Source organism: Rhipicephalus sanguineus, chromosome 11 (assembly GCF_013339695.2).
Source record: "Rhipicephalus sanguineus isolate Rsan-2018 chromosome 11, BIME_Rsan_1.4, whole genome shotgun sequence".
In the NCBI taxonomy this organism is placed as follows: Eukaryota; Metazoa; Arthropoda; class Arachnida; order Ixodida; family Ixodidae; genus Rhipicephalus; species Rhipicephalus sanguineus.
Window position 1 is genome coordinate 11284406 of NC_051186.1, and position 57635 is coordinate 11342040.

General features: G+C 47.0%; 1 protein-coding gene across 1 annotated transcript; it reads right to left on the reverse strand.

Annotated features, from left to right (window-relative positions):
* Positions 1-19038: 19038 nt before the first annotated feature.
* On the reverse strand, positions 19039-40921 carry LOC119374327 (thiopurine S-methyltransferase). The gene is made up of 6 exons (XM_037644404.2): positions 40784-40921; positions 28942-28994; positions 28210-28284; positions 27128-27213; positions 20096-20140; positions 19039-19234 (listed from the first exon to the last, which is right to left on the reverse strand). The coding sequence occupies exons 1-6, from the start codon at positions 40919-40921 to the stop codon at positions 19128-19130; spliced, it is 504 nt and encodes a 167-aa protein (XP_037500332.2). The 3' UTR covers positions 19039-19127.
* Positions 40922-57635: the final 16714 nt, after the last annotated feature.

The following is a 57635-nucleotide window of genomic DNA, read 5'->3' on the forward strand; positions in this document are numbered from 1 at the left end:
ATGCCATGAATACCGTGAAAATCCTGTCGCGTACGTCGCCAAACCCTTTCCTCCAGACACGTGCGGCACATACCCGTTTACCATGGGCCGTGGTGCACTGGTATGCGCCACAGGCGATTGACAGTTTATATCGACCCAGAAACGACAAGAACAGACATTGGTAATTTAAATAAGAGAGCGTTAAGAAAAACTGACATCCGAAGTGTTGACCCGACGAATGGAAAGAATAAGAATTAGGATCCCAGCAGGAATCGAATCCAAGCATTCTGCGTGTCAATCGGGTATTCTACCAAAGAGCCACGCCTGGTCTATAAGCTGGTTTGGAAAAACAGCCCTATGCAGGCGTAATGGCGGTGCAACGTCAATGGTATTTGTGGTGCTGGCTATCTTATTTTACAAGAAAGCAATAAACACTACATATGTACTCCTACGATACAGGCGTCATATCAGATTAACGTCTGTGCTTCCAGTGTTGGCTCCGCTTTTATAGCAGCCTAATAAAGATTACATTTGTATTCCCATGATTCAGCAGGCTATATTGAAGCATTGCTCGACCCCGGTGGAATACATTAACAAAAGTTACGTGTCATATTCACATGATTGCACCATAAAGTGCACTTAGTTTCGGTAATACTGACTTATGTACTCTAACGTGAGGGCTGACGTTACGTCGCATCGTAAGTTACCCATTAAACGCCAGTGTGGTCGACGTGCCTGGTAAGCCCACGATGTGCACATAGCTACTACTCTTACACAAACACGTCGATCCACCTCGTAACGCTTGGCTCAAAGCCATGAAGTACAGCACAGAAGTACTCGCTGACAGCTTCGCATGAAACCGTTTCCCACAACGCGTGGGATCTGCCTAATTTTCTTCTTGAGTCCTTGTTAGTGCGTTTGGCAGGGAACAGCGGCGTAGCCAGGGGGGGTGGCACACCGGGCCCGTGCCCCCCCCCCCCCCCCCGAAATGTTTTTGTGCCATGGGATACACAGTATAAAATGACACTCGGCCCCACTTACCTGCCCGGAGACCACGTCGGATCGAGGGCGTGCTCCCCCCCCCCCCCCAAACAACATGTGCAAGCGACCAGTTCACGCAAGCACTGCTCCCGTTAACGAATGCGTCCTATCATCCGTGCGCGACAAACTTCCATCTGAGTACGTAACAAACATTATACGCGGAGTTGCTTCAAAGCGAAATAACGCTGAAAACGAATAAAAAATGAGAGAAACCGAACGTTAGGACGGAGCTTAACGTTTGCCTGCATGTAATTCATGGTCAAGAAGTATGTAGGCATCATTACTGGTACATGTGCAGTTAGGCTTTATAAGACTTGCAGCATTGCCGACAGATAGCGTTCTACATTTTCAATATGTATTTTATGAAGGCCAGGGCATCGTTTTTTTCTTCAGTGTGTATACGGGTTGAGCTTGTGGCAGACTTTTCTTCTTCTGGCACACAACAACTTGGTACATGAACTGGTAATGGGGAGTCTGCTTAAGAAGAGGAAGAAGTAGTTCGGAGATGGCGTAGAAGTATGTATAAACCGCTGTGTTTTCCTGAACCGTGCTTCAGAGTGCCACAAGGTCAATGATTGCCATCCGATACAATCCAATCACCTGTTTGTAGCAAACAAGCTATAGAAGAGCCGCATGTGTCTCTCGTTCATCAAAAAGGATTAATTGTTGTGACTCTAAGAATCACCTCACCTATGAAAGAAACAGACATATTGATTTGAAGTGGTTCCTCCTGGGAAAAACGGTCGAAGACTGAAGATGTCGCTGCGTACCTCCAGTCATTGGTCCAGTCAGTGCTGACTTCTTTTCCAAGACCGTGAATGCCTAAAGCCGTTCTCGTTGTTTTTCCTGGTTGCTCCTACCAACTCTTTTTGTTGCTGTCTCATTAAAAACGCGGCGGTAATATTGTATCGGCACAGAACTTTATTACAATAGTGCACTCGTGGATGGTCAACGCAGCCTAATCAAACTCAGATTAACAGATTAACATTTAACCAAGCTACGCTTCGTGGCAGCCAACGCTTACCCAAATTTCTCTGTGGATGCAGCGTAAAAGACGGCAAATGGCGGCGCTATCCTAACCCATTTAGCCCGACTTCTGCCAGTATGCTCTCAGTGAATTGTGGCGTCCTCTTGAGCCTTGCGGCGGTGGTGCCACCACGCGCAGTTCATGTACTACAGCTAAGCCAAAATTGGCGTGGGTGCTCTTAGTAAATTGGGACGTGCTTCCGTAGAACCGTTTCCCTAGTAGCACCCCTTGTTGCCACAACGTTGAAGCAACTTTCTCAATGTTTTGCCAACGTTGTGTCATCATTTGGTGCTGCTAGGGTTTATATGCTGCGCGGCAGCCGCCGCGCATCTGCCATACAATGCCTGAACATCAAATATTACAGCGACCTCAAACACAGCCAGCATGAGTAAAACTAAAGGCAAACTAAAAACTAACTATAATAATTGATGGTGTTTAACGTCCAAAAACCACCATATGATCATGAGAGACGCCGTAGTAGAGGGCTCTGGAAATTTCGACCATCTGGCGTTCTTTAACGAGCACTGACATCGCACAGTACATGAGCTTCTATAGCATTTCGCCGCCATCCAAAATGCGACCGCCGCGAGTGGGATCTAACTCGCGACTTCCGGGTCAGCAGCCGAGCACCGCAACCATTTACCACCGCGACGGAGGGCGAAAAGAATACGCCGCCTAGAAAGATACAGGACGAAGTCGACAGCGCCACTTGCCGCTTCCTGGAAAACGGACGCGGAACTGCGACGTGGAGCTCTTGAGGGTCCTCGCCAAAGCCGGCAGGCGAGAACTCGCGCCAGGCTCCGGCATCCTGGACCGAGGTGACCCTCGAAAGGCGTCGCTGCTTGTCACTGCCCGAGATGCTGTCTATGCGCCTTCGGGCGAGCCTCGAAGCCCCGCGGAAGAGCCCGGTTGGCGGCGCCTGGTCCACGCGAGCAGGACTCTCCTTGTCGGCGATGTCCACCGCAAAGGTCACCGACGGGGCCGCGCTCACCGAGGCCCCGCTGCTGTTGGAAGCGATGCTAAGCGTGGCTGCCGGGGTGACCTCGGACTGGCGCTTCTTCATGGGGCCACGGTGCTGTTCGACGGCGCTTGATAGGCGATGCAAAACTTGGGTTTGTATCAACGAACGAGGACGAGAGAGAAAACGGGGCACCTACTTCGAAGGGCGTCTTCTCCTTCTTCTTCCACGCGCGCTATCTGGAAAGCCTACCACGCGTTCGGTGGATGGCAATTGCAATTGTGCTTCTCGCGATCGATGTGGCGAGGTTTCTGCTCAATCTGCGCAGTATGGCTCCAGATACGTTGTGGCACTGCAAATTACGCGCTATTTTAGACTAGCCGCTACGCACACCTGATCGGCCGTGCGGACAGCCCGAGATGTGAACGCTGCCAAGCGTGTGAAACAACAGCGCATATATTTTGTGATTGCCCAGTTTACGTGTCGCAACGAAAAATACTGGTTTCAACGCTGGCAGGAATTTTGTGTGGCAACACTAAGTGAAAGCGGTATTTTGTCAGCAACGTGTGATCAGACAGTGTCGTCAACTGCTACCAGGGCTGTTATAGACTTTCGTAAGAGCACAGGGGTGGACACCAGACTGTAGCGAAACCACTGTGTTACATGGTTATTGCCTAGGCCGACCTCTCTGTTTTCTAAGAAATTCTCTCTCTCTTCTCTCTGCAGACTTTACTCATTCATCAGAAACATTCCCAAAAGCCTACGGAAACGGCAGAATTGAAGCGGAATAGAAGTACGTCTGGTAGGGCGGCATAATGTAAAGAATGCGGGAAAAAGAATCATGAACGCCAATGTGAAAGCTGGTTCATGTCGGTGGGCTTATATATATATATATATATATATATATATATATATATATATATATATATATATATATAGTATGAGAAGTACCACCTCTCATACTTATACGGCAACCAAAGGCAACCACTCCTTCAACTATATATATATTTCATTTGAGGTGATTTTTTATATACATAGAGCTCATCAGATGACTTGCTGTTCAAAACTGTTTGTTTTAAATCAAGGAAGAATCTGCATAAACAGATTGTGCACGCTGGGCCGCCCTATACCTTGACAACACAGCAGTGTTCAATAACATTTTGGAAATATTACCGTGAAGCTTAAAAAGTACACACAAATTTAACCTGATCATCTGAGCATTGCATCAGCTAACTTCCTAGCCTTAGTTTGGGGTTGTAGGTACGATGAGTATGAAGAACCCGCTATGACTGTAGTACCTCAAGTTCTCACTTATGAAACAAAACATGCGGCTGACAAAGCAAGGTACTTCGCAGAAGTCTTCAGGATAAGCCTAGTGCCAATTTCTTTACTGTTAGAGCCCTCTAATATAAAGTCTTTCTTAGGAAGAAGACGAAGTTCAGTCGATTATTACTTAAGCAAACCAGATCGAGCAGGTTGTGTCTATATAGTTATAAGATTATAAATGACTACGAAGTTATATACTAGGTGTCGTTCCTTGCCCTCCTACTTTTCCCAGCTTGGGTGGCGGGCGGACGGAAAAGCGGTGAAGTGGCCCTTTACACCTCCCCTCCGGTTCCTCCCAGTAAATAGCCTGCGTAAAATGTGTAATCTGAATTTTTCTTGAAAAAAATGTGGGCGATTATAACGTTAACTGCCCCGCATTATTTCCTTCCGTATAGGTCGTTAGCTGTTAATGATTGGTCGAAATTTTCTGGGTCATGCTCACAGCACCTGCTCGTAAAGCGACGCAACAAATGACGCATAAGTGATCCACCGCGTAATTACCACGTACGCATGACTGCGTAAAAAATAATAATAATGAACTATTTTGAATACGGCGTATTGTTTATCATTGGTTCCTTCGCTATTCGTCAGAAATTTTCAATGTGCCATAAAATCGCCTCCTTGTTACGTTACGTCACAAGTCTGCGAAAACTCGCGGCGTTAAAATGAAGTGTGCACAATAAGCAGGACATTACTGCTGCTGAAAAATAACTCATTTTTTTTTCGGAATAGGTAGACAGTATCTCTATCTGCAACGTAATTTATGAAGGCTGCCCGCGAACCACATTGGCAGCGGCTGCCAGGGGCGTAGCCAGAAATGTTTTTCGGGGGGCGTTCAACCATACTTTATGTATGTTCGTGCGTGCGTTTGTATGTGTGCGTGTATGTATACGCAAGCAAAAGTGAAAAATTTCGGGGGGGGGGGGGGGTAGGTTTGAACTGCAATTCTCCGCGCTAATCACGTTTCACTTTATCGTAAATTATGCGACTTCAGCCTTGTATTTTGTTCTTTAAATTAACAAGCCAGACTTACGTAATGAGTTGCTTCATGTCGGTATGCTCAAAAACAACAATTCACTCGATTTGTGCATAATAGCGTTCTGTTACCGAAAGTGCAGAAAGTGGGAAGCAATTATAGGCAAATGACATGTGCCTTTTCATCAGTCAGATTATTGAATACTTTGCCTACAACGATCAAAATAAAGCCCTCATTTCATATATTCAAAAGTGCTTTAAATGATTTTTTTAGATAGCTCAGCTTTATTATTACATATTAAACTTATTTTGGTTATCTATTCTCAAGCATGCATGTATAGATGTTTGAAAGTATGCATGTGGAAACTTATCACTGAGTTGACTGATTCTTTTAACCGTTTTGTGTCTTTGTAGAATGAAATGGTTTTTTTTTAGACTGCACTTGTAAGTTTCATTGCTTCGTATTAGTTTATGCGTTATTCTTTTATTTGCCACTTTTACGCATTTTCGATACTAGTCAATAACCAAGTATAATGGAGGCGAAAATGGTTGAGGCTCGTGTACTTAGACTTTAGGTGCCCATTAAAGAACCCCAGGTGGTCGAACTTTCCGGAGCCCTCCACTATGGCGCCCCTCATAATTATCGTGGTTTTGGGACGCTAAACCCCAGATATTATTATTATTAATAACCAAGTATGCGTTACCTAAGGACCATTATGGTACCCTGCTTTTCATGTTTTATCTTATCTTGTAATCATTTTCAAGTAAATTAATAACCATTCTAATTCTGATCGTTGAAATCAGTAAACATACGAATAGATGTTTTCAAGGCGCTCCGCCAACCGACATTTAGTACTCGCTAGGTATTTATTTGTTCTTCATCGATCATTGTGAGACCATTCTTAGCCGGCGTAATTGACGCCGTCATCTGCGAAATGCGGGGATATAACACGCTTATTCACTACAATTGACCGTAATTTCCTAAGTACCCGCCCCTTGTGGTACCACTGGCACTACATGGACAGAGATATGCTCTCTTAAATGCTTAAAAACTTCGATGTTTACAAGCGCCAGCTGCGGAGGCTAAATGTGCGTATTTCTGTCGAACGTATTTGCAATCTGTTAGCTTAGCTGGTCAGATTTAATTCAGCAGGCTCTCACTAGAGCTTATCTCCGCCCTGTGAACTCATTCGGCATGTTAAAGCTTGTAAGTTATTTGATAATGTTTTGTGACAAGTTTTGGGAATGAGACAATATGCTTCTGCATTATATGCATTTTTTTATACCCCAATTTTCGCCTTTTTTCTCAATGTTAAATAAGAACCGTGCAACTAAGTTGTAAGGCATGTCGCCATCAGAAAGCGATTTTTCAGGAAAAAAATCGTTTTCTTTTTTTTGTGCATTTTTGCACCGCCTCTTTATATAAGACATTTTAGGAAAAAGTAATATGTTGTGATCTTAATCCGTTCAAAAATTATCAGCATTTTGCTAACTACTACCCCCCTCCAGCGCATGTAACCAAAACATGGACTAAAAGCATCCAATTCAGTAACGCGTGTCAACTAATCAGCAATGCTACATGTGGATCTTGTACCACGATACTTTGTCGTAGTAAGTTATAAAATCCCAGAGAAGCATTTTTGTTTAACATCTGATGTTCTTGAATTCAATGAAACACCCTCCTGGAGGGCTATAAGGTCATCCAGCAAACTTTTATTGTTAAAATATGTATACTCGAGCCTATCAATTTGTTTATTTGGGTTTCAAAATGCTGTAAACTAAGTTCACTAATGAAAAATGGGTCGCGCTTGACACTTCGAAGCAAGAAGGCACCTAACTTGGCTGCCACACAACGAAAGTCGGCATGCTAGTCATTACCGGAGGGCTACACTTCAGTCAAATCGGGACGCTAAACAGGCGAGAAATAAGAAAGTGTGCTTCCGCTCACATACAAAGAAAACGTGCCGCTTCCAAGGGGGGTCGCTGCTAACGTTGTGATGAATTTTAGACGTATTGAATGTGCTTTATTACCTGTACATTTGATTGAAACCTTGAAACCTATCTTTCACAAAACCCGGTTTTTAGCGTTCTGCAGTTACGCTGAAAGTGATAACTCCTCTTGTAATGAGTATTTATGCATGACATTTGGGGTACTACGTTTTTGTGCATTCACCTGTGCTATGAACCAGGATAATTTAATACGAGTGGTAACTTTTCATACTGTGGGAAATCGTTTGAAGGACTAAATGTGCGTGCTGTAATGTTTTCCAGTTTTTTTGTTTCTAATAACTCGATTGAGGTGGCAGATATTGCAATTATCAGTGCATTCTAGAGGTCATTGTGCTCATAACGCTCCTACTAAGCCACTTGATTTGCGCCATCCGTTTCTGATCTGACCTGGCGTACGTAACACCCATTTTTTTCGACAAATTTTATTAATTTCCGAGTTTCAATAATTTTTTGCATATCTTAAACGTCCTAAATAACTACTCAATCAAATATAGAAATATAACTGCAACTTTCGGATCAAAACTCTACAGCTTTTCTCAGGGATGCCGACATGGCTTAGGAACAGAAGTGAAGGCAAGTTACTACACTATAAATAGACAAAATTTCTTAAGCAATTTGGGAAGTTACCGTGATAGGAGCAGTTCCGCATTTCTCCGGCGCGTTGAAGAGAAGCGGCTGTCGTTCCCGAGCTAATGTATTCTGCTAAACGGCTTTTAATAGATAAGCATGTCACTTCGCCCACCTATTATGTCTCCGCTGAAACTATGAACACCAAGGGTTACACTTCTTTCTGGCCTCCGGCCCAGCCAAGTCTCGGATTCGGCCGTGGTATGATGTAAGGCGCCTACCGTTCTTAAACCCCAGGATGTAGCAAGCGCGAAGGTAGCGAGTAGGGCGTGTCACGAGGAACTGCCCCCGACCGCGGCAGTCGCACTTCGCAAGCCAGCTGTCCGTCACGGTTGGGGGCGACGCGGGGTCTTCTTTTCCTTATCTTAAGCGGGGCGTCCCAGCGATACCGAAAAAAATCTTCCTCCCTTGTGAGTAAGCAGCGTCGCTTCCGCGGAATGGGAGCCGATGTGCATGCCCGCGGAAGACGGACGGCGGTTGAGCTTGGCTGCTGCCGAAAGTGAAATGCAGTTTGGAAACTAATTTGCGTAAGTGATCGAGAAAAAAAAGTAGAAGCGGCATCGGTTTATTTCCCGCCCCAGGTTGGCAATATCCCTCTCCGTCGCTGGGCGCCGATATAGGGAGGCGAGCGACACACGCGCACTGCACACAGCCACTGGGCGCCGGTGTAGGATCACGTCAGCCGCATCTCCTCAACCGGTGAGTCGTAAGACCCCGCAGTCTGCGCAGTCGCAAAATCTGCCGTACAGCCAGTAGAACCGACGAGATTGCACGTGTACGCGTGTGAGCCTTGTGACATGAGTTGGATCGGATTTTCCCTACGCCGCCATATCTATGATTGTTGCATCTGAGAGCTCTCAGCTGAAGATCGCGACAATCTGAACGAAGCACTCTCTCAAGGGAAACGAAAAGGTGCACCAGGCGCTTACCTTGAGATGCACATATAATGGCGGCTGGCCAAGATGACTTAACACATTTACACATTAATGAGAGGCGTATTGGCACATTAATTAATGGCCCAAACAGGATCGTGTTAGGTAATGCATGGAAAGCTTCTGAGGCGATTGTCTCTTATTTTTGTTGGCTTATGTATAAAGATTTTGTAACCATTCTTTTCACCAGTACTAAGCTATAACAAATGCGGCTTAGAAAATGTGGCCAAATGGCGTGCTATACAAGCAGAGAGGACAAAAAAAAAAAAAACAGTTTTAAACGAGGCAGACAACTCTGTAGTAAATAGCCACTATATCTAGTAGACGATATTTTCAATCCCTGACGTGGCATTCCGTTAGATGTTTACATTTATCACGGCAGCCAGGTCAACACGGAGCTTCCACCATATTGATCATGCGTGCACGTCGCTGCAAACACCGCAGGCCCAGTGCAGCCTATTGCCTTCAAGATGTGCACTCGCCGAGTCGCATTCACTGTCCTCTGCGTGGCGCTGGTGATAGCGCTCGTGACGCAAGAAGCGCACGCAACGAAGCTAAAGAAATTGGCCAAGATTGCACTCATCGGCGCCGCCCTGGGGCCAAGGGTGGTCCCTGTTCCCATCGCAGTCGGGTGAGTAGAACAGCCCGGTCATGCAGATCGCGTAAGGGGTAAAAATAATACTCAAGCTCGCGGAATCGTTTGAAGGAATAAATATTGCTTCCGACCTAGGCATATTTTACCTAGTATACGGATTGGGTTACATGGGTAGCTGCTGATAACTGCTGGCAGCGTTGACAAGTGCTGCTGATAGTAAGTTGGTTGAATTAAACCAACACGTCAAGTACTACTAACGTTGTAATACAGAAACAAAAATCGCTAATCTGGGAAACGTGGGAAGTTAGTTTACGGCCCTAGATATCCGCAGAGAGGGCTTAATCGAGAATTGGTAATCCTAATATTCGAAATATTGTAGACCTTACAATATGGCTCTGTTATAGGCTAAAATATACAGATAGCATATGGATGAAACAGCGGCCACTTGATCTCTTAATACGCAGATAAAAATTTATTACTCTACGCCTTAGCTTAGACATTTTAAAATGTAAATGAGGAAACTCTTGTTCTGTGCCTTCAACAAACACTAAGATGAATGAGCGACTGCGCCACTTGATAAACGCGGCACGCAAATGTCTATCACACAGATGCAAATCCGAATACACGGCAGAAAACGCAAAAAAGAAAAAATTACAACATTGTCTTATTCCTACTGAACCATTCCAATACTTCCACATATTTTTCACACAAATGTCGTGTAAATACACGGATTTCGTAATAATTACAAATGTCCGCATAGGAATCTTACGGACAGCCTGGAATTAGAGGAACGCTATATGGAACGTTTCAGTGGGTTTCGTGCCAAAACGACCAAATAATTGCAAGCCAGGTAGCACATGATCTATGATGAATTTTCGCCTTCCGGGATCATTTAACGCACACCAAGATCTAAATATAATAGCGCTTTTGCGTTTGTCCCCGCTGAAATTCAGTCGCCATGGCATGGATCGAACACACGACCTCCAGTTCAGCAGCGCTATATACGATGTGGCCACTGAACTACCGCGACGGGCGTACTGAAAGTTTATCGTTTACGCGTAACACGCCAAACTTAAAGAGACCCGCGGAACTCTTCAAGCACACCGTTTGCTATACGCCGTTACGAAACTGCGTCCCGGTACCCGGACAAGCCCGTTGACAAATCTGCGGAGGTTGTACGAACGGACGCGCCACTTGGGAGCAGCGACAGATACCACACCTAACTGCTGCAGTCGTCGCGATCAATGCGCGAGTTATGCTGGCCAGAATTGGGAGAAATGCTTTCAAACCTCTCGAAGAGTTGTGGGTCCGCAACATCACCTGCCAAAAAGTAAACCTCGTGAAAGGCGTGTTTCTGGGCTAGTCGATCCATCGATTCGATTCAGCTAGAGTTTAAACTGCGCGAAGAAGACAGGACGAAAGAACGAACATAGATGGGCTTCGAGTGTGCGCCTGCGTTCCTGTTTTCGTCCTGTCTTCTTCGTACAGTTTAAAAATTTGGCTGGAACCTCAAGCGTAAGCGGGCTGCTTTGTTTCGTTCAGCTTCCGCTCCAGTGCAAAACAATGCACAAGAAAATACCATTTCTTAGATGTTGTTTTTTTTTTAAATGGGAAGCATTTCTTAGCAAACTTCTGCGACTTTGAGCGTATCTGTCTACGACTTTCTCATCTCGTGGCTGTTTCGTTATTGGCATGTATACCAAAACTGGTATGGCAAGACATGACTGTATGACGATCATAAAACGACAAGTCATAACATAAAATCACGATATGCATGTAGTGAACGGCATGATTTACATGCCACGGTCTTGGTGCTCTTACGGCTGTTTCGTTAATTTGATATATACCAAATTTCGTATGGCGTGACAAGGGTGTATGACGAACATAAAGGACAGGTCTTAATGTGCGAATCATGACATTCACGCCGTATATGGCATGATTTAGATGACAAGGTCTTGGCGCGCTCGCGGCCGTTTCATTCAATGAATATATACCAAAATATCTATGGCGAAACATTTCTGTATGACGAACATAAGGTAGCAACATGAAAATCATGATATGTCATGTACGACATGACTCACATGCCACGCTCATGGTCCGCTGGCGGCGGTTTCGCCAGCTTGATATACACCAACACGTAAATGACAGGTGGTAGCATGAATATAATGAAATGCATGTTATGTACGCCAAGATTTACATGAGACAGAGTCTTGAAGCGCTCGCGGCCGCTTCATTCACTGGAGGAGGAGGATGAGGAGGAGGAGGAGAAGAAAAACGGAAAGACAGGGAGGTTAGCCAGTTCTCAGACCGGCTGGCTACCCTGTGCTTGGGAAAATGGTAGATGGGGTGAAAGATGATAGTGGTCATACCCGAGAAATCCGTCACCATAAAGTTCAAGACGTCGCATCTTCTTTTGTAACATCTCATTCACTGGATATATATCAAAATTGTTATGACGTGACATGACTGTATGAGGAACATAATTTACAGATCCTGATATGGAAATCATGACATCGATGTCATGTACGGCATGATTTGCATGACCCTGTTATGTGTGCTGCGGGACAAAAGTGCGTGACGAACGTAAATGACAGGTCATGCATTGTACACCATAATATACGTTTCAGTAGCACGGTGTATACCAGATTGTACATGCATGCATGCATGACAAACATGCGATAGTGAACGACATGTCATGACATGAATGACTTCATTTGCCTCAAAGACAGACAAAGCGATGTATGCAGCTCCTTGGCGACTGCTTCGCATTACACAGACCCCACAGTACGTGGGATCTGCCGTATTTTTCTCCACCGAAAGGTTGCGCGACAATCAGCAGAGCTGCGCGGTTCTGATACATACAGCATAAGGGGAGTTCCTCAATTCGCGTGAATGAAGAACTATGGGCCATTGTCCAGAGTTCTACCATTGGACGACCCATTACTCTGCGCTATGAACTTTCTGCACTCGTTTGCAGCCACCATCACCACGCCCACCACGCCCATCACGCGCCTATCCATCATGCGCCTTTCCCTCATCACGGCTGGCACGGAGGTTGGCACGCCGGCTGGCACGGAGGCTGGTGATGAGAAAACTACCGCGGACAGGTGGCGACAGAGGCTTGGAGCACGGCAGGGTGAGTACCACATAGACGCCATCAAATCTTGGTGAAGGGGCTGAGATCGAACGAAAATCAGGATGAACTTCAAGTATAGGTTGCCAAGACAGATATTAAGGCGAAAGCCTTAAATGCCTCATAAAATGCGAATGTTTACCGGCGTCCCGCGTCGGAGGTGTCAGCACGAGCGATGCGAAAAATAATCATCATGTGATGACGTCACAGACCCACAAAATTTGTGACGTCACTGTGACATCACATGGCATCATTGTTTGATCAAAGGTGGGCTTATTCCGGAGGCAGTGAAAAACAAGGTGAGGGGGAGACATCTTACAATGTCTCCGATCCAGGAGGCATTGCAAAAGCACGTTAGTTGCACAAAGCTTTCGGAGGGGGATGCGGGTGGTTCAGTACGTCGACTTAATAAAAAAAGAAGGGGATGGCTTCCGCCTTCGAGTCGACTGAGGCGGATGCATAAGTGACCCTCTGAGTTTTTAGGGCCACGAGTTTCTGCAAGAGAATTTTGGCTTATACAACGCGCACTACCTCGCACTGAGTGAACTCGAGGAACGAGTCGCCGACGCAGGCAAGGCTTGATTAGAGGATGCAGTGCCACGGTCTCGAGAATTCTGATGCGCTAGACTACTGCAAGATTTTTAGAAAATTATCTTTTTTATAAAAAAACATGCAGTACGCCGTATTTATTCCATATTGCTTTCAGTGGGTGTTTATGTCGCGTTCTCTACAGAATCAGAGGAGGAAATTTGGTGAGCACTTATACTTTTTTGGGGAACATTCAACATCATGTATGTCCGTGCGCGCGCTTGTATGCGTGCGTGTATACACACGAAAAATAGAAAACATTCAAATGGGTTGAACCGTCCCTTCCTCTTCCAGCTCTGGCTACGCCCATACGGGCCAATTACTTTGCCGGTAGAAACGTTTAGTGAGTGATTTTAGCGGAGTCTAGAATCAAGGGTTCCATCGAGCGTGTTTTGCGTGCCTCATTTCATGCATGTGCGAAGGCGTCTCTGACTCTTCGCACGTGCGACCAAAATTAGGGCGTCTCATTTAAAGTAAAAATATTAAATACGCGTTATGCTATGACGCAGACTTAAGTCTCGCACTTATAGGCCAGCTATGTACAGTGTAATTAGTGTATGGAAGGTGCTCGACGTCTAACCCTATTTACTGCAAGATGGCGGAGCTACAAGTTTCTTCGAACAGGGTTCATGGAGCATAGTTCGCGCTCGCGACCGAAATATTTCACCTGTACCAGAAGCACAAATATGCGGAAATACTATGCGACTTAACGCTAACTTGTACCCGCAAGTTATGGTTTTAATGTATGAAATAAAAGTATGTTCTAAGAAGAGGCTGTAGAGTAAGCTAATGAGAAGGAACTGACAGACAGCTTAATAGTTGTATTAAGGTTGAATCACGACAATGATGTTCTAGCAGCTCATAAACAACATTAGCGATCACGTAGCCACCTTTAGCTCGTATTAGGCTTCAATAGCAAACATTGGTCTCCAATTATCTAATATTAGCGAACACTAGCCGACGTCGTCACAATGTAGCCAACACTACCAACTGTAGTCAGTTCTGACTGATGTTGGCAGTATTCAAGTGAAAACGGCAGTGGAAATAACGCCACTTAGTGATACGCTCCGTTAGGCTGCACTGCCTTCAGTGCCGGCCCACATTCTTGCCAAAATTCGGACATGGCCGCACACATCGCAGAATTCAGTAGGAAGAGGACTAAGAGGTTGACTTGTGCAAGATAGTTAAGATATTTACTTAAGGTAAGTTACTGAGCATTGCGCAAGGCCCGTTTATAATAGTTTCGGCATGTAAAATAGTTTCCGGGTACAATGCTAAAAAATTACCGACTATTATGACACTCCCTAATGCGAAATTAGAACGCAGCAGAATTTGCCGAGTATGAGTGGACACCACTTAGTATTGTCACGGGGTCGTGACGTTGACGAAGACAACAGCTGGCGTGGTCAAGATGAAACTCTTTATTTGGCCGAACTTGTGGCCGGGAAATGAAAACTCAAACTACAGCAATACACGCTGTACACTGATAGCGGCGAACTGGGCGTCGGCCATCGAAAACCTGTCAAGCGGTGATGCGCGTCGGTATTTATACATGTGCCGTCGAATATTCCAGCGTTATCGATGGTTGCCGCGCAAACTCTAGAATAAGCTCGAGGGTTCGCGTCTTGCGCGCAATCTTAACAAAACGATCTAGAATAATTGGCGAGCTTCTCGAACAATGAGGCGCGGTTTGCGCTGAGCGTTGCTGATAGTATTTGTGGGCGAAAACCGTATACAGCAAGTCATAATAAGAAACGCACGTGGCAGTATGATGAACGCAGCCTTACAGCCTCGCTATATTGAACAAAGGAATTGTACAAAGGAAGTATTGGGTGGGTGGGTCTTTTGCTCTTCCTAGTGGAGTAATATTTCTTCACAATATTAGAGATATAGGGTATAAGATACTCTGACATATATTTTAGTTACAGCAAGAATACTCGTCTTGCAATATTTCCAAGATACCAAAATATTCTGAAAAGCAGTTAAGATACAGTAACTTGAGTACAGTATTTAAAATATGCACAGGTCTGCTGAAAAGAGATTGTCTTCAGCAATGACTCTGCGTACAGTCTACGCCGCACTACTTGCGTACCTTTCGCCATGTTGCCTGCCGTATGTGGAACAAAGTGTAGGAATACGGCAGTGTGCTTAATCCTTGGGATATTGTCAGGTCCTGCTATCTTGTCTAATGCTTCATCTTGTTAGCTAGTATTGATACACACGCCCGCTATTGGCTTTCTAAGTGGCACGAATTTGCCGTGAATTTGACAATACGGCAAATCTGGTTGTGCGCAGGTCTAAATGGCACCCTTGCGGAGCCATACTACTATCCATTGAGGCGTTGCCACGGTGGGTGTTTCGAGCTATGATAGCCGGCGGTATCGTTGTTTCTACATATCATTGAGACCTTATTCTTCAGAATATTTGCTGAGAAACAGTCATGACGAGAAAGGTACACCATGAGTTCATTGTACTGAGCACAGTGCGTTGTGAAATGTCGAGCCTAAGCGAAATTCGGACGTATATGCATGCCATAGGTGTAGAGGACAGAACAGATGATGCCGGATATCCCACTGATCACCGTCACATAAGCTATTTTTATGCCATTTTTGTTTATAGAAGGATGAACTTTCATTAAGCGCAAGGATTGTCAGGCAATCAGAAAAGCTCCTAAAGAAGTTGACACTTATTTCTTAGACAAAACTATCTCTGAAAATGACTTGCGGTGCGATGAAGAAACCAGGGCGAATAGCTCAATTCTGATCTCTCGTGGACGACAAGATATAAAACCTGCTCTCATACGCCTTCCACGTCTCTATCGCAGGTCTGTCTTACAGCCAGGAGATGCCCATACTGACTCATTGTGAAGCATGCAGCTCCGGCTGATTAGTCGAAGCCTGAAGGGTGACAAGCATAGTCTTCGAAGGACTTCGTATTCAGCTCGTCGACGGAAGCGATGGCCCCACAACAGGGAACGAGCGATGCGACGTAGGCCAGTGACGTCACGAGGATGTCGCAGGCCTTCCCAATAACCATTCCTAACGCATCACTAGCCTGCTCTGCGAACAATAAAAGTTCCAGAGCATACCATGACTTTGAGCGCAGGTGGAGTGGAGAGATATGTGATAGCTATAGCCGTAATAGAGGAATACATGTTACTAGTCTCACTAGTCGGTAACGATTTCGTTGTAGTGTAAACCACATTCTACATACTATTAACTACCAACCTTACAGTTTCATCACTTACGCATCCAGGCATACCTAACATGGTACCTGCTTCACGACCACAAGCATGGATTCACGGATAACTTGGGGCGGACGCTAGCACTTATATACGTATGATTCGTGTGTGTCTTTTGGCTTTAATAGCCGCTAGCATTGTATTAACATTACTGCTGGCCTAGCGAGTTCACTATCACGTTCTCTCTGGTCACTTATACCTCAGGTCTCGTGATTCTACCTCCTATGCAGTGATAAACATGTAAATAAAAATCTACTCTTAACCGTTCATGCCTCTTTGTCGTTCTGGTCGGTGGAACTCACACTTCGACCGCTGTAGTGGCAGCAGCTTTCTCAGACGCAGAATGAGGTCACGGCATGAAGCCGCCACCGCGGTCGCCTTTATACTATGAGAAGAAAACAGAACGCCTGTGCAGGCATGACATGCATGAATGCTATGACAAGGACGAATGGCATGCCGTAACACTAACGGAATAAAGTGCAGGATCACGTTCCGGTAATTTCTTCAAAATATCGGAATATGTACGACCCAACCTAATTGACACGACCACGCGTCTCACGGCATAAATTCCATAAATCACACTGTGCCGTCGTAGTTGTCATTTAACTGAGCTATAAGAATGCACGCATGACATAATAAGAATAATATGAAGTGACATGCACGAACGAATGTCATGAATTATATAATACAGTCGTGGACGTTTTTGATAAATAATAATTTCTGGGGTATAAGGTCCCGAAACCACGATATGATTATGAGGGACGCCGTAGTCGAGGGCTCCGGAGATTGTTTTTGAAACTGGATGTATGTACATGCCATGACGTGCATGACGCGTATATGTATGATGTCATAAATTCCACCTCATGTTGCTCGTTTCTTTGATTGAACAAATCTAGACACGCTTGACAAGGAATGCGAGTCATGACATGTAATTTTACCACGAAAATTCATAAATGAGAAGCCTGGCATGGCATCGCATGCATAGCACATGCATTCATATGTCATGACACGATTAACATGCTATAGTATGAATGACTTGCATGAGGAGAAGGAGGGAACGAAAGGCCGGGAGGTCAACCAGACGCGCGTCCGGTTTGCTACCCTGCACTGTGGGGAAGGGATGAAGGGAAAGAAAGAAGAGGGAAGAAAGCACTGTCAGGGTACATGTGCGCCCGTCCACTGCACACCTACAAGCGATCGCTTAACCCGGTCCATTATAAGGATTTACGCATGACATATGACCTCCATTGGTGCCATACCACATGAGGTCATGTCATTCTTTTCATGAACGTATACGCCTTCTTTTGTTTTATAGCGGCTTGGTAGACACCCCGAGAACCCACGATCTTGCGGCCGCGACGGCAAGCGCCCGGCGCCCTAACGACTTAGCTAACTCGGGAGATACGAGACACGGTGCGAACGCGCCTTATATCTTTCACACATTTTCTTTCGCGGCGGGCGGAGCGGGGCGGTGCCGCCGTCTGTGAGATGTGAAAAGAAGTAATGCTTCACGATCGATACTTACTAGCGCTTACTCCGAGATTGCACGCGATATCGGAGGTCGATACCAGAGAGGTAGACTGGCCGCGCTGGCGTCGCCGGGGCACCCTTGAGGCAGTTACGTTGGTCTTTGTTTGCCTTTCGCTTCGTGTTAGCGTGCGTCGGCTCATCGGAGTAGTGCAGCTTCCACGTGCACCAACGGGATTTCTCCGCCGCCGACTGCTTCAATTGCGAGAGCACCGACTAACAAAACTGCTGCAATACGCGTTACAGAAAAGACGATTTCGACGGGCGAATGTCGTGCCTTGGTGGAGCGAGAGCAGCGCCTGCGAGACAGAAACGAGCGGGACGCACGCGTTTGCGGCTCAGGCTACGAACCTCTACCTCCCGTGTTGCTGAAGCGCAGTGTGTGTTAGTGTATGCATGAGCACAGGCGTCGGCTACCCATTACTAGAAAGCGCACACCGTGCCGTTTCTCTCCTTAACTGACGACGCTTTGAAGAAGTGCATACCGGGTACCAGTGTTGATTGTGAGCTTGTTGATATCAGACACTTGGCAGACACCCCAGAATTGGATGACGACAAAACGATGGCAGCTCACGCTAGAGCTGCCGTCGTTTTGTCATCATCCAAATCTTGTCTCTTAGGTGCCGATATAGGACGTGGAGACGCGCACGCTACGCTGGCGGAAAGTACAATGTGGAATAACCAGGTCCCAGCAGTCTGCTTCGCATAGCATCGATTTTTTTTTTTCGAAAGTCTCACACACACAGTGCATGTGAGCAGCCCAATCATTTTGTATCTTTTTGTTCCTTCAAAGAAACTCATCTGACAGACAACGCTCTGTGATTAATTTCATATGTCGTCGCCTTCTCGACGCGCTGCATTTGGTAATGAATAGCATACGCCGTGTAAATCTACAGACGGTGTTTTCTGCAATTCACATATGGAGGACATGTTTCGTTGAAATCCTTGTCAAGCCACCGATGTACAACTAGCGAGACGTAGAAGTGAATTCCGGCTGGCTTCGTCCAGCTGCCTTATTGCTTCATATGTGCGAGCAAACGAGACCGAAAAAACACTAAAACTCGAGTGGTGTAAAATAATGGTGATTTTAATTCTATATAATTGAATTCATTCGCATTATCGGTGCCAAAGGTATGGCGCTACGGACACCGGTCTTCGACGGCACTCGTCATGTGCTCATGTGCCAGAGGGAGTAGGTGACTGGTCCGGCCCCGTTGATGAAGTCTTCCCGCTCGACGATGTAGCTATCGACCAAGACGGGCTTTGCAACATCTCCTGGAAAGCGCACAAGACCGCACAGAAACACAGCATCACATTCATTCGCTGCAGTGAACATGTACGGTGCAGTAATGACATTTAAATCAATAACCTCAGCAACCTTACGACAACAATAGCAATACAGACAAATTTCATTGAAGCAAAGCAAGACGTACAAGAGCTAAGGTGAACAAAAAATAAGAAACTCGACGAGGAAAAAAATTGTACAACCACGAGAAATTGGACAACACTACTGACTTCTTATATAGTCTTGAGTTCTTAACGTGTATAGGAAACGGAGACTATCATACTAGGTTTGAGGTCGCAGACTGTTATTAGTATTTCGATGCAGAGTTATTCAGGTTCACCTGATAACTCACGCACGCCCATAGCAAAGTACAGAGAATTGAAACCTGGCATCTGTTAGCCAGTGAGAGTACACGCTGTACCGTGCGGCACACTCAGTGCAAGACTTTTTTTTTAGAACCAGCTTCCACATTCAATTTAAAATATTAAGTCACATTTGAACTGTCTTCATTATATTCTAAATTGCTAGCATCCACGGATGACAATGTTTCTCATTCGACTCATGTTTCTCGAATTGTCAAAGGGACATGCGGCCTCATTGAAGCACCGTGCATTTATTCCTGTGCGTCATGTAAAAATAGACGCTTGTATTCATGAAGATAAGAAAAAAACTGTAATCGATTCTGGAAACTCAAGGATGACTCCATTTCCCGTTCGCGTAAATATAAAGAAAACCTAACAAAATCTTCAAATAATATTGCTCAGGACCATAAGGTACGAGTGGTACACGAAGAATGCAATGTTCTAACACCTCGATGACGCTCAGTACGTAAGGGCGTGAATGCACATTACCATAGTTTTCCAGGAGCGCCGCTTCAGTGACGCTTCGTGGGTTCACTGCAGGGAAGAAAGAAAAAAGAAAAAGTCTATAGTGGCCACGTGAACAGCTGCGCGCTGAAAGAAAGTGGAAATAAAGAAAAATGTTGAAGGAACAACATGTCAGCCTGTTTCGTTTACAGCTAATATGGTAAAATTAAAAAGAAACAAACCGCGCAATTGTGAAGCTGCGTGTGCTGCTGTTTTTATATCTGACCACCAAAAAAGTTCTGTGTCAGTCATATGTACCCCCCCCCCCCCCCACCCCCATTGCCCAACATCAAATGATTAAGAAAGAAATCTGCCCTGATTACGCATTCAGGTGCACGGTTTCCTGAATGCTGTTTTGCTGCAGCGTATAGTGGTGGCTTGAAATCAATGCAGTCATATTTGTTGTATGCACATTCGAATGCCATTGATCGACGAAGCTCTTGCGTATTAGATAAACAGCAGTGTTTCTTGCTCGGCGGTAGAAATACACAGGAAACCGTAAATCTGTGCAGTATGAAATCGACAAACATGCTTTGCTCAACGCACACCACTGTTCACTCAAAGCAAGGCATTACTGTAATCGTCGCGATGTTCGTATTTAATGTCATGCCCAACACACGGAAAATGGACGACAATGAATCGCTGACTAAGAGCGCGGTAATAACTTGTTCTCTGCATGCTACCTAAACCTCAAAACAGTAAAGGTTTTCTTCTGCAGATATTTCTTTTTTTTTCAGTCACAAGCAGCAACCACCCGCAAAAGCATCAATGCTCATCATTGAACGTATCAACAGGGATGCTCATCAGCGTCCACGTTCAAACGCACGTTCGAAACTTGAGCATCTTTGTATCCGTAAATATGGTCGGAAGACGTTTCACTGCACGTTTATAAAAAGAAACGCAGAAAGCTAAAATGTTTCGCTGCGGGCTGAATCCAGAAATAGAATATGACCACAATTTTTATGGCAATAGCAAATGAACCGAGATTTCACGCGCCTTCACGCAGTCGTTGTTCACGCCTCCGTGCTGTGCAGAAGCAGATTAGCGTGGACACAGTATTTATTGCGATTATAATCCCACGGACATCTGGTGCGTGTTCACGTGATCACCGTCGGCACCGCCAGTTGTACTTGGAAAGACAGCAAAGGGGCGGCCCGCGCGCGACGGCGTTTGAAGTCGCGTGATTAGATGCGGATGCCATTGTGGCGCGTGAGGGAAAACGCTACGGAGGGTGTATACCCCTTCTGGCCCGCATGGGATACAGTCTACGCTGACAAATTATGAGACAGCATCGAGCCAGACTCGTCAGAGCAATGAAGCGCCTGTGGATGATGCCTGTGCGACGTGATGCCACCTCATGTCGACAGTCTATAAACTTCTGTATCTGTACCAAATATTGAATAAACTTCATACATCGAACTTGAAGAGAAAGCTCAAACAAACAGACAGAATTGTCATTTCTTTAACTACACCGGTGTTAGAATCGGTGAAAACCTGAACACAGGCTACATTACGCGCGTAAGAAAGCGTCTACTTGCCGGTAGACGACTATACCGTCAGGATCGAAGCATTCCACTAAGCCGCGATCTTGTTCGGACGCCAGAATAGCCTGCGTCACATTTGTCTCTGGTGCTGTCAAAACTCGCCGTCCATCTACGCCGAGTATTGGAACACACCCAAAGCTGATGCGCCTATGCATTATTCAGTGCACAAGGAAAGGATATCCGCAGATGTCGCAGGCAAGGAGATGACTGAATGTTACGATATGTACGGAGTTTGGGAAGTCGGCTATGTATAAACAACTGCGATTGCGAGTGCACGGGACATTGTGCTTGGGAGAAGCGTGCATGGTTCCCACTGTGTGTTTTCTTTACCACGTCCCTGTTGTAACGGGAGTGCGCTTGTGGTCGCCAAAGGAACTCTGTTCTTGTGTTTATTTGGGCACATGGCACCACGCGCGTAGTCGAAAGATTCCTCAAGAGGTGGTTAAGTTATTCATCTGATTGGTAAAGAATGCCACTGCCGGTTCATTAAAAGAAATTGGAGCAGCTACGCACTAGCGGTGCGAAGACTGGGAAAACAGCGTAGCTGGTGGCGTTCCTCGTCTTTTTTCCTTCCTCCTAACCCTCATATCACTCCTCACGCTCGCTTACCTTTCCCACGCCCTTGCTAGACCATACTATACATGACTGTGCAATGCTTTACCCTCTCTCCTCCTCCTTTCCCTCACTTCCCTTTCTCACCTCCTTGCTATACATGGCTATACCGTACTTCACCCTCTCCCGTCATCCTTTCTTTCCTCCTCACTCTAACATCACTCATCCTCACCGTCATTTCCCTTTCTCACCCCATTGCTGTACTATACTATACAAGGATATGCTATGCTTTACTCTCTCTCTCCTCCTGCACCCTTCTTCTCACCTTCACTTCCCTTTCTCTTGCTATACTATATGTAGACGGCTATGCTATGCTTCATCCTCTTTCCCTACTCCTCACCCTCGCTTCCCTTTCCCTCCAGGAATGCCTTCGTGTGGTTCCCAATAATGATTGTACTCTGCAGTGCGGCTTGCCCAATTTATGTGGCGCATGTCCGCCAACTGGTTTTTTTTTTTTTCAGTACACGGTTCACACCTGACGGCTGGCTTTAACAGCTCCGCTGATAAAAAATACCAGGCAGCATTCAAAAAGTTAGCGTACAGTCTCTTGTTCTGAAACCTCGAAGCAGTTTACGCCGCCAGATGGTAGCTGCACAGAAGACAGGTGCTTCGAGGACTGTGGAAAGGTGTAATGGTTCCGGGGCTTACTTTTGGGAACTCACGGGTGTGCATGAGGGCAGGGATGCAATCGACAATGGATGTAAATCAAAGGACTGTGGAACGCCTCGCTTTGGGTGCTCACGGAAAGACGACAAATGAGATGGTAAAGGGCGATATGGGATGGAAAGGCTTTGAGGCGTGGGAAGCTCAGAGCAAAATAAGGCTCGAAGAGAGGCTGAGGAATATGAAGGGGAGTAGATGGGCAGAGAACGTGTTCCGTTACTTGCATAGGAACAGCGTGTACACACAGTGGAGAAAAAGAACTAGGAGGCTCACTATTAAATATACGGCTGGTAGTGTAAGCAATATGTCAACAAAGAGCGTTAAGCCAAAAGTCAGAGAGGCGGAGAGGGTTTACTGGACGGCAGCTATGGAGAAAAAACCGGCTCTGAGTGACTACCGAAAGGGCGAAAATGAAATAAGGAGGGAGGCATTTTACGATAATTCAAGGGGAAGCGCTTTACTGTCTGAAGCGAGATCGGGTTGCCTTAAAACGCGTAGTTATAAAGCAAGATTCAGGAGAGAAGAACAATGCACATGCTGTGGGGAAGATAAGGAAACGGTGGAGCATGTTCTGATTGAATGTGGAGATATCCACCCAGGTGTACGTTTGGGCACGAGCCTACATGAAGCCTTGGGTTTTAGGGACAACAATGAAAAGCTGAACATGCCCGCGATAGACGTCAGACTCTGCCCAGGCGGCGCTACGAAAAACACCGCCACCAGCGCCCTCATCGCAGCCCTGGCACTAACTGGGTAGTGCAAAGAGAGCCGTCCGCAAGCGAATGTGCATAGTCCACAATATATCCCTCCTCTTTCGTTGGTGTCGAGGCGCCGTTTCCTGAAAATCAAGGACCTGGAAAGCTTCTTCCGCCAATCCACGCTTCAGAAACAAAGGAAACTGATCAAAGCGAACTGCGAGTACAATGCAAAATAAGTTTTAGTTATTCCCGCGCGCTGCAACTCGCAAGTACAAGCGAGCATCACACGACATCGAATTCGAGGCAAGCCCTCCGACATCCGTTCTCTGGCGCCTAAATGCGTTAAAATCGGGTATATACGTTTGCCACAGCGATAAAGTACATACACGATCAATTTACTTAGCTATACATCTTACGATCAGTGGTACAAAACTCCGTTCATCAGGGACGAATGGGCCCGGTGAATTTCGCCTTTGCAGTTGCGTTCTCCGTTAATTCATCTCTCGCTTCCTCTGCATTGGACTGTTTTATTACGCATCATGAAATGGTCTCTTGATGGTCGTCTTCCGCTTGTGTGTACTGTAAATGGGGATACCTGCGTCCACTTTCGCGGGGTACAACGAAAGGCAAAACCGTGGCCTCCGAGATAGCTACGGCAACCGCAGAGGGCACGGGCGAAACAAACCTGTAGGTGGTCACGACCAACATTCTGCGATTTATTTGTATGACGCACGTGTTAGCTAGTTAGAACCAGAACTCCGAGCCTTCAAAACGTACGTCCGCGATGACGTGTTGTGACGACCAACTCGTTGCGGTGTGCGTATGACTGCCTCTAGCTGCCCACTTCGTGTTACACGACAAGCACCGCTGTCAGAGCCTCTGCTGAGCTTCATAGTCAAGGTTACCATGGTTCTCCATCAGGGCTACGCAAAACAGCACAGCCACTTTATCACACTTTCTCATGCGACCGGCTGTGGAGAACGCGGATACTTCGCTTACCGAACACGCTCGCAGCATCCCATATCCAGCGCTCTCGCCTTTCTTCTTCGTACGACAACTATGGAAATCGGTAAAACTGAACGTTGTTATTCAGTTTTTTACGTCCGTGGCAATTCACAACGCAACAGTGCGTCTTTTGCAGCGTTTCTTCGTAGCGTGCGGAGGGGTCTCGTCTGCTGCTGTTTTCGCCGTCGTTCTGGCGAGTGATCGAGCAAGCACTTCACGACGGTACGGTGGCGCGTCCGACTAGCGGAGAGCAATTCACAGCTTTCGTTCTGTGTTAAATGCGCAAACACACGCGATATTAAGCTCAATCGTTGTTTCGCACTCGCTAGTTGCACCTGGTCCCATAGCAAACTGTGCGAGAGAGTCGGTCTATGCACTACTCAATACTTCTCCGACAGGTGGCGCCACACGTCTTGGAAACTCCAGAGTCTGACGTCTATAGAAATAAGTAAGAGACGGTTAGAGTATTGGTGGTAGAAAATTAGAGAGAAAAGACAAAAATGAGTACTGGGACAAATAAGCCCATTCCGCCGTAAAGGGCAGAGAACTGGGCTGTCAATTTACGTGTTTTTTTTTCTGTAGTAAAATAGATTTGATGGCAGTAGAAGCATTAGGCCAACACGAAAAAAAAAAGGAACACGTTTTATTTATCGAGCCTGGTGGCGCACTTGTCACCGCCCCGTTATAAAGGGGACACTCATAGCATCCATCCATCCAGCCAGCAATACACACACACGTCGGCGCAGAGAACTCGATCGGATGTTAGAGGGGCTTTACGTAGTACGACAAACAATAATGACTGGTGAACAGGCAAGCGGAGTCGTAATACCGGATACAGTTGGCGAGCAGTGTTTCAGCGCATGCAGTTTGCTTTCAGGGCCAGCGCTTCAGGGTCAACCCGCCCCCCCCAACCGCGAAAACGCAGCAGTATCTGTAAATCAAGCGTGAAAATGCAAAAATTCACGTAAAAGTGGGTTGACGTGTGTTAGGGCGGCAATCAAAGAAACAGGATGTTGCAGTTGCGATACGTAGATAAAGAGAATGTTGTGATAAAAAGTATGCGCAGTCAGTGATGACTAAGCGACAGCCAGAACAAAGCGCACAGGTCAACGACAGCATACAGCAAAAGGAAATGATCTCACCCGTAGTAGTGGCAGGCATGTGGCTTTTGCAAAGCGATGCTCTAATGTGGGCCATAAAATACTGCTCAACTTGTAATGCGCGTTTTAAAGGAAACGTATCACAGTGACACGAGAAGTAGGAGCGCTGATCTTGCACGCTTGAGGTGTCCGAGTCTTTTCTTCGGACCCATTTCATTTGGCAGCGAGAGCACTTGCCACGAAGCATGTTGTGATTGAAAAGTAAGGACAGCGGCTGCGGTGACTCACTGGTTACGGTGTTTGGGTGCTGACCCGAGAGGAGCGGTTTCAATTCCAGCCGCGCCTGTCGCATTTCGATGGAGGCGAAATGCCAGAGGCCCAAGTACTACGCAGTGTCAGAGCACGCAAAAAAAAAAAAGAAAAAACGCGTGGTCGAAATTGTTGGGAACGCTCCAATACGGCGTCTCTCATACCCTGAGTCGCTTTGGGACATTAGGCCCCATAAACCAAAGGAAATATCCGAGTGCTGCTGCAACAATCGTGAACAAGTAGGCCACGCAATCTTCATAATATTACTGTTGAAGCAGTTAACATACAAAGAGCTGGCTTTGCTGTCTCCGTCAGCCAGTGTGTGGCCCCTGTCCTCTCCGTTATGCCGTCGTCGTTATGAAACCGTCTTAGATACATTAGTGTTGTTAGCTCGCTTCCTTATCAGTCGCATAATACTCTACATCAATGTCATTATATAGAGAAGCAATATCATCCTGTCCACGTCATGAGGTACCGAAACACAACCCACCGACAACAACCCACCGACAAAAAGAGCTAATCATGGAACCACAACACAATCTTACATCACTGACATATGTCCACAAACGCGAACAATGCAAAAGCAATATTAAAGAAGTACTTTTCAGACATTGAAATCCAAGAATCATGCTGACATCACTTGCACGCGCAGCATGCAGGCAATGCAAGCCACGTTCGTGCGCAAATGAACTTTCAGAAATGAACCATTTCAAGTGCATCTCAGGGAGAACCTTAGGTCGGCTCCAGAATTTTTGTAACAGCCAATTACACCTTCATAACCGGGCTGAAATTGAGGAAACAAAATAGAAACGTTTACCCTAAGCAGCGCTTACGGTAAAACTTTTGACCACTCCTGTACTTCTGCAAGGACAAATAACAAATTCATTGAAGAATGTCTTCTCCTCTTCAGGTGCACATTTCGCGACGCTATAATTGTACCACTCTTCACCATATTGAAAGGGCTATCTCATCACGAAGCAAACATGCGTGCCAAAAGAAATGTACGAGAGCTGATGCACACGATTTTTTTTATTTTATGAAGGTGTACTAAAAAGTAAAACTCAAGGCATTGTATACTAGACGTACGTTTGTACCAAGGTGCGTCGTACGAAATCGTCCACATGCCATACGAGAAGCCAGGCGCCAGCAGCGACTTGAGAACTGCAGAGTATCTGGAGAAAAAAAGAGTTTAATAAAGTTATGCCTGCAGAAGCATTATTCGCTTTAATTCCAGAGAAAAGATTAGTGTAAACGTTCCAATAGATAGAAAAGGCAGCGAGCCTCGAATTTGTGGATAAATGAATACTGCTTAATTAGTTTGGGATACGTTATGTATGTTCTGAAGAACAACAGGGATGTGGCCGAGTTGGTTTACGTACATTTTACAGAATCTGCACTGCAAGCACGTAAGTGCTGAAATAAAGGTGAAGGATATTTTACAAAAGTTTGTACCAAGTGTCAATTAACTTTTTATTGGAAAAAGTTGGTGGTGCCGACCGATGGTAAATAAGAAGTTGCCACCCTGTTTTTAATTTTCCTAAGTACCTTACACCGACATTTCGTTGACTATTGGCTACCGATAATGAATTGACGTTTCTTCTATAACGTTCTGCAGACGCTGAATGAACATGTTAGGGATGATATAAACATGAGTTCCCAGCAATGTATCGACTATCTTCATAGCTTTTAGAAACATGCTACCAATTTTCTTTGCCTTCCTTCCTTCACTGCGTCACCTTTCTTCCAGCACTTACGTGCTTACACTGCAGATTCCTTAAGCAGGTTATATATACATATATTCCATTGATTATTGTGAGCCCCCCCCCCCCCCCCCCAAAGAAGTAAGTGTGCCGCAGAATAAAAATCTGTCATGAAAACATTGGTACCCATGAATTAAACATCACGGCGCAAGCACTATGAAATTCACTTTCTTCACAGTCATGGTGACATTCGGAAATGGCACAGCTGCTTATTCCATCTGGCGTACGTTTACATCTTCGCTGTTGTCAGAAGAAAACGCAAGCTGCGTATTCAACAAAATTTTTTGAGAAAGAAACTATTGCAAGACAGTAACATTTCTTACAGCTTTGAACTATATATTTGTGGTTCTTGGCTACTGACGCTGCAACAGCTCAAGAAAGCCGCAAGTGCACGAAATGGAAACGCACCTTGGTCTGTCTTCTTCTTTTATGGCGGAGAATCCGGACCTATCCCACACGATGTCCATGGGGCCAGCGCAGTCCCTGGAGGAAGTCGACGACCATTTCGAAAAGAGCAGAGTACGAGATAGCGTTTGTTGAAACGAAGAACAATTCACATACTGATCATCGCGTAAACGTCACAGTGAAAGAGGCATAGATGCAATACGACGTCATATTCACACAGAAATTAGAGCCTGTAACCCTTTGTCTTGTTCAATCTCTAACGGCCAAGGCAGAAACGCAGGAGTACACCGTAGTCCAAACCAGCATCAGAACGGTTATTTACAACTTCTACATAGTCAGTTTGCTAAACCATTTGCGCGGCCAAATAACACACGTGGAAACGAGGATCTAACACTCTGTGGAATCGAAGATGTTTAACGCAGGACGTGAAGGACGTCCTGCCCCTCATGTCTGTGTTTTTTTTTTTTTCGTGCCTTTCTTTTCTAAGCGTTGAGTTATCGTGCCCATAGCGCGTGCGTACGCGGCGGGAATACGCAGGACTTTCATTCTATATATTTCCCGCTTTATCAGAAACCGCGGCTCCCTCGACGGTGCGAGTAGCAAATGATCGAACGCACAGCTACCCCACAGTTGCGCAGTGGTAGTTTTCATGCCCACTCGAAAATCTCCGGTGTGCAGGCACGGTGACTGGCAGAACAGGGTGTAAAATAAGAGCACCTAAACAGTAACGCTCACCTACGGAAGTCATATATGCTGCAGATGAACACCCGTAGCCTCCTGTCAGGTGTCTGTGAAAAAGACGAAATTCACTGTATTGTTAAGAAGAAACGCTTTACCTAACAAACTTATTTTACAGCGACATGAGTAAAATATATACAAACGGCCATTAAAAAAGCCACATTAGGAGATTTGTACGTTTTTTAGTACTAGGTTAACCCCCCTGCCTTTTCCTTTTCATCTATTCCCTCTCTCTCTCTCTCTAAACTGCGCTGGGCACGAAAGCTCACTCAGGCGTAAAAGAATTCACTTTGTAAATAATGGTGCAAGAAATGTAACATGAGTGCTTAATTTTAATAATGCATAAACAAAATGAGCTAGCCAATAAACGCCAGTTGAATTCCATGTATGCATTCCTACTGCCTCGAAAGTGTACTTCTAAATGGCATTTCAGGAGCCTCAAAAATATATGCTGTCCAAGAGATGTTGCGGTCAATGATTACAACGGGAAATCGCTGTGTCCGCTTGAAGAGAAGGGCTCTGCAACCAAATGAGGGTGAAACATATGCGCTTGTTTGTAAAAGCCACAGCCCCGAGAACCCAGCTTCCGCTAGCCCACCCAACCTTGGGCCTGCCGACAGCCAGACAAGTGGACCTCCCCTTCCCGGAGTGGTACCACAGTCCTGTACTTCAACGCCTCTTCCACTTTCTGGAATCGACGGTGCTCTATGCTACCTTGCCGGCAAACGTCGTCCATCTCTCTGCGGCCAGCTTTGAAGCCACCTTTCCACTTGAGCTGCCCCGTGGGAGCCACATATCACTCCCCGACCTGCCATCCGTGGACAGTGCTCCCACCAAACTCTGCCCATCCATGGGCCCCTCTACCCCTGCAACTACGGGCGTTGGTCTCTTGCATTCTTCTGCTTCATCAGACGTCCCCAGCTCCCCCTCTATGACAGCGCTGATCGCTGCTCCCGCAAGCATTGCAGAAGGTGCCGCCATCTCCCTGTCATTAAAGAACGAATATATATATATATATATATATATATATATATTGTTACGTGAATGAAGACTCGGTAGACTCTAGTCCGTAGATTATCTACACGATATATTTACAGGAGTGGTTGCAGCGCTGACCGGTTCAGCCAAGAGCCCGAGGAGAGAGAGATCTTCCTTCTCTTCGTCCGGCGCACACGCGCATGGTGCAAGGGGCTGGCAGTATGCATGTAGCATAATCCCCGGCGGCAGAAGCGCCGTCTCGGCGCATCAGATGTCAACGTCACTGGGAGAGTGGTAGGGCTTCAAGCGTGCGACATGTACGATATCGCTGGTCGGTGTGGAAGAGGAAGGCGACGAGGCGACAGGAGCGATTTCATAAGTTACCGGGGTTACCGCACGAACGACTCTGTATGGACCTGTGTATCGAGACATCAGTTTTTCCGACATCCCAACGTGACGGGTGGGCGACCACAGCAGGACCAAGGAACCGGGCGAGAAGTGCACGTCTCGGTGTCTGCGATCGTACAACCGCCGTTGGTTTTCTTGAGAAGTCAAAAGGCGAGTGCGGGCGGTTTCACGTGCATGGGCAGCCCTGGTGATAGCGTCAAGGGCATATTCACTGGTCGGTACTGCGGGAAACGGGATGGTGGTGTCCAGGGGCAACGTTGGTTGTCGGCCGAACAACAGAAAAAATGGAGAGTAACCGGCAGTGTCGTGGCGCGAAGAATTGTACGCAAATGTCACGTATGGCAAAGCAAGGTCCCAGTCGGAGTGGTCGGAGGAAACATACTTCGCAAGCATGTCTGTAAGTGTTCGATTGAGACGCTCCGTGAGGCCATTTGTCTGCGGATGGTAGGACGTAGTAAGCTTGTGCCTCGTTTCACATGACCGCAGAATGTCGGCTATGACCTTCGACAGAAATGTGCGGCCACGGTCCGTAAGCAGCTGGCGTGGAGCTCCATGTTGCAAAATCACGTCGTGTAGAAGGAAGTCGGCGACATCGGTGGCGCAGCTTGTTGGAAGAGCTCGTGTGATGGCGTAGCGCGTGGCGTAGTCTGTGGCCACAGCTATCCACCTGTTGCCAGAGGAAGACACGGGAAACGGGCCAAGTAGGTCTAAGCCAACGCGAAAGAACGGTTCTGACGAAATGTCAAGGGGTTGAAGGTACGAGGCGGGAAGCGTCGATGGTGTTTTGCGGCGCTGACATTTCTCACACGCCGCAACATATCTTCTGACGGAGCGTGCAAGCCCTGGCCAAAAGAAGCGTCGGCGGATGCGGTCGTAAGTGCGCGATACACCAAGGTGACCGGCCGTTGGAAGGTCATGAAGTTCGTGAAGGACAGCCGAGCGGAGGTGTTTCGGAATAACAAGCAGCAGGGCTGGTCCATCTGGGTGAAAACTGTGGCGGTAGAGTGCACCATCTTGGAGGACGAACGAGCGATGGGACCGGTCGGTAGACGATGATTCTAGGCGTTCGATGATAGTACGCAAGGACGCATCACGGCGTTGCTCGTCGCCGATGTTTGTTAGTAAGGAAAGTGAAAAGACGCAAGCGTCGGCGTCGGTGTCAGAGATGGTGCTCGATTCATCGACCGGGTAGCGAGACAGGCAGTCTGCGTCCTGGTGTAGGCGGCCCGACTTGTACGTCACTGTGTAGCTATATTCTTGGAGTCGCAGAGCCCAGCGACCAAGACGGCCAGTAGGATCCTTTAGTGACGAAAGCCAACAGAGCGCATGATGGTCCGTTATTACAGAAAAGTGCGTGCCATATAAATATGGGCGGAACTTCAAGACTGCCCAGACAAGAGCAAGGCATTCACGCTCTGTAATGGAATAGTTGCGCTCGGCAGCTGTAAGGAGGCGGCTGGCGTACGCGATAACGCGGTTGTGTCCCTGTTGTCGTTGGGCTAGGACGGCTCCGATCCCGTGACCACTAGCATCGGTTCGGACCTCCGTCGCAGCGGATGGATCGAAGTGGGCCAATATAGGCGGCGTTGTCAAAAGTGTGACGAGGCGAGAAAAAGCGGCGGTTTGAGCGGGACCCCACGTAAAAGGCACGTCTTTCTTCAGAAGTTCAGTGAGTGGTCGAGCGATTGTTGCAAAATCTTCCACGAACCTTCTGAAGTAGGAACAGAGTCCCACAAAACTGCGGACGTCTTTGGCTGATTGGGGTACAGGAAAACTCGTGACTGCACGAATTTTCTCTGGGTCCGGCTGCACACCCGAAGCATCGACGAGGTGGCCCAAGACTGTAATCTGCCGGCGACCGAAGTGGCACTTCGACGAATTCAATTGGAGGCCAGCTTTGCGGAAGACGTCAAGAATAGCTGCCAAACGCCGAAGGTGGGTTTCAAATGTAGGCGAATATACAAGGACATCGTCGAGGTAACAAAGGCAGGTTGTCCATTTGAATCCTTGTAGCAGAGAGTCCATCATACGCTCGAACGTGGCTGGGGCGTTGCACAGACCGAACGGCATAACCTTGAAGTGGTAGAGGCCATCGGGAGTTACAAACGCAGTCTTTTCTTGGTCTTTCTCGTCCATAGCAATCTGCCAGTAGCCAGAGCGTAGGTCTATTGAAGAAAAGTAGCGCGCGCCGTGTAGGCAATCAAGAGCGTCGTCAATTCGGGGCAAAGGGTAAACGTCCTTTTTCGTAATTCGATTAAGATGGCGGTAATCAACGCAGAAGCGCCATGTGTCGTCTTTCTTTTTAACCAGCACGACGGGAGACGCCCAAGGGCTCGACGAGGGTTCAATAATGCCTCTGGCTAGCATCTTGTTCACTTCTTGTTGAATGACCGTGCGCTCTGCGGCAGACACCCGATATGGTCGGCGGTGAATGGGAAGAGAATCACCGGTGTTTATGCGGTGCTTTACAACAGAAGTCTGGCCTAGTGGTCGATTATCGACGTCAAAGATGTCGCGGTAAGAAGCCAAAAGGCGGCTTAGAGCGGCTGATTGCTCAGGTTCGAGGTCCGGGGCTATCATGTGACGTAATTTCATGTCGAGGCGTGTGGTATCCGGCGGCCGACAAGGAACATCTGAGCACACGTCCGCAGCGAAAATGGTGACGTGGTCATCTGATAATGATCGGAGCGTGGCGACTGAGATGCCTTGGGGTAGCACTTGCTTCGTGAAGCCGAAATTTACAACAGGGAGATGTATCCGGTTAGCGGCTACGGTGACAACGCAGTGTGGTACAGTGATGTCGCGCGCCAGAAGGACATCAGCAATAGGCGTGACGACATAGTCCCCGTCAAGCACCGGTGAAGACGTTGCCATTTCGACGAATGTCAGGGCTTTAGGCGGCATGCGAATAAATTCTGTGGTACAAAGGCTGTTCTGGAGCTTGGGGCTAGTATCGGGCAGAAGAGGAAGTTCCAAGCAAAGAGTACCGGCAGAACAGTCAATCAGGGCAGAATGTGTCGAGAGGAAGTCCATCCCTAAGATGAGGTCGTGAGGGCAACTGGTGAGCACGGTAAAGAGGACGGGAACGTGGCGGCCGGCAATGCTTATTCGAGCGGTACACATTCCTGTGACGGCAACAGTACCGCCATCGGCGACGCGTACGGCTTTAGTTGTAGCAGGCGTGAGTACTTTCTTAAGTCGACGGCAGAGATGCGCACTGATGATAGACACCTGAGCTCCAGTATCAATTAACGCTGTCATAGAAATACCGTCCACTTGCAGATCAATTAAGTTCGTGTTCGTAGGGAGCGTCAACGGAGGATTTGGTTCAGACGAAAATGATGCAGCACTACCTCCAGGAGCTGCACGACCTAGTTTTCCGTCCGGGACGAGACGTAGTTCGGCGGCGATGAATAGCGGCGTGGTTGAGGCGACGGGGAAGGACGGCGTTGGGGCGACGGTGACCGAGCAGTAGGGCGGCTGTTGGGTGCGTCAGAGGCAGCGTACGTACGGCTGGGCGGATACCGGTGAGGTGCAGCGTATGGGCGAGAAAGCGACGAGAATTGGCCCCAATAAGGCGGCGTCCAGGTGGTTCGGCAGTGACGGGAGACGTGACCCACCCGGTGGCAGCGGAAGCAGATGGGCTTGTCGTCGGGAGTTCTCCATTCCGATGGGTTGCGGGATCTTGGAGGGAAATAGGAGTCGTTGCGGGGTGCACTCGTTGGCGTCGGTCGGTATTCGGGTCGAGAGACGGAGCAGGCGACAGGGAAACCGAGATTGGCAATTTCTTGACGCACGACGGCCTGAATAACAGAGACCGTGGGGGGTGCTTGGGCAGCGGCTTGGTCAAAGGGAGGTGTGTGGAAGGGCGCTGGACTTGCGGCTTCAAGCTCCCGTCGAACGATGCGCGTCACATTCTCCTCAAAGGGTGGTGTGGCGCCGAGATCGGAGCACGTTGATGTGACAGCCGTGTTCGGTAGCCGAGCGAATTGAGGCAGTACGCGGCGGCTTTTCGCCCTTTCGAAGCGGCGGCATTCCTTAATGATGAGGTCGATGGTCGACACATTTGTGTAGACGAGCAAATTGAAGGCGTCGTCCGCGATGCCTTTGAGTACGTGGCCCACCTTGTCAACCTCGGACATTTGTTCGTCCACTTTTCGGCACAGCGCGAGTACGTCCTGAATGTACGAGACGTACGACTCGGTCGATGACTGGACACGGGTGGCAAGTTCTTTTCGTGCTGTCATTTGGCGACCGGACGGGTCCCCAAAGATGTCGCGTAGTCGCTCCTTGAAAATGTCCCAGCTGGTGAGCTCGGTCTCATGGGTCTCGAACCAGACACGCGGGGTGCCTCCCAAGTAGAAGATTACGTTGGCAAGCATCATGGTGGGGTCCCATCGGTGAGTTTGGCTAACACGCTCGTACATGCTGAGCCAGTAGTCAACGTCAAGGCCAGCTTACCGGGGTCGCGGGGGTGGGACACCGTAAGGTACGTTGTGGTGGGCGCCGCAGCTGGAGACCGAGACGAGCTGTTGTCAGTGGTAGCCATGGCCGGAAACTGGATGGTGAGGCCGCTGCGAAGCTTCGTGGTGAGGACGGGGAACGTTCCACCTCCACCAAATGTTACGTGAATGAAGACTCGGTAGACTGTAGTCCGTAGATTATCTACACGATATATTTACAGGAGTGGTTGCAGCGCTGACCGGTTCAGCCAAGAGCCCGAGGAGAGAGAGATCTTCCTTCTCTTCGTCCGGCGCACACGCGCATGGTGCAAGGGGCTGGCAGTATGCATGTAGCAATATATATATAGGGTGTTGTACGTCAAGAAAGGGTCAGACGTTGCTTTGCGAAAGGCTCTTTATCAGGCAGGTCTGGCTACTGGCGAGCGCGTGCGCGAGCGACAACCACGGGGCCACCGATCGTCGTCGTCGTCTTCCGTAACGCGGAGCGTTTGTCATTCACATTCAGTACAACATATATATATATATATATATATATATATATATATATATATATATATATATATATATATACATACATATATATATATATATATATATATATATATGTTGTCACGTGCGAAAAGGAGGTCCCCGGGCAAGAAATACCAGGCTGGCAGAAGAAAGACTGACGCAGGTCTAATAATATGGCCGCACAGTACACTATAGCCGCACCAAAACCAACAAAGACTGAGCGAGAGCGCGCGCTGTCCCAAACGACTTCTTCGTTTGCTTTTTCTCGATGCGGGCTCGTGCTCGCCGCAGTTCATCATTCAGGTGGCATTATTCCCCCACTGAAAAAAAGAAGCATCGCCCCGATGCTCGTGCAAGCGGACATGCATCAGCAGAAAAGACCAAACGGGCACAGTGTGGGCACTTCGTAAAAAAAAAAAATGAGAAGGCCGAGGCACAGTCGAACTAACGCGTGAAGTACGGCTTGAGTCGTAGAACGTGAACAATCTCTGGGTAGTGCTTGCGACATTGGGGTGACATGGTTCCATCTGGGACAACCTCATAATTCACATCACTCATGCGACGCACCACTTTGTACGGTCCAAAGTAGCGACTCAGGAGTTTTTCGGACAACCCTTGGCGGCGAACCGGAGTCCATACCCAAACTTTATCTCCTGGGTGGTATTCGACGTATCGATGGCGAAGATTATAGCGGCGGGCATCTGCAGTTTGCTGTTGCGTGATGTGGAGTCGTGCCAACTGGCGAGCTTCTTCGGCGTATTGAGTAAGCTGCTCAGCTTCAGGTGTAATCGAAGCGTCGTAGTCGTGTGGCAGCATAGCGTCCAGCATGGTTTGTACCTCACGCCCGTAGACGAGACGGAACGGCGTGAATCGTGTTGTTTCCTGGATGTCAGTGTTGTACGCAAATGTTACGTACGGCAGGACCTGATCCCACGTCTTGTGCTGAACGTCCACATACATGGATAACGTGTCGGCGATGGTTTTGTTCAGTCATTCCGTCAAGCCGTTAGTCTGCGGATGATACGCCGTCGTCTTGCGGTGGTTCATGTAGCTGAGTTTGAAAACGTCATCAATAAGCTGGGCCGTGAAAGCTGTTCCTCTATCAGTGATCACGCACGACGGGGCGCCATGCCGAAGAACGATCTGGTCGATGAAAAACTGGGCAACATCGGAAGCCGTAGCTCGTTGTAGGGCCCTTGTCTCGGCGTATCTCCCTAAGGTAATCTGTCGCCACGACGATCCACTTGTTACCGGCAGATGACAGCGGAAATGGCCTCAGTAAATCCATTCCTATTCGATCGAACGGCGCCCTAGGTGGTGTGATGGGTTGCAGCAGGCCTACAGGCTTCAGTGGCGGAGATTTGCGGCGTTGGCACTCACGGCAGCTTTTTACGTAGCGCTTCACGTATGCAGGAAGTTTGGGCCAGTAGTACGCCTGTTTAACTCTGGCGATGGTTCGTGAAGAACCTAAGTGGCCGGATGTGGGCTCGTCATGGCAGGCAAGAAGAATGTCGTCTCACATGTCAGAAGGGACAACTAACAGGTAGGCTTTCCCGTTGCCGTTCAAGTTTTTCTTGTACAAGACACCACTGCGCAGACAGAATGACACGAGATTGCGAGAAAGGTGTCGTGGTACGGGAGTGTTGCGTCCTTCTAGATTGTCGATGATTGCGCGAATCTCGGCGTCCTCGTGTTGTCGTGCGATCAAGTCAGTTGCAGTGAGAACTCCGAGGAAGCCGCTGTCGTCCTCAGTGTCGGGATCACAAACTTCAGTAGGTGCACAGGACAACGAATCAGCATCTTCGTGCTTGCGGCCTGATTTATAGACGATGGTAAGGTCAAACTCTTGCAAACGAAGGCTCCATCGTGCCAACCGCCCAGACGGGTCTCGTAAATTGGCTAACCAGCACAATGAATGATGGTCGGTCACCACACACACACACACACACACACACACACACACACACACACACACACACACACACACACACACACACACACACACACACACACACACACACACACACATATATATATATATATATATATATATATATATATATATGTGATGTAGCATCGCTCTGCACTGATGATAGTCGCAAAGGTGCGATGAAACAGACATCAGCCGTAGCCGTCAGCATAGCGCTCCCGCTAATGCCTGAGTGTTCCAGCACGACGCAGCGGACGAGCGCTCTTCGTTTTGTTTTCATTGAGCAGTCGTTGCAAGAGCGCGCGGGCTTGATTTCCGGCCTCAGCGGCGGCATTTCCTTCGGACATCAAAAGTGTATGCGCGCACTTAGATGCAAACGCATGTTAAGGATGCCTTGATGGCCGAAACGAACCTGGAGCCCAGCACCAGAGCGTGCTTCGTAATTGTACTTTGGTTTTAGCACGTTAAACATCTGAATTCGTTTTTTAACTGTCCTTCACATTCACACTTATACCAGAACGTATTTTTCTAATACTTTATTTTATTGTTACTATTGTGCCTCATTTGGAAATCTATGCACTCCCGTTCCAGGTAAACTACTAATGCATTTTATGTATGCAAGATACGTTATTTGACTGATCAATGTAAAATAAAAGAGCAGAGTGTTCTCCCTCTGCTCTTATCCGGCCCTCTAAGTTATCGAATTTTGCAAATTAAATTTGAAGACCAATGTCATTGATAAAGGCTTCTTCGAAGGCAACAATGAGAAGCCTGAGGGGTAGAACTAATATCAGTAGCAGACTTTCCAAATTTTCTGCTCTTAAGCCAAAGAATTCAAGAATACTAAATTTCCGCAAATATTTTCGAAACAGTCACGGACAACAGACAGCGTTAGTGGACATATCCACCCTTGGTGCTCTTCGATGCTTCACTGTTTTATGACACAACTGTGGTTCTGCAGGAGACCGGCGCCGTTCTATGCGCGCTTTGCGTAGCTTGCAAAGCTCGAGGGCACGGGTTAAGTTCCCGCGGCCACGGCGGCCGCACTTAGATTGGCGCGCCATGCATGAATACCCGTTCACTTAGGCTGAGGTGCCCACTAAAGAACCCCAGGTTGACAAACTTGATACGGAGTCTCCCGTTACGGCGTGCATCATAATGATATGGTGGGATTTGACGCGCAAAACCGGATAAATCGCTAATATTATTACGCGCGTCTAGTAGCACGCACATTTTCTTCAGAGTCTGTGTAATCTAAGTGTAAGATATCAGCCGTCGCCCCTTTATGATGTAAAAACATCAAAGTTTACGCGACCTTTACAAGCGGTCATAATTGTGCACTTTAAGAATTATGATATTTTAGAATGTTAGTTCAGTTACCTTTCCTCTGTGTTGTTCGTTGTATTGAAAAAACGAAGTCGGTTGTAGTTTGGATTCTATAGCTTGAGTCTGGAATTTCAATTCACACGCACTCTTACTTGAGTGCAAGTAATACCGCGTTGCTCTCTGACGCTGGGTGCTATTCGGTTGGCACAGCTGGAGAGTGCCGCGTGTTTTCCGATGACGCAGAGTCTGTTATATATGTGACAAACGGTCGCACCTGCTGAGAGGCAAATAACCTGCATATTACCACACCTACTGTCGCTTGACAATAGGTACAATGCTTCTCATGGTGCAATCTGAAAATTACGAATCCTCCAGCGAGCATCTGCTTGAACGTGTATGAAACGCTACATGTTGACTGCCCGACCACCATCGATAAAGTTAGCGGGATGCGGGTGAAACTTGAGGTCTATATTTGTAGCACGGTGCACAGGTGCAATATTTTTAACCCTGCAGGTAATACCAACTCCGTAGAAAAGCAATCATATAGGCTCGTAACGTGAGAAATAATCACATGGCGGTGTGACGCAGGTATGCTCACGATATCGTAACTATAAATATTTCAGGCATGATACCACTGCAAGATAACACCATTTTGCAAACTCACGCTATTTGCAGTAAGCCAAGAAAAATTTTGAGCCCGTCAGGTGCAATAGTTTTTCGAGGATCTCGTCAAAGTCCCATTTTCGCGTAATTCGCAAAAAGCGGTTCTGGCTCAATGGAGACTTCCCAATTTTTTGGATGAAGGCAAAACTTTTTTCGTGAGACTGTGGGGACTAAGAAAACAAAATATTTTTATCCGAGCAAAATTAAAGCGGCTCGCCGGACATGCACCGACGTTCTTAGCTGACACACCAGCTGCAGGAAAAGTTCGCCCGCGCCCACTGAAACCAGAATGTCCTTGCTAACAGCAAATTTTCAGAACACGATAAGCTGTTTCAAGTTAATCTTTACAAGAATAATTTTGTTTATCATATATTTTGTTTAGTGATACCTTTGGGACTATCGCAACAATTATGAAAACCGCAACTTCTATGTGGTCTGTTCAGTGAAAAGTTTTCATATACAGTAAAAAAAAGCTCGTTACTTCGACCCTCGGAAATCGGTAAATAAGATAATTGGGACGTGTTCTCTGGTTCCGGCCAGCATATGTAGTGGTTAATGGCACCAAACACTCGTTAATTCGGTCACATTTGGCCGCAACCCGGTCAATTCAGACGTACCTCGGACCGCGCCGAGCGCGAAGCGCCGCTAATGTGTGACGCGGAAGAGTAAAAACGGCGTTCGCAGACAACCGAAACCAGGCGGCGCTGCCCGCAACGCAACTTCATCACTTAGTGATCGTGGTTTTGTCCACATGCGGATCTGGCACTCAGCAGCTTCCTTTTAACTTAATGCAATGCGCGCGCAATGTCACAGAACTCAAACATGGCGGAAGCTGTTGAAGATGAACTGAGCTGTTCAACAAACCAATTGCCCTAGCAACAAGCCCCGTTGAAGATGAAGAGCTTTCAGCCACGGTCGGCATACTGGCATAAAAGTCGTTTGCTACATCGTGATGGACAAACTATCAGTCGCCGGCCATTCTACCTCCGAAAGAACTATCGGCACGTGCGCGTGGTGGTGGCGGCGGTACGTAATTACGGAGCGGTGCAGAGCACTTTTTCGGCTAATTAAACACGGGAGTTTGGTGCCTTGGTCGCATTGAGAACGACGTCGCATGATATCAGATAAATTGTGGCTTTTACACTGCTGCTATGAAAAATAACTACATTATTTACGTATTCATCAAGAAACTGAATGTGTATTGATGTAACAGACATTTGTTTATTGTTTTCTTGATAATTTTGATAATCCGGCATTCGGTTAATTCGGATATGTTTTCTGGTCCCGTGAAATCATATAGTACGATCATCCAGAAATGACATACATGACGGCGCGCGTGGTATTCTAGAACGTTCACATACACGGCAAAGACTACTGAAGGCAGAAGAGCTCGAGCAGTGTAATCGAAATTCAGTCTGCGGAGGCATTCACAAATAATTTGAGAGCAGGTATGACGGCAAAAGTATCGCGGTTGAATAGAGAAATTGCTTGAGACCCTTGCTCGTAGCAAGCAAGGACATCGAAGACCCATAAAAGAGCGCTGTTATGCTAGCATGCGAACCTGCAGAATCTTGCAGCCGATGACGGGACAAGTTGTCTCTCGAAGTTTGAGGTCGTTTTCGGCGAAGTACTCCCTCACGCAGTCTTCGATGAACTCCACTCCAACAACCCTGTGGCCCAAGTCGACGAACCTGCGCATACGGTGCAGGTCATTTCAGGATTCGAAATGGCATTTCTGGTGTAACTAACGCAAAAGCAAGGAAATGAAAACTTGCACATGTTAGAGGTACCTCTGCGTTGGAATAAGACACTTGTAAGATACAAAGAAGAAATGTTGGAAAAAGAGCTAATATGTTAATCATATTTAGCGAAGTAAATGGAATCTCGAGTGGAAATTATGCCATAACACAAAAATTGCATTGCCGAGAAAATGAATGGGACAAAAATAAACAAATGGGGCACGACACTCCTTCTGGGCCACGCTCACTCTTCCACGTGTACGAGGTGCTGCTTGGCTTCTTCGCTGTCGCGGCGAACATCGCCGGGGCGGCCGAACATGGCATCACCGAACCTTGGCCGGGTCATACCACAACTGATCTCCAGTAATCCGATCGTGCCTTCCACGGACCACAAGATGATTCGCTGCAACTTGCGTACGACCTCCGACACACTGAGATGGATACTGCTCAGCGTGGAAAGTTTCCGTTTCCGCCGCATGCTGGCCATAAAAAGGGTCAAGTTGGCCTACAGCGACTGGGACACGGCACTCTTTGCGGCCCATGCTCACCCTTCTACATGTACCAAGTTAGTTACCTAGGTGGAACTAAATGTTATGGCTCCAACAAGAGATTCGTGCTCCATTAACAAGCGACGACTTATGAGTTGTCTTGAATATGTGAGCGTGTATTTTACCGATGCTATGCTTTTCTTGTTCTGCGGTGGATGCCTGATACTTTCCCAAATTTTGATAGTCTGATCGGGAGACGTAGAAGTGAATCCAGGTCACATGAATGCGGCAGAGCGTGAGCAAACAACGAACATTGAGAAATGAACGCAGGCAAGGAAACTGTGCTTGCGAAGTTAACGGAAATTACAACAAGCCAAAGTGAACTGGAATCTAAAGTTACGAATCTAATAGGGAAGAGAAGCGTTGTAGAAAGTCATATCGCCCGTGTAGAAAAAATTGAAGACAAATTATTGGCTAAGGTGGACGACTTAGAGAATAGAACCCGTAGAAAGAACCTGCTATTCTTTTTTTTTGGTGCGCCTGGTAGGGAACAAAATGAGACTTGAGAAACGTTAGAAAAATGAATGAGGGGAATAAGCAAGGATGTGGTGAAACTTGATGATGTATCAATTTAGCGAGCTCACCGCGTAGGTGTTTACAGTGAAAGCAAAAAACCGGCCCATCGTGGAACGCTTTTGACACTAGAAGGCTATAGAGAAAATGCCTTTAAAAATGCTTTCAAACTAAAGGGTACTTCGCACAGAATTTCTGAGGATTCGAGCCAGGCCGTGCAAGAAAAAAAGACGACAGCAGTTGAACTATGCGAAAGATAACAGAGCCCAAAGAAAATCGTGTACACTTGAGTTACGATAAACTGATTACCAATGCGAAAATATTTGTCCGGGATAGCTACACGCTGATGCCAGTTCCACTAAGGGCGCATGCGCAGCTGGATGGAGGCAAATGACGAACACTAAGTTGTTTCCCTCAATGATAACACAGAGAGTTTCTCGCTGCCTGAACGGCTTTCTGTTCTACTAGTAAATTAGTAAATTGTCGCAGCATAAAAAACACATTCGATAGTTTCATGTCTTCCGTAGCATCTATTAGGCCTAGGTATGCAGAAAATGGCGACCTTTTCATTTCTTCTTTCACGAACCCCCCCCCCCCCCTCTCTCTCTCTTGGTTTCAGTGTACTGACAGCGGGTCAGTCTGTGCGTGCTCAAGTATGACACCTAAGTCCAGCCCAAAAAATCTAGCCCTCAGTTAAGTGTCCTACACTCAGTCACGTATTCAAATCATACGCAGGTGATGTGGGGTATAATCTAAAATCGGACAAGCGCTACAGAGAAATTTTCGCTTGGATGCGATCTTGCGAAGGTGTCGGCGAGTGTGCGCAACACCTAGTCATAGTCTGGTATTTCCTGGTCCCTTTGCAGCCGATGTGCAAGTCTATGGTCGAGTCTACGGAGGCATTCTTTTCCATTGTCCCATACTCATGTTATGAAGAATCCGATGCAGCGAGGTCGCTGATGTCGCACCAGGAAGTATGACACAACTTTCACTTTACTTGGTACCCTTTTAGTGTGTGCGTCAGCTTGCTGATATCCAGCTATTCATCAGTGTTACGCTACGATGCGATACTACACAGGGAATGAGAGGCATCAATGAGCCGACTTATGTCGTCTCCAGTCAGAGGACACTATGCTGCTCCCTGCTTTATATAATTGCTTATATTAGTGGGAGTGTTTGCTTATTGGCATATCAAGGTCCATTTTGCGAGGCTCTGTTGTAGCATGCAGAGGACTGCTCGTTGAACAGCGGTCAGCAAAGGGACAGTGGGTTAGTTTTTATGCTACAGACGCTATAAGTTGTGGTAGCTCTCGGAGCCATTGTAATATTATGCTGTGAAGAAGACGCGCATACGTCCAGCAGCTTCTGGTCGCTACTGTCTTGTTGGACGGTTCGACGCTCTGCGTCGTCGTGGATACTCATAGTTATGACGTCAACGTGAACAGTTATTCTGAGATGGTTGAAGAAGTGCACACCTTCCCGATCCGGTAATATCGCTACCTCTAGCCGTCATAGCTACGTATTATCACTTGAATATGTATTTCTTGTTCGTAAAGGCTTATATAGGCGATATCAACGTCCGTCAACTTTGAGCAGAGAGTGCATCGTTGGCACTCTGGAGAAATATCATACTTTTAGCCACCGCCAAAGTATTTGAAGATTGGGCTCACCACTTGAGCTCGTGTGCTTTTCCACATAACGGGATGAAAACTTGCGCCTGCGTCTTTCCGGCAAGCACCACGTCTTTGTTGTCTTTCAGGAGCCTGGAAAGGGGTAAAGAACTTGAAGCCGAAAAGATATAATGGCATCTATTGTTATGGAATGGCTTTATTGAGCAAGTCGATAGCTTTATAAACGTTTTCGCCCAACTCCCCTCATCCGCATAGTCAAAAATGGCCGTATTATAATAATTATTATTATTTATTTGAATGAATGACGCAAAAAATTTTTGTGAATGAAACTGCGCGAATCGATGGCTAAAATAAAACCGAGCGAGGGAATCGAACATTTTCAGAATCACTAGGGATCTTTTACGTTTTCCGGTAGCCGCCGAAGTACGAAGGAACAGGAAACATTTTCCTACTTGTAGTCATCATTAGGTTAAATTCATGTAGACAGTTTTCCTGTTATAACCGCCGAGCGATAACTAGGTTTCTTTTTTTCGAACGACAGTAACTTTACCCAACTGGTACGGATGCATGATACAAGCACGTAGGCGTGCAAACACGGACGCAAATGAATAGATCAAGACAACACAAATTTTTTTCGTAAGGGTTCATGATAAAAGTAGCCGTTCAAACACGAACATAAGAGAACAGGTCAATATAACACAGATGTTTTTGTTCTTTTTATCTCTTCTCTAATGTCCGTGCTTGCACGACTCTACTTTATTTTGATCACGAATCCTTAAACAAACATTGCGTTGTCTCGATCTATTCTCTTGCGTTCGTGTTTACACGAGTATTTTCTTTTATAGGTTTCGTCTTGCAGAGGGGAAGAGCTGAGCTCGATACAAGGTCACTCCCAGTTTGTGTATCAAGTCATCCTTATTGCCCAGAGCTGCATAAACTCACTTCGTCACGCCTTGCTGTTGCCACGTTGCGCCACCTTCTTTCCACTGAGAAAGCCAGTAATCTTGTCCGTCGCGATCGCGCGCGCCGTTGGGAGCTGGTCCGACGGGAGCCATTGAGGACGCTTCGATGTGACTTCAAAAGTGCTTTGGCTGCAACGTTTACGGGATCACTCGAGTGGATGTCCGTTCGGTCGCGACAACAGCACGGTTATATCTCTGGACAAGAACTGGGGCAATTACAAGCAGCTGTACGCATGTTTGAAAATGTTCGCCGGAAATGACAGGCAGCAGCTGCGTACAACTACACAAAAAGAGAAATGTAATGAACCGATTGCAAGGGTTGACGCTTGGGCAAGTTGGTGTGGATTCATTTCAAAAAGTTAGCAGCGCAAGAACGATTAGGAAGGGACGAGACAGTGCTCTTTACCTTTGTTGTCTCGTCCCTTCCTAATCGTTCTTGCGCTGCTAGCTTTTTGTAATGAACCGATGACTGGATGTTTGCGGTGATATAGATGCTTTAGAGGACGCATTAAAAAGGGAGGGTGGGGGAACATGGTACGCTTCCACCGCACGGTTTTTTCTGATTGGTTGGAGTGCCGTACACCAGTGGTGAGGATTTCAAGCAAGGCATCTTGTTACGCTAGTCGGTTCATTGATTGAGTAGTTTTAAACTGCGCAAATAAGACAGGACGAAAGCAGAAACACATGCGCACACACTTCTGCACTTGTGTGCGCGTATGAGTTCCTGCTTTCATCCTGTCTTATTCGCGCAGTTTAAAACTTTGCTAAGGATCTCAACCAGTTACACTACGGAGCCTCATTTGCGCTAGGCAAGAACGAAAATCAAATTGAGCAATTGCCTCTGCCTAATACATAAGTGCCGATCAGACATCGGAAACTGGGCAAGCGCCTACGTCATTTTTCACTACTTGTAAAGCAATAGGATAAACAGACATATTGAAGGGCATCCGCTTTGAAGAGACAGATTCCCTGAAAATGTAACTCCCAAAGCCTTGATTTCGTTAGTAGTGCTCCCTACACTATGGTCAAGATATACATAACTTTTTTTTCACTTCAACCACTCCATGATTAGCGCGAAAGATACGATGTGTTTTATAGTGTTCTTTTACAGCAAAGCTGTGTATAGCTAGGCAAAACCGAAATTCGTCCGCCGTAAGTACGCAAAAACACCTAGCGCGTTGGGGCCACAGAAATTGGACGAATCCCACCACTCACCACTGGTCCACTAAAAATGAAGAAGGGAACAAATGGTCGGCGAACGCCCATTATGATGCCTGGTCAGACGTAAGCAGTAATTAAGAAAGTCATTAAAATTACACCATCTCCCGCTAAAGGGGACCATGAGCCGATGTGAAGCCGGAGCACTTGCACGATCGCGTTCCGTTGGCGTTCGTTGGGCATGCTTGGACCTCGCGTCGTGGAACGCGAAGAAGGACGCTACGCGCGTCGTATCTTCCATCTAGCCTGGCCGTTAATTCTCACAGGGTGAGCGGAGAACGCGGTCGACAGGCGGGCGAGAGGGGGCAGCGTAGAAGAGGAGAGAGAAGGGGAGGGGACGCGCATGCGCTCGAGCTCATCGCGGCGTTGCGCAGGAGAGAATTTCGGCATGTCTAGCCCGCGTTTCAGAGGAAGAGGGGAAAGGGGGAGGGGAGGTGGTAAGTGGAGAGGGGTATGGGAGACGGAAAGGGCAGAGGGAACGGGGAGAGGGAAATGGGAGAGGGTGAGTTGAGAGAGGAAAGGGGAGAGGGGTAGAGGACAGGGGGAATGGTGAGGGGGAGGGGAGAGGAGGTGTGTGGGGAGGCTATGCGCATGCGCAGTAAGGATGGTCACGCCGCACACCACCACCACCACCGCCACCACCACCGGATTGAGCTCCGCCTTAAGATACTTCGCATCTAATAAATCGTCGGGATCGACCAAGTGATAAACACCGGGCCGCACGTTTCAGCATCGCTGGTGAAATATCTGCACGTAGTGCTACGGCGGCGATTTTTTGAAACATTTCAAAACTGAATTATTGCTTACGCAAGCACCTCATCTGCTAGAGACACCAGGCCGCCTGACTTTACGCCTCTGAGAAATGTGCTGCGGTTATTGGCATTAACAAGCAATTTTTAATCGAAGGAAAGATTATTACTTGTAGGGCTCCTTTTTCTTTGTTACGATATTATTGAGAATTAACAGATAGTAATACCAAGGAAAGTATATGGGATGTCATTTGTAATAATTGGGATATAAATGTGAAGGAAGTAAAGTGGACGAAAAGTTAACTTGCCGCCGGCAGGGACTGAACCTTGTGAAGGAAGTAAAGTGGACGAAAAGTTAACTTGCCGCCGGCAGGGACTGAACCTGCGACCTTCGAATAACGCGTCCGGTGCTCTACCACTGAGCTACGGCGGCGGTCATCGCCCGTCCACTTTATAGGGTATATATATGCATTTAAACATAGGAGTGTTAGCGCCAATCGCAGCCATGGCGGCGAGTGTGGAACACTTTTTTTCTGCCTTTTTGGCGTCACGTAGCACGTGACCTTTTTTACGAGCTGGGAGCTGACCAGTATTCCCTCGCATGCTACCTGAAGGCATCAAGTCTGCCAGAACGAGACCCTCGCTATGAATGAAGGAAAAAAGATTACTTTTAAGGGCTCGCTTTTCTTTGTTAGACACAATACTATTGAGAACTAACAGACGGTAATACCAAGGAAAGTATAGCGGTAACAGAGAAAAGATGCTTATGTACATAGGCATGCGCAGGGTTCCCCTTCAGGGGGGGGGGGGTAGGTTCATAGCTGCGCAGCCCTGCTCCCCCTGCCCCATACATTAACTCAATGTATGGGGAAGACTTGCTCCGCCCCCCCCCCCCCCCCCCTATTGCGCACGCCTATGCTTATGTATACAAGGAATATAATAGCGGTCCGCGTAGGATAGCTACAGGAATTGCGGTGGTAATGTTTCTCAAAAAATGTCAATCGAGCACTTTGTGATAAACTAACTGCAGAATACTCAAGATGAGACAGGCGGTCATATCAGTTCCCACGCACGCCAAATTGTTCTAGTTTACGCAATCAGCGATTATGACTCACATAGTTGGTTGCAACCGAGAATTAATGTGTGCAGCTAATACAGGGTTTTAGCTTGCAAAAGCATCCATTACCAATTCTTTTGCGCAAGAAGCGCTCTTTCCTGGACGCACCTTTCAGGATGCCGCCTTCCGATCCGTTTCCCTGCTCCTGCGCAACGTAGCAAACTGGTTACTATTACCAGGTTAACCTCCCCGCCTTTCCTTTTCATCCTCTCTTCAGGAAACCACAGTGCGCCATCGAACTTACAGTGTGCTTATTTTAAGAAGCCAAATAACTAGTCGGATGTGCATATCTATTTCAAGTCTTTGGGTTACGCTGGCACCATATGCCATGCATGCTGTGTCGACACTGCCTGCACAGAATTTGAAGGCCAGCCGATACGGCGGACAGCGGCGCGCTCCTTTGGGCACTTCCCCTTCGGCAGGGCCCCTCCCTCTTCGCATCCGCGGCTACAAGTTGCTGCGGTAGTTGTTGGCGCCGGCGTCGATCGGTTCCACGGTGAGAGCAGTCACGCACTTTCCGGACACGGATTTTGTGGACGACCCGAGGGTGCCAGTTTTTATCAACCTAGCCGAGTAACGCTTTCGCGGTAAAAAAAAAAAAGAAACACAGCTACAAACATTTTAAGGTGAACACGTGCACCAAAATAAAATACAGTGAAGTTATCGACGGCTATTGACACCTCGCTCAAGCAGCAATGTTCTTTCCTAGCGATTTATATTGTTTAATGCAACTAGAATCGCGCACAAGTCCTTATGGATATTAAGAATATGTGATTTGTCAAAGAAACACGGACACTTACATTGCCGGAAATGGGTGGACGCATGCGCAAATTGTTGAAAACCTAAATTGATTGCTTGCGTTGGGCACAGCTTTGTCTTGCGCTGGTGTCATTCCATAAAGGTTCCCATAAAGGTTCTTCAAGCGAAGCTTGTTACCAGTTACACATTTCAGTGTCGGCGTTGTCGTGCACGAAGAATCCGGCGCCAGCCCTCCAAATTCGGCTCACCGAGGTGCCCTGGCCCATTGCGTATTTATTTGTATGCGCAGTTTTTCACTAACTGATGCCCTCTCTATCGTGGGCTCGTCAGCGATCTGCCGTTTCTGCTATGGCAATCTGGCCTTCTGTCCAGGTCCCTTGTCGTTTCCCGTTGCCATATTTCACTGTTGCCTGAATATGAACCTCACCACGTCGCGTTACGGCGCCGGCAGGCACGATGCCAATTGCGTAGGCGCAGTTGGCATCATGCCTACGCAAAGAAAGAAAGAAGGAAAGAAAGAAAGGAAGAAACGTCAGGCACATAGACGCCAAGCGTCGCTTGCCCCATTTCCTCAAAAGCTCAAGGGCTCCTGCATTTCTGTGACATCCTGTGGCACTGCATAGGTGTGTCAGTTGTGCTTTGAGTTTTCCGCTGGTACACGTTCGTTTTCTTGCTTTTCGCTGAACCGAAACCCTATTGCGTCTGATGGAGTTAGGCTAGTTCAAAAGTGCGCTATAGTGACGTGACGAAGCTTTTTTTTGGGGGGCGAAGCACCTTAGGGTCTCGGCATGTCGGCGGGCATCTTCGTGTCCTGTCCATTTGCTCGCCACCGCCTGAGCGCTCGCCGTGTGGCGAGAGAGAGTGAACGGCGTGCGTTGTATGGAAACGCACTTTCTGCGATGAACGCTGAACTACCAGCTCGAAAGGAACGAGAACGCGCCCTCGCCTGCGAGAGACAACGCCGGCGCAGGCAGCGTCTGCTGGCGAGTTTCTTGACTAAATAAACCGACTGCTGGCGCTGCACAACCGTTCACCGGCCACCCCGTATATATAGGCACTGGATCTTGACCTGCAATGCAGTGCCGATGGGAGATTTCTCTTGTGCGTAGTAGAACAATAAAGATTCGCAGCGTGCACGTTAAAGGGACACTAAAGACAAATAACAATTTACGTCAGAGTGAAAGCTCAATGTATGACAACGTCTAAAACGGCAGTATTATCAACAGCAGTGCCATACTTACCGAGAAATTCAGCTAAATGTATCACACGATGAGCGCCACGAGTGGGACATTTTGGAAGTGATCCCGATGACGTGGGAGAGCATGAATACAATTAATCACTTGTAATCAAACTAGCTGCAATAAAAAAGAACCTTCCGTGCATAAAGACACGCAATAAAATGCTGCTTGTTCGTTTCTGTTTGATTCATGGAAAAAAGAACCTCTTTGGCTTTGCCATGGGGAACAGCGCGCGTGGTTCAAGAGTTCCGTTTTCGCCGAACTGCGCTTCGCCCGGCGCCCTGCTTCGCTCGCGTGGCACTGCCGCATGTGTTTTGCACGCTCGTGAAAGTCGCTCTGACAGAAAGTTCCACAAAGTACAGCATGCATGTGATGTGTCCGGATGCCCGAATAGTGCACGCCGCCAGTGCACGCCGCCGCGCAGTAAAGGCGGGCAACATTGGGCACGGCAACAGTGACGTGCGAAATACCGCTTTCAGGCGGGTGATTTGAAGCGCGCTAACGCGATGCGCATCACTAAAACGTGATTTTATTTCAAAATAAGTAGTTACTTGGCATAAAAGCAGCACTACGAGGTTTCTGGACCGCTATTTCAACAATCAACGTCGACTTAATATTTGCCTTTAGTGTCCCTTTAATTAAAAGCGGACTGCGGGTCTCTGCGTCTAATCTGTCTTCTGTCTCTCATTTCCCATTAGCCGTGATTTTGCTGTGGGAAACAGCGGCGCACACTGCATGCTTCACCCCTCCACAGGTTTCACGCAGGGGCGGCGCCAGGATCTTTTTACTGGGGGGGCACCCACGACAAGCGGGTGCCTTCAGGGGGGCAGGGTGGCTGGGAACATATGCATTGTATTTTGACTATGCTTGCTCTTAGGGGGGGGGGCAAAGGGGTGGCATGCGGAAATTTTGGGGGGGCTAGAGCCCCCCCAAACCCCCCACTGGCGCCGCCCCTGGTTTCACGTTAGTGGAGCTGTTACATTATAGCGCCAACGGCCCGGACTGATATCCTTTTTTTTTTTCTGTTCTCGGATGCCGGTCTGCTGGTCTGGCAAAAGAGACTAACACAGATGTCGGCCGTCCGGTTCGTATAATCACATCCTCGCGTCATTGCATCGAACACGCTCCATAAACAACACACCAGTAAGCGTATGCCTCCTAACCTGCACATCCTGTCGTACAAAAATTGATGGAAGCATTGTGACGAAACTAGTGGCGAATACAGGCAGTGATACATCAAAATAAACATGAAAATGTCATAAAGTTCAGCTGGCAGATGTGAATTTCCTCCAGTCAAAGAACGCGAGACAACACGTTCGCCAAAAAAAAAAAAGAAAAGAAAGGGGGGAGGAGCAGGGCGCCTTTGCTGCACGCATACAGCATTAATACTGTCACAAGATGACATAAGGATGAATACGTTAAATGCACATAAAATAAACCTCGTCTTGAGACGGTGAACGCTCGACTACGAGGCTGGGTGTTTATGTTTGGTTTTCACAGTTATTTATGCACAGTGAAAGTCGGTTGACGTTCAGCAGACATGACGCGCCGTCGAAACGACTGCATCGAATTGGTAGATCTTTAGGCACAACTCCGAGTGTGCTGGCGTTCTCCTGACCGCTGCAAGCAGCTAAGAAGCGCGCTAGTGATCTTATATATTGAATGTCACAGTTTCGCTGCAACGGCGGAACGGTGAATGCGATGGTAACAGAAGGAGCAGCAGCCAAGTCCTTTGGCATCCGACTTGGCATAACTGAACAGAAGTTACAGAACGCTGGCGTAAGGAAACGCAGCCGCCGCAGCGGGCTAAAATATCTGCGTGCTGTCTACCGCTTCAACGTGAACTGAGTGGCGAGGACGTAGCAAGCACAAAGGTGTGAGCCACCTGCTAATCTCTTTCGACATAGCGCGGCCACGACCACTCCCGGACGTTCAAGTACGCCGTTGCTGCCGTCTATGTGTGAAGCCAACCTCACGTGCTCGCTCAACGGTTTGCCTTATTTTGTCAACAGCGATGTATGCTGCCTGCAGCTCTACAATTCAATCATCTCACTGCGAGAAAATGTGTACACTTCGTTGCCAGTTGCCAGTGGACATTTCTTGCATTTATGAATATGTATTCTCCTCGCATCTTGGTATTTCAATAGTATGCCTCCACAAGCCTATATTTTGATGTATTCCTACGACTAATTTCGGTGCAATTATTCTCAGTACGCGGGCGGCGAGAAACTGCTCCTACGCAATATTGTGGCATAAAAGATAGCAGTGTTGACATTTGTTCATGAAGGATTCGTTGATGGGCGAGTTGGTACATGTCTTGAAATATATACATGTCTGAAATATAGACGACATCAGCGCCAGTCTATGTCGTTTGTGTGTATTTTCTTGTCTTCGTATCATTGCGCTGCACATACTCAGTACATTTCTTGACATTTGTTCCTAGCCGTGCGTCTTGCGCGTGCGGAAATTGAAGAAAGATTACTGGTTGACAAAGGGCCATAAAAATGCCCGTCGACAAGCTGTTTCTTTCGTGATTTTCACATGTGGAATATCCGCTGCATACAAACCTTTCTTTGTTTTAGAGTGATGTAGTTCTTTAGTTCTATGTATATTTGTTGCATACTCCACATTTCTTCTTCTATTTGCTATTTATGCATATGGAATGTTCTTGCATATTTCTGTGGTACATATTTTTATATTCTTCTATAGTTCCATATTTATTTAGGCGTTATTTCTTCTCATGTAGACAAAAGAGCACCGATAGCGGTTAATTATGCAAAAATTTTGGTAAGAAAGAAAAGCAGCTGTCGTCATCATCATTATTAGAAACTGACCCCACCCTCTTAGGAAAGAAACATGGCTGATCCCTCCGCATAGGAATCGGTATAACGCGAAAGCGAAAAGTGTCTTCACAGAAGTTGTGCTTAGTGATATATGAGAGCTTCTACAATGTTTTTTGGTGTTTGGCAGCTATAGCACCGTTTGACGTCGATGCACCAATGTTGACGCCTGGTGGCATGTCTCCATCGCGACGCTAACGACCATGATCATGGTTAAACCGCTGTGGTAGCCGAAGTTGTGAACGTATATTTGGAATCAGCGTATATTTGGAACGTATATTTGGAATCAGGTGACATCAGCAGTCATGCAGGCACTGCGGAATCAGGGCATCGACGAAGCCTATATAAACATGTTGGAAGAAATCTACAGCGGATCCACAGCCACTATAGTTCTCCATAAAGAAAGCGACAGAATCCCAATAAAGAAGGACGTACGGCAGGGAGACACGATCTCTCCAGTGCTATTCACCGCGTGTTTACAGGATGTTTTCGGGGCCCTAGATTGGGAAGAATTAGGAATAAGAGTTAATGGAGAGTATCTCAGTAACCTGTGATTCGCTGATGACATTGCATTGATGAGCAACGCGGGAGACGAATTACAGCTCATGATTACTGAACTGGATACGGAAAGTAGAAGAGTAGGTCTGAAAATTAATATGCGTAAAACTAAAGTAATTTGGAACAATCTTGGCAGAGAACAGCGCTTTGCGATAGGTGGCGAGACACTGGAAGTTGTAAAGGAGTACGTCTACTTAGGACAGGTAGTAACCGCGGAGCCGAACCATGATAGTGAAATAACTAGAAGAATAAGGATGGGTTGGGGCTCATTCGGCAAGCATTATCAAATCATGAATGGTAATCTACCACTATCCCTCAAGAGGAAGGTATATAACAGCTGCATCTTACCGGTACTTACCTACGGAGCAAAAACCTGGAGACTTACAAAGAGGGTTCAACTTAAATTGAGGACGACGCAGCGAGCGATGGAAAAGAAAATGATAGGTGTAACCTTAAGAGACAGGAAGAGAGCAGAGTGGGTCAGGGAACAAACGGGGGTTAAGGATATCATAGTTGAAATTAAGAAGAAGAAATGGATATGGGCCGGGCACGTAGCACGTCGGCAGGATAACCGGTGGTCATTAAGGGTAACTGACTGGATCCCAAGACATGGCAAACGCGTGAGGGGGAGACAGAAAACTAGGTGGGTAGATGAGATTCAGAAGTTTGCAGGTATAACGTGGCAGCAGAAAGCACAGGACCGGGTTGATTGGCGGAACATGGGAGAGGCCTTTGCCCTGTAGTGGGCGTAGACAGGCTGATGATGATGACTTCTTTTCACATCTCACAGACGGCGGCACCGCCCCGCCTACCTACATCGCCGACAGAGAGCACCATGCGAAAGAGGATGTGTGAAAGATATAAGGCGCGTTCGTGCAGTGTCCGCCATCTGCCAAGTTGGCTTAGTCGGTGAAGCGTCGGGCGCTTACCGTCGCGGCCGCAAGGTCGTGGGTTCGATTCCCAGCGGCAGGTCTTTTTTTTTTCTGACCTCGGCGTCCATTTTATCAACGTCATAACCGTGACGGAAGTACTTGGTGGACGCCGGCATAAAACACTTTCGTGTTAAAAAACCTGCATTCGCCTCTGTGCGAATCAAACCAATACTAATAACACTCTGTATGCCTTATTATCATCTTATGTTAACAAAACTTGCATAAAATTTACTGCTGTTTCTATATGTGCCTTTCAACTACAAAGTCTGTTTTTACACCTAGACGAACAAAGTAGCAGAAACAACCAGGCGAAAACCCTCTATACGTGATGGTACACCTCTCGTTGACATCGAATGTCAGTGAGACACAAGACCTCCATATTGTGCCAGTACGATGCAGTAAGAACGCTCGCCTAAAGAAAGATATCCTATTTGTAGGGTGGCCAACAATACATGTGGGCCCCTAGAAAGTAAGAATGGAGATCGTGTTTTATTTATCACAACTACAAACGTGTTTTTTTTTTGTTTATTCAGAAATATAATGACAGCAGATCTTTCAGGCGAACGAAACAAAGGATGCGCCACGTGGAATCCAGACAGCTCTGCGAGGATCGACTTCAATATAATAAAATCTGATGCACGTGTTGAGAAACGTTAGGTGAAGCAAGGATAACATAAAACATGTGAGCTAAAATAGATCGGAATATTGGCCGTTCGTACAGAAGTGCATGCAGCGGCGCACGTCACCACATTGCTTCGTCATGCTTCTATGCATGGTATTTGTCATCATTTTGGTTGCTACAGCAGCGTGGGCAATACCGACAGTCACCGATGGTCAAGTTTTTGTGGGCAACTCTGGCCAAGTACAAAGCAGAGGGCTTCCAGGTAGGCGCTCGAAATTGCAAGTTTGAGGGTGCGCGTTGGGCACGCGACGTGGCTTACGTTTAATTTCAAGTTTGCTAGAATGCGGATGAGGAAAATACTCTTTATTCCGTGTCAGAATGAGAAACTGCGCACCGCTTGATCTATAAAGACCTATAAACTAAACTATATATAACTATATATATATATATATATATATATATATATATATATATATATATATATATATATATATATATATATATATATATATATATAAAGACCTATAAACTATGAAGACGAACGACGTTTTCGCACACTTATCGAAGAATGGCTTCCAGGTAAACCTGGCAACACGAAACCCGGGCATGTACGAAAGAGGCAAAGGGGTCCAACAGTTGTTAGGTTAAAGAACCATGCCGGAACGTTGCAGCACTTTTGATTATTTAAGTGTTATATGAATCAAGCAAAAAAAAAAGCTTCCGTGATTTTCCACACGGTGGCCCTTTTATTCCATAAACCGGGACACAATGGATAAACTAGGCACACCACCGGCATGATCCTCACAAATTTCCCGAAGGAAAAAAATTACGGAAAAAAGTGACAGATTTTCAGAGAAGACGGGAAAAAAAGATTTCAACTTCATTCAAGTTTCCTCACTTCCTTGTCACTGATAGTTCCGGTCTGACGTGAGAGAGTGGTCGCGTTTGGTGCGAGCAGGGCGTGATCAGTATCGATATCATCCTTAAAATTCGATGATGAATTTCTCTAATTACGCGGAACTATTGTGATTTCAAAGAAATGAGTATGCCATAAATTGCCATGCACTAAAATTTCTAGTATATACAATTGACTCAAGAAAATAATTAAAACTTTAATTAACGAGTATTTGTTCACTATTCCCAACAGTGTCATATCAGCTGCGTCGAAGTATTTCCTCCTTGACGTAGAGTGCGTATGCGAAAGCGACAGGTGGCTTAATATCACAGGACTTTTATAAAAAAAAATCTGTATTGTCTAGAAAACACCGTGTATTCGGACTGTGTCGATGATCTTTCACGTGCGTTTTCCCATTCAAAGCAGCGCTCCAGCTTATATGTGGCAAAAAAAAAAAAAAACGTTGGATATCACATAATCCACGTGATAAACGGTTCTTGACCTTGAATTGTGCGAAATTACCCCGTAGGTGTTTCACAAAGCTTGCTTGCTTTTCGCTTTCGCTTACTTTTCAGTATGCCAGACTACAGCTGAATTCAAGCGATGCGCAAGCAGCAACTGCTCAGAAAAGACTTGTTCGGAACTTCTAAAGCCACCAAGGGGAAAGGCATGCGATAAGGGCTGCGTCAGTAGCTGCTTCTGTCGCCCGGGATACTACAGGGACAGATTTCGCCGCTGTGTGACCGCCGCAGAATGTCAACGACTTGGCGTGGTTTAGGAGGACCATGCTGAAGACATGGCTACATTCCCCTCTGCCAGTGACCTCGTAATGTCGGGGGACATGTGCTGGAGAGAATTCGTCTCACTGAATAAAGCTCTGCTCTTTCCGAAATGCAACCAGACAATCTCTTCAGAGTGTCCAATGTTGTTTTAACCGTGTTTCGAGATGCGTCAGCCTATTCGACCGATTTCCATTAGTACTGAATGCGTATTAGGCCGTTTAATATGCCTCACGCAACAGAGCCATGCGATGAACTGCCTATTTGCGCCTTTGGACAGCATTGTTCATGTCGACAATCTTTAGTTATATATCTTTTCTATCACCCTCATTCACAATTCGTGCAGCGAAACCTCGCAACTCACTGCAGGGGGATGCGTGTAATGAAGGACTCTGTCGCCACACGTCATCGCCCAAAAGAAAGAAAACTCGGTGCCCGAGTTTTATACTGTATGGCACTGAATCGGCGATTTATATGCGTCGGCTAAATTCTCTGCATTTCAATAAATGGCTTTCTCTGTCTTGGTAACACAACGATAAGTGCTGCCCACAGCAGTAAGTGTGTGCGTCGGCATATAATGGTCACTCTTCTTGTTAACAGCGGAGATGTTTCAGCTGGAGGTAAGGCCGTTGGTGTTCACACAAAGCTCGGCAGGTATGCCCCACAGAAAACGGGTATATGCCAAGTGGCTCCTAGCATAGCATAGACATGCATAGTACTGTATAGCAGAGGGGGTGGGAAAGGGAAGTGAGGGTGAGGTCTGACGTTAGGGTGCGGAGAGAAAGGAGGATGTGAGAGGGTAAACCATACCGTAACCATATACAGTGAAGAATGATGTGAGGGTTAGGAGGAGGAGGGAAAGGAGGAGAGAGAGGGTAATATACAGAGATACATAGAAAGGTGAAAGAATGACGAGGATGTAGAAAAGAAGAAAGAGCTCAATCTGCGACCACCAGGTCGTGGCACTTGTTGCCAGCTCTGCTGTTTACTTGGATTGCACAGGCGTGAAACAGGCTTTAATTTATTTCTTTTTTTTTATTTTCATCTCCGTCCTTACTTCACACTACATTGTAGCCAACCAGGCCAACCTTGGTTGCATGTCTGATCTTTCTGTCGCGGGTGTGCCTTTGTTAAAAAGGTAGTATAGGAAACTTCAAACAAGCCCCACCCTGTGGAGAAGAGGCTGTAAGTTTTACCATTCGTGGCCAGTAGTGCCATACTGCAACTTGTACGCAAATTTGCTGATTGCGAAACAACAGAACAATGAACTAGTGACGCAAGCCCAGCCAAATTTATCCTTCTTACCAACCCTC

Excerpts from the sequence above, each read along its gene's own strand:
- LOC119374327 (XM_037644404.2), bottom strand. The coding sequence starts at position 40,921 with ATGCGCAGGTTCGTCGACTTGGGCCACAGGGTTGTTGGAGTGGAGTTC. Across the intron at positions 28,285-28,941 it reads AGCATATATGACTTCCGTAG|GGACTGCGCTGGCCCCATGG; the intron begins GTGAGCGTTACT and ends GACTTCCTCCAG. Across the intron at positions 19,235-20,095 it reads GGCGCTCCTGGAAAACTATG|GAGATGTTGCAAAGCCCGTC; the intron begins GTAATGTGCATT and ends TGCGCTTTCCAG.